General features: G+C 36.6%; 1 pseudogene across 1 annotated transcript; it reads left to right on the top strand.

Annotated features, from left to right (window-relative positions):
* Positions 1-41,803: 41,803 nt before the first annotated feature.
* Positions 41,804-55,525, top strand: LOC309619953 (ATP synthase subunit g, mitochondrial pseudogene; annotated as a pseudogene). Its single transcript has one exon. The product of its transcript is annotated as an ATP synthase subunit g, mitochondrial pseudogene (transcript).
* The last annotated feature ends 16,564 nt before the right edge of the window (positions 55,526-72,089 follow it).

Here is a 72,089-nt window from a genome sequence, read left to right as displayed (position 1 = left end):
AGATTGTTTTGGGTGGTATGGACATTTTAACAATATTAATTCTTCCAATCTATGAACACAGAATATCTCTTCATTTATTTGTGTCTCCTTCAATTTCTTTCATTAACATCTTGTAGCTTTTTGGAGTGGGGAGTGGAGGGGTGGGAGAAATGGGTAAAGGGGATCAAAAGGTAAAAAGAAAAGCAAAACAAAAAACAGACAAATACTATAGCTATCTATTAAGTGTTAGTTCAGGTGTATTAAGTCTCTATATGTTTTATAATCAGTGCTAAAGGGGAATGATTATCTCAAACTTAGTACCATATTGAGTGTAGCAAGATATATGTGTATACAGATAATGTATAAACTTCAGTTTGTGATGATGCCTTGTGAAAGGGAAAAAATTAAAACATCTTTAGCTCTGACATGAATCATATATTTCCATCTTTGATTATAAAATAATGATAATTATAAAATAGTGATAATTATAAAATAATGTTACAAAAAATTAAATACTAATAAACGTCTTTAAATACTTTACTAGAAAAAAAATTAAACCGTGGACAAAGGGGGATATTTTATAACAATAAAATTTCACTCCATGAGAAGATATGTACAAAATGTCACAGCAGCCAGATATATGAAACAAAATCTCTCAGGAATACAAGTTCTTTATAAGAAACAACAATAATGGAAGGCTTTAATTTTCTTTCAGAATTTTGACAAATAAAGTTGTCAAAAGCAAAGACACAGCATTTGAATAATATAAGGAACTTAAAAATAAAGTCACCATTCACTTTTCATATGATAGAACATTTACAAAAATAAATTATTTATTGGCCACTGAGAAATCCTTAGTAAATTTTCCATAGTAGGTTTTGCAGGCTACATTTTTTGATCATAATCAAATAACATTCAATAAAGTCATAAAATGACAGAACAACCTACTTAGAAATCAAGAAATCTCTTCCTAAATGACGCCTAGATCAAAGAGGAAATTACAAATTATCTATAAAGTAATAAAAATACTTTATTATATAATTTATATAATTTATAAGTTCAGGTAATTTATAGTCTTAAATACTTTTATTTTTACAAAAGATTGAAAATAAGTGAACTACATGATTCAATTTAAGGAAGTCAACAATATAAACCAAGAGAAAGTAGGAAGAGGGATTTAATACAGAAGAAGATAAAAATTAACAAAAAATAATGGGAAGGATAATAAGTTTTCTTTGAAAAATCAAATAAGCCAACATCTGGCAAGTCCAATTCAGAAAAGAGAAAACAAAAGTGCCGTTATTGGGAATGGAATAGATATAATAACCACAAAAAATGGATAAGATTGAAAAAAATTAGAGATGATATGCAAGTTCATGGCATCAAAATTGAAAATCTGAAGGAGATGAATGACTTCCTAGTAAATTTTGGACTTCCACCAAACCCTATCGTAAGTCATAAATAGGGTCCAAACGGTTCAATCCCATAAAGTGCAAGGTTGCATTACTGCAAAATTAATGAAAACCAGTTTTTTTAAAAAAAATCTTCCAAGGACTCAGATCAAACCCGTGCATCCAGGACCCAAAGGTGGCACTGCCCCAACAGGGTTCCTAGGCAGGAAGCTGTTCAGCTTTCTTGGCCAAGTCTAGGAGGGAGGGAGAGAAACTTGTGCAGCAAGATGCTCAGGACCAACTGCAAGGCAGGAGTGGGCATAGAGCTAGGTAGGAGTGGGAGGAAAGGGAGATGAGCCAGGTTCTGTACAGGGGATGGGCCCAGGACAGACTGATGCTGACATAGTGGCTCTTTCCTTCCACTGGAAAGCTTCACACTGCTCCTTTTTTTTGAGTACTTGCAAAATAAAAAAATGCTGTCATTAAGCTGAGCAAGTCCCAACTAGGTGGTCACTTCCAAATCCCCTTCCACTCCCATACCCCACATTTGATAATAGGGACTAGGCAGGGAACTGGCGTCGAGCAACAACTGGATTATATCCAATGGCAGGCACCTCATAACAAAAATAAATAAACGCTAGACTATAAATAGTGGTTATCTTTGGGTGGGAGGATGTACAGAAGCTTTCAAATACTGTGTAAAATCTGATTTTTACATTGTTTCACTATTGTAATTAGGAAAAACAATCCAGCTGTGATGTTGCCCTTCTAGGCAGACATCTGTAAACCATACCCCCTCTCCAAATTAAAAGAAAAATCTAGTGGTTAGATTTTAAATGTTTGAAAACATAGTGCAGGAATGATAATGTGCTAAGTACTGGTTTGTTGCCATGATACTAAATGGTCTGTCACTTTCAAATGAAGTGGTAGAGGAACAAGACCATATTTGGCTAGCTTTGCCAATGTAAGATACTGATGGTGATGTTGCCACCAAATTATTATGCTCTATTCCTTTAATAGTAAATGGCTACAGTAAAGACTTATCTTCTTTTTAACTCCTAGTCATGATGATTGGCTGATGGTGATGGTGCTAATGCATTAAAGCAATCCCACAAATGGAAATGTTGTACACTACTCAAACAAGCTTTCTAAATACTTTCAGAAGCAAAGATATAATTGAAGTCCCGTTATATTGTTTATTTCTAATATTTTTCATGCATTTGCTAGTTGAAACAATAACTTGAAGAAAAAAATTTCTAAACCTTAAATCTGGAATGGGGCAAAATAATTGACTTTGGAGCTATGTAACTTTCAAGATAGAATCTTCCCTGAATTTTCATGTGCATTTCAGCTTTCATTGCCTGGATACCACTCCCAGGATCTTGACTAGAGAGGAATGATAGAAGTGTCTTTTCATCAGCTGTCATATAAGAGACACTTTCATTCTCAAAGGCACAGTGTTGTTTCTTCAACAGGTTTCAGTAACAATGACTTTGCCCACAGGCAGCCATCAGTTGTCAAGTATTGCTCTATTATTATTATTTACAGAGTAAGGTATTAAGGCTTTCTTATATTCTAGCTGCCTTTTTAGACATGTAATAGTTGTCCTTCCATCATGTTTGGACATCTTGTAAAACATGTGACACGGCAAATCCAAAATAGCTTGCATCTCTATATAACATACCATCCCAAAATCTTATGACTAGAAATCTTTCCCTTGCTTAAGAATGATGAAAATGTTTCACTATTTTTCTGATGTCCCATAATTCCTTTTTGAACACACAACTAAACCAAGTGGACAAAACATTGTATGATTGTGGATCCTAAATTATGTATAACTCTCTTTATATTTGTTGAATTCTCAAAGACAACTACATGATAATTCCATTCACCGATTTTCTTTCCTATAAATAGTTTTTTAATCAAATGGGCTATGTTTGTGGTGTAAAACCTAGAAATCCCTTGGAAAGCAATAAAGCAGAAGCACAGTTTAAATCATCATTGATTCACCCAGTTGTTAAACTTAAAAGAGGCTTCTGCTGATTTCTGAATTACCAGTTGTCTGATGTACAAGATACAGAGATTGCATATTCAATAATACCATGAAACTTGTTGATAGCAGAATATAATTCAGGAAATTTTTCTCTCAGTAATATGTTTTCTAGATGAAACTTTGTACCTGGGATTTTTTAAATCTCCAAATTCAAAGAACTCAAAAATCCTGTCTCTTCAACTCATAAAAATGATTGGCACTCTATAGAGATAATTTAAGTATTCTTTTTGTTTAAAATTTTTAGGCTCTGAACACTTAAAACTATATGGGATTGTCTTCTTAAGCATATTCTTTTAAAGTCTGTTATTTTAAAGTTTGATGGTGAGAACAAAATAGGTTTGGGCTACCTCATTTTTCTCTAACATTCTCTTTTTCTGTATTCTTTATATTCTTTATTTTATCAGAATCAAAAGTTATTTATTAAGTTGACTTTTAGTTTATTTTTTAGTTTTTTCCGCTTGTGATAATTTGGGGTGGCAAAATTGACATTAAGGTATTAAATCGTCCTCGTAAGGTGTGATGAATTCTCAATAGGACTTTTTTTTTCTTGAAATACTCTACTTAAATGGAAGTAAATAACTACATTTTAAATAAAGTTCTTAAAAGGTTATTATATTTGATGTTATAATTGTTCATACATGAAACAATTCTACAGAAATTAGAATTAATATGTAATCTAATCACTATTATCCAGTCGTTTATTATTATTCAAATTGTATAAATAATTATTGGAAAAAATTGTTCTTTCTAAAGTTATTTTCCTCATGCACTTTCATAATACTTACAATAACTGTCAGTCTTTTCTGTTATTAATTTAACTCTTTGAAAGTTTTTAATAACTGTTTTGTACATAAAAATTAATGGCTTACACAATCATCATTAATTATTACAGCATTTTACATCTGCAATAATAAGTACACATTAATACTACAATTGACTGTTAGAATTTCAACAAATAAAACACTCAAGGAAATTTTAACTCTATGTTATACCTAGAATGCGTATCTATATTTGAAAGTGAATATCAAGAAGTTAACAATAAATTCTGAGGATCTAGCTTACTGTCATGACACTATTATTATTTATATGACTGCTGTTATTACACTAAATATGTATAATGGCAACCAATAGTCTTTCAATTAATGTTAAAGTAGGCAAGAGGCTATTTAGCTTCCCAAAGGCCACAGCCAAAAGCCAAGTTGAAAACAAGACATTGGCTGAATTCCAAGGTCAAAGTCCAACTTTCATGCCTCCCTACTTTGTGTATTTAAAACCTCCATCTCAAAGAATAATTTCAGACATATTATAAGATTTCCATAAAGGCATTTATGTACATGTAATGAATCCCTTTCTATCTGGAAGCAATATGTTGGTTTTGGAAGGTTGAACTTGAAAGCTGAAAATCCCACGTTCTTCCTTGTTGGCTACATGCTAAGGAATGTGTTTAGATAGCCTCCAAATATGGTTGCCAGCAAGGTCTCCCCAGCTTATACAAACATGCTGCCCCCATTCCTCCCATGAAGAGATAGAGTCTATTTTCCCTTCCCTTGAATGTAGGCTGACTGCTGACTTTGCCACTTCCAGGCCTAGCCCTTCAGAGGTTTGCTTTCTTGGAACCTAGCTGTTGTGTTATAAGGAAGTCTGGGCTATTCTGTTGGAGAGAGAGGACATGTGGAGAGGCTCCAGAGGATGAGGAGGATGGGCTTCCATACAGAAAGAGGTCACATTGGGCAGACCAGAATTGCTATGGGCCAGTGACTGTATTATACCTTTCATCCCCTCTTTTTGGATGGAGGAGTCCATCGTGATTTTCTTATTCTTGTCTCACTTTTGTATGATGAGTATATGGGGGACAGATAACTTGTATTTTTAATTCACAGTTTTCTTGTTTGAGGGGAAATAATACTTAAGCAGCCTCACCAAAACAAAAACAAAAACAAAAACCCACAAACAAACAAACAAACAAACAAAACCTCAAAACAAACTCCAAAATTGCACCTGAGGATCCACATCTGAACTTGTTTAAGATGACAAGATCCTGGACTTTGTGCTAATGCTACAGTGGTATGACATTGTTGAGGATGATGTTGAGTGTATTTTGCATATGTAAGGGATATGAATTGTTGTGGTTGAAGAGTGAATTATGGTAGATGGTCTCTAAAGATGTCCATGAAAATATATGCTCTCCCTGTGCTTGCATGCTATTTGTCTCATAAAGAGGAAGGGTCTAGCTTCCCTTCTCTTGAATCTGGGCTGATCTGTGACTTTCTTTAACCAATAGAATATAGCAGAAATGCCATTGTGTCAGGGGGCAGCTTGTACTTTTGTTTCATTGGAACCCATTTGCCATGGTGGAGACAGAAGACATGTGGCAAGGTCCTAGAAGATGAGTTGCCATGTGGAGAGAGAGTCCACATGGAGTAAAACTGAAGTGCCCCAGGTGACAATAAGCATCAAGTCCCAGATATGAGAGAGAAGCCTTCATGGGCCTTGTAGGTCAAACAGGCACCAGCTGAATGCAGTCAGATGGCTGAGCCCAACTAACACTGCATAGAGCAAAATACTGCCCAATCAACACAGAGTCATCATAAATAACAGATTGTTGTTGTTTTATGCCACTAGGTTTTGGGGTGCTTTGTTACATAGCCAAAGATAAGTGAGGAGAATGGAAATGCAAATCTTTTTATGTGGTAGAAAAAAATGTTATCTATAAAAAGAAGCATTATAAATTTCCCTGCTATTTATGGAACTAATTTGTTAAAATGCGCTCCTTTAAGAAGAGATATATATATTCCTTTTGGCGAAATGAATTTGTACCACTTAAAAAACCTTTGGAGGATGTGAAACAATTGTTGAGAAAATCTGAGTCAAGAATGTAATGTATTCTTAATTTTTAAAAAAACCTAAATTCTAGCAGAAACTCTTTGTAGTATGTAAAATATCATTGCTCATTATCTCCAGCACAGTTTTAAAGATCTGTACCTATTATACTCGTTGGAGAAATAATCATCTGATATTTTATCAAAGTATCACAATGACCTAACACATCAAGAAAATCTTACTTTGCAAGGCTAACTATATTAATTGGTCGGAATGTTTAATGTACTCTTAATGTTAGTTTTGTCTGCCTATCCATAGTATACGTTCCTTAAGATCAGGGGGCTATTTATTCAGTTTATTTTCTTCTTTTCTTCTTAATATTATTCTAGAAGCATGGGTAATTGATAAAATTACTCATCACTCAATAGTCACTAACTGAGAACCTATTGTGTGTCATGCAATGTGATATGCAAAGACCAGTCACAGTCTCTGCCCTCAAAGGCTTATAACTTGGGGAAAATATGAAAGCAAAAATCTGCTGCCGCTGGGGTAAGGGGAGAAAACTATCTTGGGCTCAAGATCCTATAGCAACCAGAGGTTGGCTACTACTGAGGAAGGACCAGGAAACTCTCATCTAAGATCAACCAATATCAGTAAAGAATTCCTTCAATGGACTGGACATATTTGAGGGCAGGCTCTGTGAACTTGAAGATAGGTTAATATAAATGTCATTTACTAGGGAAGTTCATTAGAGACTCAGTACCCAGGGTTTTTATTGGAGGCTGGTCACATAGGCACCCTTTGCCTAGTGCATATTAAAATTCCAGACTCCCAGAAGGAAAGCATGTGTTCTACACAAGCCATGTGGTTTGTACAAATGGTTTAGGTGCAGTGATGCACTCTTATCAGTTAGGGTGGTAGGAACACTCCCAAAATCCAAGTTCCCTGATGCTAGCTGAGGGCCAACCTTGAGAGCAGGCCATTTAAAGTATAGCAGTCACATCCTGGAAGTTGTGCTGACATAGTCTCGCTGCCACCAGAAGTTTGTCAACATTAAACCTCTCTTGTATGGGGTGCATTCACCTTCTACAAGTATTTAATCGAGCCAAGAAGCAAACAAACCAACCCAAAGAAACCTGCCTGTGATTTTATTTAAATAAATAAAATAAAATTTTATTTTATTTTAGAGCAGTCACAGGCCTGCCATGTTAACTCTTTTCTGCAAAGTAATTAATTGAAATTTAATTGGCTCCAACTTCTTCAAGGTCTAGGGGAGAGGAGAAACTGTTTCCATGGGAGAAACTATTGTTTGATGCTTCTGAATAGTTTTTTCATTACAAATTACATTTGTGGTTGATATTGCAAGGTGAATCTCAGCCACAGTGGACTTCAACATAAAGAAACAGACTTGGGGACTTCCCTGGTGGTCCAATGCTTAAGACTATGCTCCCAATGCAGGGAGCATGGGTTCAATCCCTGGTCAGGGAACTAGGATCCCACATGCCGTGTGGCACAGCCAAAAAAAAAAAAAAAAAAGAGAGACAGACATATGGATTATGTTGGGAGTAGGATCACTGTGAGGCATTTCTGGTAGTGGGAAATTGAACATGTTAGCAAGAAATTAAAGTTTTATTTTTGACTGTACCTTAGCAGTATTTTCAGCCATAGTGTTAATAAGCATTAGATAAAAATGAGATATCAAACACCTAACAAATAAAGTGAGTGGTATTCAGAGCCTTTTAAACTGAAAAAAGAAAGTAGCAAGCTAAGGTGAAATCACTGAATACAGGAGCTCCTCATGGCATGCTGCAAAATGTCAACCTAGGATCGGAATTGACCCCCTCCTTCAGACAGAGGCATTCAAACAAGGAAGTGGATGTTTTTGAATGATGAAGTTGTGGAACCCCAAAGGAGCATCATCTGCCTCTAGAGATAATCCGTGCTTAAGGGAAGGTTTGCTGTTGGAAGCACCATTATTTTCAGCATTACCTACTGACGTCATGGTATTTTCTCAATGGCTTATTTCCAAATATCCTCAAATGAAGAAGGAAAGGCCTTCCAACATTAGTGGACAACTGAAAAGTGCATAGGTCTTAGCAGGAGACCAACCTAGATTCAAATATTTATGGCACCAAATAACCACTGTGTGATTCTGGCCAACTTTCTTGATTTCTCTGAGTCTCAGCTTCCTCCTCTATAAAATGCTCTAACAACAAATTTGGAGGGTTCTTACAAAAATTACTCTAGATGTAAAGTTCCTACTGAAGTGCATATTACAGTAGGAGTGCAATGAAAGATGGATAGCTTTACCTTTTACAGCTTTATGGTTAAGATGTTGTGTCATAGTTCATCATGTTAGACTCTGCCTGAGCCATTCTTTCGAGGTGAGTAAAGTAGAAAGAAGCTGCTGCGATATAACTAGAAAGAAAACCTCTGCTGATTTGTTATCCTGGGCATCTGCACTTATAAAACTACTTGAGGAGTGGAAAGGGATTATTTTAAGAAAGAGACTTAGTGCAGTACAAATTTTTCTTAAATATAAAATCCAGGAAACCTCAGATTCTGTTTTTTTCTTATTTAATATGAAACTGTGAAGTAAGAGATCTTTCAAGAAAATTCTAATAAACAGGTAAAAGTAGAGAACACCAATCCCACTGCTCATTTACATTCCCCAATTTCTGATTGAATCCCTTGCCAGGAGTCCCATAAATCTCCTGCAATGGGAGCTTCCTGTAGAGCGCACTGTATGACAAAATTAGAGGGGATGATTGCACAGTGACATTAAAACAACATGAAGTATAGATTTTCAACTCAACCAGGAAAAGGGGATATTTGAGAAGATGATATATTTTTTTGAGGCACTGAGCCTGTTTGTGGATATTAAAATGATTTCACAGCAGCTGTTAAAAATCTAGTTCCGATTTGGTGGGATTGTGAATTACAAAATTAAAGAGATTCGAAAATGAATAAGCATATTCTTTATTGCCCCCAGCCCCATTGCCCAGGATGAGGAGAAGGAGAGTAACATCATCATGTGAATCATTTCTGTACCTAATATAAATAACAATAATGAGAATGAGATGATGTAAAAATGGGACAGAATCCATATCAAACACAGCAAAAGGACAAGTACTCACATCTCTCACTGCACATCCGTTTGATATAGTTCTGTTTTTGCATGGTACTAAAAGACCCTTAGTGGCACAGGATGCTCCTTGGTTTTTCTGTGTGCCCTACACCTGTGAGACACAGGGAAAGAGACAAAAGGTGCAGTGAAGGCTGTTACAATTTCAGTTTACTCACCTGACAGTCATTTCACCCAGCAAGACTTAGATAAAAGAAGACATTTTTCTTGTATGTGGAAAAGTCATAGCATAAATATGCTGTCATGCAACCATCACATAGGTGGTTTATCCAAGGGTAATGGATGGAAGTCTCACTGTTATTCTCTGGGCCAACAATAACATTCTTTCATCCCTCCAATAAGTAAGATGATAACCTTTCTATGCCCCATGCGGGGCTTCTCTAATTTTCTACTGTTGTTTTCAGAAAGAAAGTCTTTATGCCTGCTTTTTTAAAAAATTTATTTATTTTTATTTATTTATTTATTTGGTTGTGCTGGGTCTTAGTTGTGGTAGGCGGGCTCCTTAGTTGAGGCTTGAGGGCTCCTTAGTTGTGGCATGTGAACTCTTAGTTGCAGCATGCATGTGGGATCTAGTTCCCTGACCAGGGATCGAACCCAGGCCCCCTGCATTGGGAGCATGGAGCCTTAACCACTGCACCACCAGGGAAGTCCCCTCTTTATGCATGCTTTTGACATTTGTATATATAAATATTCTTGTTTTGATTTAGGCCTTTAAATTGATCTTGGCTGAGTTGTAACAACAACCTCGATTAGCAGTGTGTTGTTAATATGAAGGTCAGTAAATCCCCTTAAAATGAAGAATACAATGAAAGGCTCAAGGTCTATTGATTTCTGTTTACAATATTTATAGAAATGTTCTCTGTGGTGACCAATATAGTTTAGTGTAAGAATGATGGAGAAAATTGAAAACTGTTCACCAAACCTCTTTCCTCTTCTTTCTGAGCACATAACTAGAACTAACTTTTCCCAGCCTCCCATGAGACTATGTGACTGCATTTTTTTTTTGAAGCTTTTCCTTATTTATTTTGTAATTTTGGATTGTGAGTTCATCATTGTTGTCATTCTATCTGTGGTAATTCTTTTTTTTTAAACATCTTTATTGGAGTATAATTGCTTTACAATGGTGTGTTAGTTTCTGCTTTATAACAAAGTGACTCAGCTATACATATACATATACATATATCCCCAGATCTCTTCCCTCTTGCGTCTCCCTCCCTCCCACCCTCCCTATGTGACTGCATTTTAGTCAATGGAATGTGAGCAGAATTGATATACACAACTTTTTGCATTACCCATAAATAAAACCCAAAGTGCTATCCTCCACATTCTTTCCTCGTTTGCTGGTTTGACGCAAATAAACGTGGGAAACTTGGAAGCCATGTAGACTGTTGGTCAGGAACTCCATACTGGACTGTTCTGCAAACAAGAAATAATTTCCATGATATTAAAGTTTGAGGGTCTATTTGTTACAGTGGCTAGATTTATCCCAACCAATGCAGATGGTGAACGCAAACCTTTATTCCTTCAGCTCTTGCCCATCATATCACTTGTTCACTCTATGTAATGGGTTCTCAGCCAGGGGCAATTTTTCCCACCACGAACATTTGGCAGTGTCTACAGGTATTTTTGGTTGTCACAACTGGGAGGTGCTACTGGCATCTAGTGAGTAGAAGCCAGGGACGTTGCTAAATATCTAATAATGCACAGGACAGAACTCTCTACCTAGTAAAGAATTTTGCAGTCTGAAGTATCAATAGCCTCAGCTGAGAAACGCTGTTCTAAGATTAGATGAGGACACAATATCCTTCTCAGCAAGCCATCTATGGTTCTGCAAATGATTTATTCTTACTTTTTCTTCTCTAAGACATCCTGCTTTTACAAATATTGAAGAAATTGGAGGGAGATAAAGATGGTGGAATAGAACGACATGGAACTCACCTCCCTCCATGAACACATAAAAAATACACCTAAATATTGAACAGTTCTCACTGAAAACTAACTGGAGACTGGCAAAAAGACTCCTGTACAACCAAGGCTATAAGAGAGATCCACATGGAGTCTGGTAGGAAGGGAAGAGAAGCAATCAGGTCAGGACCTGTGTCCCTGGGAGGGGACTAGGAGGAAAAGGGAGATTACACTGATGGAGACCCTCCCTGAGGAGTGAGTGATTCAAGCAACAGACTGGGTGTCCCCAGCCCTCGGGTCCGACTCAGGGAAGATGAGCCCCTCCTTGGCTGATTGGAGGGTCAGTGGGACTAACAGGAGGGCTGTGGAAAGTCTGAACTCTGCTTATGAGCAGCTCATGCATACTTGCTTGCTCCCAAAGCAGGGAGGAGAGGGTGGCTTGAAAACTGGGTGACTGGTTTCCTGTGACTGCCCTGGTGTGCCCCCAGCCTGAACTGAGTGAATGCTACAGCCCTGCTTGGGAGCTAGGCTCTGAGACACAGAGCTGGCTCAGACCTGAAGCAGTGTCTGAACAGGGCAGGGGCAGCCATTACTGACACTTACACAAGCAGCACATCAGAAGCAGTCTGAATCTCTGACCCAGCTGGAGCACTAAAGCCCATGCCCCAACACGTGTTGAGTGCCCACACAGCCCCTCTTGCTCTAGCACTGCTCCCCTCAGAGGCAAGGGTACAGGTGCTGGGAGGGAGAAGAGCCCACAATTAAAGGAAATAGAGCCAGCTCAGACCCAACCCTCAGGGCTTCTGCTCCAGCAACTTGAGACTTACCCCCACTCCCAATAGAGTGGTGATGGCCACTGAACAGAGGAGAAGCCCCTGCTCACACTTGGCTCTAGCCCTAGACCTTTCATCTCCAGTCCCAACTCCTACCAAGGTGATAGCTGCCAGCACACCTTGTGTTCATGTCAAATCCAGCTCTCCCACCAAAGCCATTGGGCACACACAGATTGCATAGGGATGCTCCCACATAAGGACACCCCTTCAAGACTGCAGTGGGTAGCTGTTTCACCTAATTTCATAGAGGCAGAGAAAGTTAAGCAAAATGAGAAGACAGAGGAATTGGTCTCAATTGAAAGAGCAAGAGCAAACCTCTGGAAGAACAAAAAAAAGTTTAAAAGTTCAAAGCATTAGTAATAAGAATGCTAACTGAATTAGGGAAAAGAATAGGTGAACACAGTGAGAATTTTAACAAGGAACTACAAAATATAAAAAAAACAGTCAGAACTGAAGAATACAATAACTGAAATGAAAAACACACTAGAAGGAATTAATAGCAGACTAGATGATACAGAAAAACTTGAATGATCTGGAAGCTAGAATAATGGAAATCACATAATCAGAATAGCAAAAAGAAAAACAAATTTAAAAAAATGAAAACAGTTTAAGGGATCTTTAGGATAACATCAAGTATGCCAACATTCACATTATAGGGGTCTGAAAAAGAGAGAGAAAAAGGGGTAAAAAAAGTATTTGATAAAATGATGTCTGAAAAATTTCCAAACCTAAAGAAGGAAACAGATATCCAGGTACAGGAAGTACAAAGAGTCCCAAACAAGATGAACCCAAACAGACCACACCAAGACATATCATAATTAAAATGTCAAAAGTCAAAGAGAGAATTATAAAGGCAGCAAGAGAAAAACAAAGAGTCATATACAAGGGAACCCCCATAAGGATCTCAGCTGATTTTTTGCAGAAACTTTGCAGGCCAGAAGGGAGTGGCATGATATATTCAACGTGCTGAAAGGGAAAACCCCACAACCTACGATACTCTACACAGCAAAATTATCATTTAGAATTGAAGGATAGATAAAGAACTTCTCAGACAAGAAACAACTAAGAGTCCATCAGTACTAAGCCTACCCTAAAAGAAATGTTAAATGGTCTTTTCTTAGTGGAAAAAAAAGGCTATAACAAAAACAATCTATAGGAAAGAAAAAAATCCCACTAATAAAGGCAAATATATAGTAAAGGCTGTGGATCATTCACTTAAATAAGCTAGTACAAAGATTAAAAGGCAAAACATTATAAAATCAACTATAACTACAATAATCAGTAAAGGGATAAACATGAAGATGTGAAATATGACATAAAACCCACAAATTGTGGGGGAGGGAAGTAAAAAAATGTAGATCTTTTAGAGTGTGCTTGAACTTAAAGGACTACCTGTTTAAAACATGTAGATACAGTTGTAGGGCAACATATAGGAACCCCATGGTAACCACAAACCAAAAACCAACAATAGATACAAAAAAAAAGTAGAGAGAAAGGAACACAAACATACCACTAAAAAAAATCATCAAATAACAAGGGAAGAAACTAAAAGAAGAACAGAGAAGAGCTACAAAAACAACCGGCAAACAAGTAATAAAAAGCCAGTAAGTACATACCTATCAATCATTACTTTAAATGTCAGTGGACTAAATGCTCCAATCAAAATACATAGAGTGGCTGAATGGATAAAAAGCAAGACCCATCTTTATGCTGCTTACAAGAGACTCACTTCAGAGCTAAAGACACACATAGACTGAAAGTGAGGGGATGGATAAAGGTATTTAATGCAAGTGAAAATGCTAAGAAAGCAGGCGTAGCAATGCGCATATCAGAAAAAATACTTTAAAACAAAGTCTATAACAAAAGACAAAGAAGGGCTTTATATAATGAATGTTAAAGGGATCAATACGAGAAGAAGCTATTACACTCTTGTTAACATGTATGCACCCAATATAGGAGCACCTAAATATATAAAGCAAATATTAACAGACATAAAGGGAGAAGTTGACAATAATACGATAGTAGTAGGGGACTTTAACACTCCACTTACATAACTGGACAGATCATCTGGACAGAAAATCAATAATGCAACAGTGGTCTTAGATGACATAATAGACCAGTTGGACTTCATCTACAGGACATCCCATCCAAAAACAACAGAATACAAATTTTTCAAGTGCACAAGGAACGTTCTCCAGGATAGATCACATACTAGGCCACAAAAGAAGTCTCAACAAATTTAAGAGGATACAATTATATCAAGCATTTTTTTCAACCACAACAGCAGAAAACTAGAGATCAGTTAGACGGAAAAAATGGGAAAAGCACAAGCATGTAGAGACTAAACAACATGCTACTGAAAATCCAATGGATCGGGGGGACCTTCAAGATGGCGGAGGAGTAAGACTTGGACATCACCTTCCTCCCCACAAATACATCACAAATACATCTATATGTGGAACAACTCCTACAGAACACCTACTGAACGCTGGCAGAAGACCTCAGACTTCCCAAAAGGCAAGAAACTCCCCACGTACCTGGGTAGGGCAAAAGAAAAAAGGAAAAATAGAGACAAAAGAATAGGGACAGGACCTGCACCTCTGGGAGGGAGCTGTGAAGGAGGAAAAGCTTCCACACACTAGGAATCCCCTTCACTGGCGAAGACAGGGGGGTGGGGTGGGGGAAGCTTCAGAGCCACAGAGGAAAATGGAGCAACAGGGGTGCAGAGGGCAAAGCGGAGAGATTCCCACACAGAGGATTCGTGGCAACCAGCACTCACCAGCCTGAGAGGTTTGTCTGCTCACCCTCCTGGGAGGGTGGGGCTGGAAGCTGAGGCTTGGGCATCGGAGGTCATATCCCAGGGAGAGAACGGGGGTTGGCTGTGTGAACACAGCCTGAAGGGGACTAGTACACCAGAGCTAGCCGGGAGGGAGTCTGGGAAAAAGTCTGGAACTGGCAAGGAGGCAAGAGACCATTGTTTTGGGGTGTGTGAGGAGACGGGATTCAGAGCACCGCCTAAACGAGCTCCAGAGATGGGTGCAAGTCCTGGCTATCAGCGCGGACACAGAGATGGGCAAGAAATGCTAAGGCTGCTACTGCAGCCACCAAGAAGCCTGTGTGCAAGCACAGGTCACTCTCCACACCTCCCCTCCCGGGAGCCTGTGCAGCCTGCCACTGTCAGGGTCCCGTGATCCAGGGACAACTTCCCCGGGAGAACACAGGGCGTGCCTCAGGCTGTTGCAATGTCACGTCGGCCTCTGCCACCACAGGCTTGCCCTGCATTCCGTACCCCTCCATCCCCCTGGCTTGAGTGAGCCAGAGCCCCCTAATCAGCTGCTACTTTAACCCCATCCTGGCTGGGCGAAGAACAGACGCCCTCAGGCGACCTACACGCAGAGGCAGGGCCAAATCCACAGCTGAACCCGAGGAGCTGTGCGAACAAAGAAGAGAAAAGGAAATTTCTCGCAGCAGCCTCAGGAGAAGTGGATTAAATCTCCACAATCAACTTGATGTAGCCTGCATCTGTGGAATACCTGAATAGACAATGAATCATCCCAAAATTGAGGCGGTGGAATTTGGGAGCAACTGTAGACTTAGGGTTTGCTGTCTGCATCTAATTTGTTTCTGGTTTTATGTTTATTTTAGTTTAGTATTTAGAGCTTATTATCACTGGTAGATTTGTTTATTGATTTGGTTGCTCTCTTCCATTTTTTAAAATATATATATACATTTTCCCCTTTTTCTCTTTCTGTGAGTCTGGATGTGTATGCTTCTTTGTGTGATTTTGTCTGTATAGCTTTGCTTTTACCATTTGTCCTAGGGTTCTGTCTATCCGTTTTTTGTTTGTTTGAGTTTTGGGTTTTTTTGTATAGTTTTTAGAACTTGTTATCTTTGGAGGATTTGTTTTTTGGTTTGGTTGCTCTCTTCTTTCTTTTTTTTATTACTTTTCTATTTTTTTATTTTTATAATATACTTTTTATTTTTTATTTAAATTATTTTATTTCCTTTTTTCTTTCTTTTTTTTTTCTCCCTTTTCTTCTGAGCCACGTGGCTGACAGGGTCTTGGTGCTCTGGCTGGGTATCAGGCCTGAGTCTCTGAGGTGGGAGAGCCGAGATCAGGACACTGGTCCACCAGAGACCTCCCAGGCCCAAGTAATATCAAACAGTGAAAGCTCTCCCAGATGTCTCTATCTCAATGCTAAGACCCAGCTCCACTCAACAAACAGCAAGATACAGTGCTGGACACCCTATGCCAAACAACTAGCAAGACAGGAACACAACCCCACCCATTAGCAGAGAGGCTGCCTAAAATCATAATAAGGTCACAGACACCCCAAAACACACCACCAGACGAAGTCCTGACCACCAGAAAGACAAGATCGAGCTTCATCCACCAGAACACAGGCACTAGTCCCCTCCACCAGGAAGCCTACACAACCCACTGAACAAACCTTACCCACTGTGGGCAGACACCAAAAACAACGGGAACTATGAACCTGCAGCCTGCGAAAAGGAGACCTCAAACACAGCAAGTTAAGCAAAATGAGAAGACAGAGAAATATGCAGCAGATGAAGGAGCAAGGTAAAAACCCACCAGACCAAACAAGTGAAGAGGAAATAGGCAGCCTACCTGAAAAAGAATTCAGAATAATGATAGTAAATATGATGCAAAATCTTGGAAATCGAATGGAGAAAATACAAGAAACGTTTAACAAGGACCTAGAAGAACGAAAGAGCAAACAAACAATGATGAACAACACAATAAATGAAATTAAAAATTCTTTAGCAGGAATCAATAGCAGATTAACTGAGGCAGAAGAACGGATAAGTGACTTGAAAGATAAAATAGTGGAAATAACTACCACAGAGCAGAATAAAGAAAAAAGAATGAAAAGAATTGAGGACAGTCTCAGAGACCTCTGGGACAACATTAAACGCACCAACATTCGAATTATAGGGGGTCCCAGAAGAAGAAGAGAAAACGAAAGGGACTGAGAAAATATTTGAAGAGATTATAGTTGAAAACTTCCCTAATATGGGAAAGGAAATAGTCAATCAAGTCCAGGAAGCACAAAGAGTCCCATACAGAATAAATCCAAGGAGAAGCATGCCAAGACACATATTAATCAAGCTATCAGAAATTAAATACAAAGAAAAATATTAAAAGCAGCAAGGGAAAGCAACAAATAACATACAAGGGAATCCCCATAAAATTAACAGCTGATCTTTCAGCAGAAACTCTGCAAGCCAGAAGGGAGTGGCAGGACATATTTAAAGTGATGAAAGGGAAAAACCTACAACCAAGATTACTCTACCCAGCAAGGATCTCATTCACATTAAATGGAGAAAACAAAAGCTTTACAGACAAGCAAAAGCTAAGAGAATTCAGCACCACCAAACCAACTTTACAACAAACGCTAAAGGAACTTAGCTAGGCAGGAAACACAAGAGAAGGAAAAGACCTACAATAACAAACCCAAGACAATTAAGAAAATGGTAATATGAACGTACATATCAATAACTGCCTGAAGTGTAAATGGATTCAATGCTCCAACCAAAAGACATAGACTGGCTGAATGGATACAAAAACAAAACTTGTATATATGCTGTCTACAAGAGTCCCACTTCAGACCTAGGGACACATACAGACTGAAAGTGCAGGGTTGGAAAATGATATTCCATGCAAATGGAAATCAAAAGAAAGCTGGAGTAGCAATTCTCATATCAGACAAATTAGACTTTAAAACAAAGACTATTACAAGAGACAAAGAAGGACACTACATAATGATCAAGGGATCAATCCAAGAAGAAGATATAGCAGTTGTAAATATTTATGCACCCAACAGAGGAGCACCTCAATACATAAGGCAAATACTAACAGCCATAAAAGGGGAAAGCGACAGTAACACAATCATAGTAGGGGACTTTAACCCCCCACTTTCACCAATGGACAGATCATCCAAAATGAAAATAAATAAGGAAACACAAGCTTTAAATGATACATTAAACAAGATGGACTTAATTGATATTTATAGGACATTCCATCCAAAAACAACAGAATACACTTTCTTCTCAAGTGCTCATGGAACAGTCTCCAGGATAGATCATATCTTGTGTCACAAATCGAGCCTTGGTAAATTTAAGAAAATTGAAATTGTATCAAGTATCTTTTCTGACCACAACGCTATGAGAGTAGATATCAATTACAGGAAAAAATCTGTGAAAAATACAAACACATGGAAGCTAAACAATACACTGTGTAATAACCAAGAGACCACTGAAGAAATCAAAGAGGAGATCGAAAAATACCTAGAAACAAATGACAATGAAAACACAAAGACCCAAAACCTACAGGATGCAGCAGAAGCAGTTCTAAGAGGGATGTTTATAGCAAAACAATCCTACCTCAAGAAACAAGAAACATCTCAAATAAACAACCTAACCTTACACCTAAAGCAATTAAAGAAAGAAGAACAATAAAACCCCAAAGTTAGCAGAAGGAAAGAAATCATGAAGATCAGATCAGAGATATATGAAAAAGAAATGAAGGAAATGATAGCAAAGATCAATAAAACTAAAAGCTGGTTCTTTGAGAAGATAAACAAAATTGATAAACCATTAGCCAGACTCATCAAGAAAAAAAGGGAGAAGACTCAAATCAATAGAATTAGAAATGAAAAAGGAGAAATAACAAGTGACACTACAGAAATACAAAGGATCATGAGAGATTACTACAAGCAACTCTATGCCAATAAAGTGGACAACGTGGAATAAATGGACAAATTCTTAGAAAATCACAACCTTCCGAGACTGAACCAGGAAGAAACAGAAAGTATGAACAGACCAATCACAAGCACTGAAATTGAAACTGTGCTTAAAATAAATCTTCCAACAAACAAAGGTCCAGGACTAGATGGCTTCACAGGAGAATTCTATCAAACATTTAGAGAAGAGGTAGCACCTATCCTTCTCAAACTCTTGCAAAATATAGCAGAGGGAGGAACACTCCCAAACTCATTCTACGAGGCCACCATCACCCTGATGCCAAAACCAGAGATGTCACAAAAAAAGAAAACTACAGGGCAATATCAGTGATGAACATAGATGCAAAAATCCTCAACAAAATACTAGCAAACAGAATCCAACAGCACATTAAAGGGATCATACACCATGATCAAGTGGGGTTTATCCCAGGAATGCAAGGATTCTTCAGTTAAGCAAGTCAATCAATGTGATACACCATATTAACAAATTGAAGAATAAACACCGTATGATCATCTCAATAGATGCAGAAAAAGTTTTCGACAAAATTCAACACCAATTTATGATAAAAACCTTCCAGAAAATAGGCATAGAGAGTACTTACCTCAACATAATAAAGACCATATATGACAAACCCACAGCCAACATCGTTCTCAATGGTGAAAAACTGAAACCATTTCCTCTAAGATCAGGAAAAAGGCAAGAGCCCACTCTCACCACTATTATTCAACATAGTTTTCGAAGTTTTAGCCACAGTAATCAGAGAAGAAAAAGAACTAAAAGGAATCCAAATCGGAAAAGAAGAAGTAAAGCTGTCACTGTTTGCAGATGACATGATACGATATATAGAGAATCCTAAAGATGCCTCCAGAAAACTACTAGAGCTAATCAATGAATTTGGTAAAGTTGCAGGATACAAGATTAATGCACAGAAATGTCTTGCATTCCTATACACTAATGATGAAAAATCTGAAAGAGAAATTAAGGAAACACTCCCATTTACCATTGCAGCAAAAAGAATAAAATGCCTAGGAATAAACCTACCTAAGGAGACAAAAGACCTGTATGCAGAAAACTATAAGACACTGATGAAAGAAATTAAAGATGATACAAACAGATGGAGAGATATACTATGTTCTTGCATTGGAAGAATCCATATTATGAAAATGACTCTACTACCCAAAGCAATCTACAGATTCAATGCAATCCCTATCAAACTACCACTGGCATATTTCACAGACGAGAACAAAAAATTTCACAATTTGTATGGAAACACAAAAGACCCCGAATAGCCAAAGCAATCTTGAGTAAGAAAAACAGAGCTGGAGGAATCAGGCTCCCAGCCTTCAGACTGTATTACAAAGCTCCAGTAATCAAGACAGTATGGTACTGGCACAAAAACAGAAATATAGATCAGTGGAACAGGATAGAAAGCCCAGAGATAAACCCATGCACATATGCTCACGTTATCTTTGAGAAAGGAGGCAACAATATACAATGGAGAAAATTCAGCCTCTTCAATAAGTGGTGCTGGGAAAACTGGACAGCTACATGTAAAAGAATGAAACTAGAACACTCCCTAACACCATACACAAAAATAAACTCAAAATGGATTAAAGACCTAAATGTAAGGCCAGACACTATCAAACTCTTAGAGGAAAACATAGGCAGAACACTCTTTGACATAAGTCACAGCAAGATCCTTTTTGGCCCACCTCCTAGAGAAATGGAAATAAAAACAAAAATAAACAAATGGGACCTAATGAAACTTAAAAGCTTTTGCACGCAAAGGAAACTATAAACAAGACAAAAAGACAACCCTTAGAATGGGTGAAAATATTTGCAAACAAAGCAACTGGCAAAGGATTAATCTCCAAAATATACAAGCAGCTCATGCAGCTCAATATCAAAGAAAACCAGCAACGCGATCCAAAAATGGGCAGAAGACCTAAATAGACATTTCTCCCAAGAAGATATACAGATTGCCAACAAACACATGAAAGGATGCTCAACATCACTAATCATTAGAGAAATGCAAATCAAAACTACAAGGAGGCATCACCTCATACCGGTCAGAATGGCCATCATCAAAAAATCTACAAATAATAAATGCTGGAGAGGGTGTGGAGAAAAGGGAACCCTCTTGCACTGTTGGTGGGAATGTACATTGATACAGCCACTATGGAGAACAGTATGGAGGTTCCTTAAAAAACTAAAAATAGAACTACCGTACGACCCAGCAATCCCACTACTGGGCATATACTCTGAGAAAACCATAATTCAAAAAGAGTCATGTACCACAATGTTCATGGCAGCTCTATTTAGAATAGCCAGGACATGGAAGCAACCTAAGTGTCCATCGACAGATGAATGGATAAAGAAGTTGTGGCACATATATACAATGGAATATTACTCAGCCATAAAAAGAAACAAAATTGAGTTATTTGCAGTGAGGTGGATGGACCTAGAGTCTGTCATACAGAGTGAAGTAAGTCAAAGAGAAAAACAAATACCATATGCTAAGACATATATATGGAATCTAAAAAAAAAAAAAAAGGTTCTGAAGAACCTAGGGGTAGGACAGGAATAAAGATACAGATGTAGAGAATGGACTTTAGGACATGGGGAGGGGGAAGGGTAAGCTGGGACGAAGTGAGAGAGTGGTATGTGCATATATACACTCGAAATGTAAAATAGATAGCTAGTGGGAAGCAGCCGCATGGCACAGGGAGATCAGCTCGGTGCTTTATGTCCGCTAAGAGGGGTGGGATAGGGAGGGTGGGAGGGAGACACAAGAGGAAGGAGAAATGGGGATATATGTACATGTGTAGCTGATTCCCTTTGTTATACATCAGAAACTAACACACCATTGTAAAGCAGTTATTCTCCAATAAAGATGTTTTAAAAAAATCCAATGGATCAATGAAGAAATCAAAGAGGAAATCAGAAAATACCTTCAGGCAAATGAAAATGGAAACACAACGTTCCAAAATCTAGGGACACAGCAAAAGCAGTTCTAAGAGGGAAGTTTCTGGCAATACAGGTGTACCTCAAGAAACAAGAGAAACCTCAAAGAAACAAACTAACCTGTGATCTAAAGGAATTAGAAAAACCAGAATAAACAAAACCCAAAGTTAGCAGAAGGAAATTATAAAAATCAGAGAGGTAATAAAATAGAGGTTTTTAAAAAATTGTAAAGATCAATGAAACCAAGAACTGTTTTTTGAGAAGATAAAGAAAACTGATAAACCTTTAGCCAGGCTCATGAAGAAGAAAACAGTGAGGATCCAAATAGACAAAATAAGATGTGAAAGAGGAGAAATAAGAGCCAATATCACAGAGATACCAAAAAAAATCATAAGAGAATACTACAAACAGTTATATGTCAACAAATTGGACAGCCCAGAAGTAACAGACAAATGTTTAGAAACATACAACCTTCCAAGACTGAATCAGGAAGAAGTGGAAAATCTGAACCGAACAATCACTAGTAGTGTAATTGAATTTGTAATTTAAAAAAGCCTCCCAGCAAACAAAAGTCCAGGACTGGACAGCTTCACAGGGTAATTCTACCAATTATATAAAGAACAGATAATACATATCCTTCTCAAACTATTGCAAAAAATTAAAGAGGATAGAACACTCCCAAATTCATTCTATGAGGCCACCATTACCCTGATACCAAAACCACACAAAGACACTACAAAAAAAGGAAAACTATAGGCCAATATGTTTGGGAATATAGATGCAAAAATCCTCAAAAAAAATATTAGCAAACTGAATCGAACAACATATAAAAAAGATCATACAAGATGATCAAGTTGGATTTATTCCAGGGATGCAAGGATAGTTCAAAATTTGCAAATCAATCAATATGATACACCACATTAATAAAAGGAAGGATAGAAACCACATGATCATCTCAATAGGTGCAGAAAAAGCATTTGACAAAATTCAACATCCATTCATGATAAAAACTCTCATCAAAGTGAGTGTAGAGGGAACGTATGTTGACATAATAAAGGCCACATATGGCAAACCCACAGCAAACATCATACTCAATCGTGAAAAGCTGAAAGCTTTTCCTCTAAAATCAGAAACAAGACAAGGATGCTCACTCTTGCCACTCCTATTTAACATAGTATTGGAAGTCCCAGCTGCAGCAATCAGATAAGAAAAAGAAATTAAAAGCATCCAAATTGGAAGGGAAGTGTTAAAACTGACACTATTTGCAAATGACATGACGTGATATATAGAAAACCCTAATGTCTCCACCAAAAAATATTATTAGAACTAATATATGAATTCAGTGAATTTGAAGGATACAAGATCAATATACAGAAATTTATTGATTTTCTATACAATAGTAATGAACTTTCAGAAAGAGAAAGCAAGAAAACAGTCCCATTTATAATTGCATCAGAGACTAAAATACCTAGGAATAAACCTAATCAAGGAGGTAAAAGACTTATACTCTGAAAACTATAAAACATTGATGAAGGAATTTGAAAATCTTACAAAGAAATGGAAAGACATCCTGTTTACTTGAATTGGAAGATTTAATAGTGTTGAAATATCAATACCACCCAAAGCAATCTACAGATTTAATGCAATGCCTATCAAAATACCCATGACATTTTTCACAGAACGAGAACAAATAATCCTAAAATTTATATGGAACCACAAAAGACCCCGAATTCCCAAAGCAATCTTGAGAGAAAAGAACAAAGATGGAGGTATCATCCTCCCTGTCTTCAGACTGTACTACAAAGCAGCGTGAATCAAAACAGCATGGTACTGGCACTAAAACTGACACATAGATCAATGGAACAGAATAAGAGCCCAGAAATAAACCCACACACCTATGGTCAATTAATCTATGACAAAGGAGGCAAGAATATACAATAGAGAAAAGACATTCTCTTCAATAAATGGTGCTGAGAAAACTGGACAGCTACATGTAAAAGAATGAGATTAGAACATTTCCTCACACCATGTACAAAAATAAACTAAAATGGATTAAAGACCTAAATGTATGACGTGAAACCTTTCAAGAAGTTCGTCTCCTAGAAGAGAACATAGGTAGAACACTCTTTGATGTCAATTGTAGCAATATTTTCTTGAATCTGTTTCCCAAGGCAAAAGAAATAAAAGCAAAAAATAAACAAATGAGACTTAATTAAACTTAAAAGCTTTTGCACAGCAAAGGAAACCACTGACAAAATGAAAAGACGACCTACTGAATGGGAAAAAATATTTGCAAATGCTATGACCAGTAAAGGTTTAATATCCAAAATATATAAACAACTCATACAACTCAATATCCAAAAAATACAAACAGCCTGATTTAAAAATGGGCAGAAGACCTGAATAGACATTTTTATAAAGAAGACATACAGATGGCCAACAGGCACATGAAAAGATGCTCAACATCACTAATCATCAGAGAAATGTAAATCAAAACCACAATGGGATATCACCTCCCACCTGTCTAAATGGCTGTCATCAAAAAGACCACAAATAACAAATGTTAGCGAGGATATGGAGAAAAGGGAACCCTAGTACACTGTTGGTGGTAATGTAAATTGATGCAGCCACTATGGAGAACAGTATGTAGGGTCCTCAGAAAACTAAAACTAGAACTACTATATGATCCAGTAGTTTTACTCCTGGGCATATATCCAAAGAAAAGAAAAACACTAATTCAAAAAGACAAATGCACTCCAATATTCCTAGCAGCATTATTTACAATAAGCAAGATACGGAAGCTATCTCAGTATATGTCAACAGATGAATGGATAAAGAACATGTGAGATATATATATACACACATACACATACATACACATACCCACACAGTGGACTGTTAGCCATAAAAATAAATGAAATTCTGTCATTTGAAACAATGTGGATGGACCTAGAGAATGTTATTCTTAGTAATATATCAGACAGAGAAAGACAAATACTGTTTCCATTTATTCATGGATTCTAAAAAATAAAGCAAATGAATGTATATAACAAAACAGAGACAGACTCACAGATATAGAGAACAAACTAGTGGTTACCAGTGGGAAGAGGGAAGGGGGGGAGGGGCAAGATGGGGTATGAGGTTAGGAGATAGAAACTACTATGTACAAAATAAATAAGCAACACGGATATATTGCACAGCAAAAAAAAGAGAGAGAGAGAGAGAGAGAGAAAGAAAGAATGAACAAATTGATTCATTTTTGGCTTCCTACATCAAAACAAAAAATTTGTACTGAGATATTGTCTGTTCCCAGCCTCTATGCAACCCCCACTCCCCCAGCATAGTCTACAGCTGTCACACATATGTGAACTCCATGGGAAAGTAGGAGGCTTTTTTATCTTGTCTGTTACTCTATCCTCAGACCCTAGAATAATGCCTGGCCCATATTAGGAACTGAGTGAATTAATGTGTTTTGGAAAACACAGAGAGTGGTGAAAACTGGGGCATCTAGGGAGTAACTGCCCCATTTCAAGGAGCAGAAACTACTTAGATCTTGCTATCATTGCCTGGGGAAGGAAACCTAGGTTAGCTGATTTTATGCAAAGTCTCCCAATTTTAAAATACTGTTATCTTAAAAACTTACAAATACTGTACAACGACCAATGTTTAGACCAGACAGTATATATGTGAGTCTCACTTGACTCCAGGTCTCCCATCTTGCACTCAGTTAATATTATTAATAGCAGCTATCATCATTGGGCTCTTAATCTTTGTCAGGCACCGTATCAGTTAGCTTTTGCTGCTTAAAACCATCCCAATGGCTTAAAACAGCTATTTTAAATTTATCTCAAAATTTGGGTTGGCAAGAGATGCTGGGCGCAGCTGGGCATTTCTGGTCTTGGCTGGCTTCCTGACATGTCTACAGTCAACTTTCAGTTGGTTAAATTGTTACGCTCTCAGGGGTTGGCTGGCTGTCCTCTCACGTGTTCAGGGCAACTAGGCCACATGCTTGTCATCCTACAGCAGGCTAGTTCAAACTTGTTTACGTGGCAGCAGCAGTGTTCCAAGAGAGCAAGAGGGCCTCTTGAGGCCTAGGTGAGGAATACTTACATTGCATTCCATTGTCCCAAAGTAAGTCACAAGACCAGCCCAGGCTGAAGGTGTGAAGAGAGAGACTTCATCACTTAATATAAGGAGCTACAAAGTCACATTTACAATGGGGTGTAGGTAGAGAGAAAGGGATAATTGAGGCCATTTTTTGCATAAAATCTACCACATTTAATTGCTTTACATTGATAATAATCATTTAATCTTTATCACACTCTTGAGAGGCAAGTATTTCTTTTATTTATTTATTTACTTACTTATTTTTGGCTGCGTTGGGTCTTCATTGCTGCGCATGGGCTTTCTTTAGTTGCGGTGAGCGGGAGCTACTCTTCGTTGCGGTGTGCGGGCTTCTCATTGCGGTGGCTTCTCTTGTTGTGGATCACGGGTTCTAGGTGCGCGGGCTTCAGTAGTTGTGACACGTGGGCTCAGTAGTTGTAGCGTATGGGCTCTAGAGTGCAGGCTCAGTAGTTGTGGCACATGGGCTTAGTTGCTCCACGGCATGTGGTATCTTCCCAGACCAGAGCTCGAACCCGTGTCCCCTGCAATGGCAGGCGGATTCTTAACCACTGCGCCACCAGGGAAGCCTGAGAGGCAAGTATTTCTTCACCCAGTTTAAAGATGAGAAAACTGAGGCTCAAAATGTTAAGTTGCTTCTCAGGTACTCATAGCTGTATCTTGAAGTGAGATCAAGAGACATGCTAATAATGATTCTTAAAGGGTCCCTGTCCAGTTCACTGGAGGCTTAGAGTACTCTACTGTACTCTTCTTCTACTCTACTGCCTTCTTTTTTTTTTTAAATATTGTTCAGCATGATATTTTAAAAATATTTATTTATTTGGCTGTGTCGGGTCTTAGTTGCAGCATGCGGGATCTTCGTTGTAGCATGTGGGATCTAGTTCCCTGACCAGGGATTGAACCGGGGCCCCTTGCATTGGGAGTATGGAGTCTTAGCCACTGGACCATCAGGGAAGTTCCTCTACTGCCTTCTTAAACCATCTCATACCCCATCCCATTCTCAAGGAGTGGAGTGAGGGTCACCAAGAGGTTGACCCAATAGTGATGGCTGGCCTGCCTGGATCTCAGAAGGTTGTTAGTGTTGGATTCCCTTTTGCTGTGCTTCAGACGTCCATCAGCCCCTTTCCTTCCTCCACCATTCCCATATCAGGCAGGGACTACCACCCACTGTCTCTTAGTCACCCTCCGGTTCCTGGAGTTTACATGTCAGTGTCCTTGCTTCTGGAATCCTGACCACAGTCCACTGTGCAGATCTAGCTCTAGCTTTCTGTCCCAAACCCTCACCATGCTCCTTCCCTCTGTAGTTAACCAGTAAGTATACAACTCTATCTGAAACACAGTCAAATTGAGCTCTCATGGGAGAGTTTGGGGCACATGCCTAGCAAATACCTCTAAAAGGGGTCTCTTTCTGCTGCCTAGACATTTGGGAAGATATGAAAATCCCGTAAATCTTTTTGAATGAGCACTGTGAAAGCCCTATTCAATTCTCATTCAGAGGCTGGAAATTCTGACTGTTCTCAGAGTGCTACAAGTATATTTGATAGATGCCCAGGGAACTAGTTTCATGAATCCTGGATTGGTGAATGCTAGCCCTGCATATGTTGGAAAAGCATGACTGGCTTGCAAACTGTTGGGGACAAATGCCTTGTTTTTCTTCTGGCTTGGTTTTAAATAGAGAGTAGGAGGTTGGGCGGGGACCAAGGGGGAGTAGAGCGAGAACAGGCATTGTTGTGTAGGGTTTTGGATGCCCCTAAACGAAGTCTGAAACAAAAACCAGAGCCTCATTCAGCAAACAGCTTTTAGGATGAGTCATGGTGAGGGAAGTGAGGCTGGGTGTCCACTCTTTGTACTGCCTGGGATCATGGCAAATGTTTAAATGGTTGGGAAAGCAGTGTGAGTGGGAAACAGGATGAGGCTCAGAGAGAGAGAGGAGTTACAGGCTTCACTAACTTTAAAGGAAGAAAAAAAAGATCTTTTTTGTTCAACAGTATTCATTTTAACCAGAGATATGGCCTTTTTAAATTTTAGAAAGCCCTTAGAGACCCAGGAGTTTGGAAGTTATAAGAAGCCTAAGTTAGACCCTCCAACTCAGTGCTTCTCAGACTTTGCTAGATATTAGAATCACCTGGTAGTAAAAACCCCCAGTGGCCAGGTTGCTCTCTAGACCAACTACCTCAGAATCTATGGTATCGGTAGGTATCAGTATGTTCTAAAGTATCCCCGGTGATTCCAATGTCCCATCTAGGTTTGAGAACTACTGCTCAAAGTGAAACTTGACAAACGGTTGCTATGTGATAGGACTCATACCAGGTATAAAAAGCACAAAGGGTGACATGTAGTCAGAATCTTAATGAAAAAGAAAATAAAACCACAAAATGCAACCTGTTCTCCTTCTGACAGTTTGTTCAATTTGATTTAATATTTTAGGCAACTTTCAAATTAAAAATGCTGAGACTGTTTTGTGTTCATGTTACCCTGGGCATGTAATAAAGATGCAGTCACTTCCTTGTTCTGTACTCCTAGACCTAGCTTTGCAGCTTCTGGTTTCAGTATTTAATCCATTAAAACAAAAGAAAAAAAGGAAACAAAAGTTCCCAAACAGCTTCCTATCTTGCTAGTTGGTCTTATCATAAAATATCCCAGTTTTGATGGATTTTGCATTAAAAATACATGGAACATTCCCTTCCAATGTTTTTCTTCACAATTCTGAAATTTTACTTAGAAATAAAGTAAATGATCTGATGAGTTGTTCTGGAAATAACTCCACTATTCAATAGGATTTTGTTGTACAATAACATTTAACAACAAAATAACAACAACAAAAATCTTTGATTTCCTTCAAAAGAAGGCTGCGTGTATGGGGCATGATTCATCTGATGTCAATTTTTTATCCAAATGTACTCTAATCTTAGTAGGGTCTAGGTTAGGCTTGTGAAATAATTCACGGGTATTTTTACTTTTATTCATATTATACAAACTTAGCTAAAAAGTCTCATTCTTCCTTTGAAGCAAATTTAGAACAAACATCACAACTCGTTGCTATTATTATCATTATCAGAAATGATGGTAATGATCCATTCAGCCTACTCTTGTCCCACCTGAAAAAGAAAATTCTAAATTAACTGGTCAATAAAAAATTGGAGTATGATTCAAATATTGGGTATTGTAGTAGAACCCCTGACTTTATGATAGCAATGCTTCTATATCTATTGTATCTATATCTATCTCATCTCCACTTATATCTTTATATATTTTTAATGTATATTATATGTGTGCATTTTATAAATTTAATTTTTCTCCTCTACTGGCTTGGAAATTATAATTTTTCTCCATTCCTTAACATTTTAACATGCATTATTAACAAAGACTAAATTTAATATCTCCTTCTGTAGAGTGAACATTTTAATTCCATGCAACTCCTCTCTTCTTACATGTTATTCTCCCCAGTATTTTAGTTCTGTCTTGTTTTTAATTTGCAAGTTAGACATTACTTGGTTTTGTACCATTACATTTTAATTTGTTTCATTTGTTATCAACATTATCAATATAGATGGCTTCCAGCATCCAAGAAAGCAATAAGGGTTCTTGGGGAATATAGCTGTGCTCTGCCGTATCCCTCCCCATCATTTTCTGAACCCCAAAGGGGACTACTTTCAATGCTGCTAGATCATTCTTTTAGTTTCACCTCCATATTTCTCAATAAATATTGCTAAATATCACTGCTTCTTGATTCTTTGGTTTTAGAGATTGTGTATTGTCTTTCCAGTACAAAAGACAGGATGTTACACCAATATTCAACATTTATGTTACTATGACTACACAAACACTAATCCATCTAAAGCCAGGTTGCATGCCATGGTCACACTTCCTTTCCTGGAAAAGGTTTTGTTTTCTCTGAAGTTAATAATTTTGTTTGTTTGTTTGTTTTGTGTTTTGTTTTGCTTAGTTTTCAACATACTTAACACAAATTCAAGCTCAAACTTTTCCCTTGTTATATAACCCTCATCTTGATGTGCTTAAACTCATTCTAAGATAATCTGGCTGAGCCATTTCCTTGAAGAGTCCTATATGTCCTTATCTTTTGGACTTTTCTTTCAGGCTGGTCAGATTACCTCGAAAAGAAACTTCCAGTACCCTGACTGGAGGGTAGAAGTCTGCTTGTCAGCATTTTGGGTGCTGGGTGGGAGAAGAAAACTGAAGGTCTTAACATTTCGAATGTAAACTTGGCCTTAATACTCCTCTTTCATATAGTACCCTTGTTTTCAAGTCCAGAAACTCTAGGGTTTTACTCTCTCTAAAGTAAAAGAGACCCGCATTCAGAGAGGCAGTTGCCTGGCTGCGTAGTAGGAGGGAGGAGATGTGAGAATTTGTTTTTTAAATAGACCTTCAACAGATCCTCTTATTTTGAACTCTACATGCCCCTCTGCTTCCAGAGGTAACACTCACCTCCACCTCAGGGTTCTGTGATACAATCAAATTGCTCTAGGCTTAAGATTCAGCTCTCTCAGGCCTGCTAAATTAGTTAATTTAGCTTCCATCTTCTGTAATTGCTATCTTTCTTCCTTGTTTGCATTGTCCTTATGCATTCATGCCTTAAAAAAATTATTTTATATTTGTTTCAGTGGAGTTTCAGGAGCCTGTAGAAGTAAATGAGAGTGTTGAATTTAGGCAAGATAGGCTGTGTTCAAGTTAAGGTTACCGTTATTCAGTGATTTTTTTTTTTAGACCCATATGTCTGCCTGTTTCTTTGCTCACCATTCTTTCTTGAATTCAGTCCTTTCATTGGGAACATTTTTCTTCTTCTTAAAGCGTGTACTTAGAAGTTTTTTTTTTAATGAAGGTTTGCTGGTAAACTCAGTTTTTGTCTGAAAAAAATACTTATTTCACCTTTATTCTTGAGTAATAATGTGTCATATATTACAATTCTAGGTTGACATTTATTCTCTCTCAGCATACAGAAGATATTAATCCATTGTTTTTGTTGAGAAATATGTTAGATCTTATTCTATTCTCTTTCAGCATCTGTGCTGAAATCACGATAATTTTTCATATCTCTCTTTTCAGCTGAATCTGTTCCATTAAACCATCTATTACTGCATTTTGTTTACTTCTGTGACTATAGTTTTTATTACTAGAAGTTCTATTTAGGTTTTTAAAAATCTGTCTGGGAATAGTTTATACTGGGTCATGTTGTTACTTCTATTTTCTTATTCTTTAATCACTTTAAGTATACTTATTTTGTGGCATATAGTCCATAATTCTATCATGTGAATTTTTGGATCATCAAATTCTGACTCTTGTTCCTGATAGGTTTTCTCCTCCATGTGTTTTCTAACCTTGGATTATAAGCTTATATTTGATTGGTTTTTATTTAAGGGAATCCTGTGATGAATGGAGTATGACCCTTCTGAAAACATTTGAATTTGCTTCTGCTGAGCAAACTCAGGACCACCTCATAAATTTCTTACATTGATTTGGGGCTTCCTAAAATATGTAAGCTGTGTAAATTTGAACCCCAAATCTGCAAAAAGCAAGCCTATGATCTTAAGTTCTCAGGGAAGAATGTTTTAAAATTTGTTTTGTTTTTGTATCCAGAGCCCAGGTCAGTTTGTTACTGCAGACAAATTTTTTGTCATCTTCTTTTGCTAGTAGAGTCTTTTTTCTATTTCATGCTTTCTTTGACTCTGTACTACTAAGGAATTATTGAGGAATCAGACCCCAAATCATGCCCCTCAGATGGCCAGAGACAGTTTCCCACCCAAGTTTTCAGCTCTCATTGTATTTTTGTCCCCTGCGGCTTTCCTTACTTTCTTGTGGGCTCAACTATGAATTTAAAATAACGTTCCTCCAGCCTATCAATATATTTTATATTGGAGGGCTTTTCTTCCCCCCAAGATAGCTGCTCTGCTGCACTGTCAGAAATAGAAGTCATGATATATCTTTAAGACAAGGGAAGACAAGAGAACTGAGGGCAAAGATGGGAAGACATTGAAGTTAGGGGATTGGGTGAGATCCAGAATATAGGTTGTTTAGGAAGGAAGAAAATGATGGATGCTTAGAAAACATCAGATAAACCCAAATTGAGATACTTTCTGCAAAATAACTAGGCTATACTCTTTAAAAATATTCAGGTCAAGAAACACAAAGTAAGACTGATGAACTACACCAGAATAAAGGAACTTAGAGACATGATGGCTAAATGGAAGGCATGACACTAGATTGGGATTCTATACTGGAAAAAATAGCTATAAAGGACACTGTTGGAACAATTGATGATATTTAGCTATGGACTGTAGATTAGATAATACTAACATATTAATATTGAATGTCTTGCTTTTGATAACTATAGTGTGGTTATGTAAGAGAAGGTACTTGTTCTTAGAAGGCACACATTGAAGTATGTAGGGGTAAAGGGGTACAGTGTCTCCAACTTACTATTAAATGGTTCAGAAAATAATAATATGCACACACATAGCTGTATATTTTTATATATGGAGAGAGAGAGAGAGAGAGAATTATAAAGCAAATGGAGCAAAGTATAAACAATTGTGAATCTGGACAAAGGGTGTATGGAAATTCCTTGTGCTACTCTTGCAACTTTTCTCTAATTTTGAAATTATATCAAAATTTTTAAATGGGGAAGTGCTGAGGAAGCAATTTAGGGAATGCTTACTTTTAGGAGAAGAGAGAAGGAAATTATATCAAAATTTTTAAATGGGAAAGTGCTGAGGAAGCAGTTTAGGGAACACTTACTTTTAGGAGAAGAGAGAACGAAAATAAGTGAAGGAGGGCAAAGAAGAACAAGTTATTGATGTAGGCGGATAACTAAGTAAGCATAGTTGACCAAAGTCAAGAGGATGTTTCACTTTGTTCAGGACAACGTCTACTCCCCGTGTACCCACACTTGGGTTCACAGATAAATTAGAAAATATTTCAGAACCAAGAGGTTCTTCATGTCTCTGCAAACAAATGGTGCATTCACTGTGAATTACCTAAACTAAGTGGTGTTATGATTCATTGATTCATTTGGCAAATATGACATCGTCACTTTTTAAATAACTTTTGCTTTTGCCATATTAAATTAATATCTTTGGAGTAGCTATAGTCTGAACAGCAAGATCTGACATTTCTCCTTTCGAAAGCATTGAATAGAACTATACTTTTCACCCAGAATAGTTTGTGATTATTGTGGAAATTTAAAAATTACATTCTATTAATGAGAATTATCCTTTCCCTTATAAGATTTGGGGTTTTCAAATTTAAGGCATAGTTTCCATATCAAACTTTAGGTTGAGTTATTCTAGATTTGTGAAATATATAATTTAATTTGATGATATCATGCACCAGCTATTTTATATCACGCTGTAGCTATTACTTTAGTATCCTTGTTAAAAAGGCAATGATTTTGCTGAACAATTGGGTGAGAAATGATTGTGCTTTCTTTCTTTAGTACTATAATTAAGATGTTTAAATAACCAGTACTCCCTGCTGTTTTAGAGATGGTAGGAAATGTAGGGGGAGGGAAGACTTGATTAAATTCTGCCTTTGAAGGAAAAATGCCCACTTAGATTAAAAAAAATCCTCACAAATAACTTTATTTAAGAATTTTAAGATATAAATAACCACCATGGTTATATAAGTGCTATATGTTAATTATATATCTGTAAAATGATCATATATATTTAAAGTTAGTTAACTCTTTACCTCAGGTGTTGGCAACCTTTTTGTATAGAGTCATATAGTAAATATTTTTGGCTTTGCAGGCCATGAAGTCTTAGCTGCAACTAGTCAGTTCTGCTTTCGTAGTGTGAAAGCAGCCATAGATATTATGTAAATGAATGGGAGCGGCCATATTCCAAACAACTTTATTTACAAAAACAGGCAGTGGGCTAGATTTGTTCCTTGAGCCATAGATTGCCATTCCCTGCTTTAACTTACTTTAATTTCATGTTGGAATGTGCCAGCCTTATCTTAAGGGAAATTCAGTACATGAAAGGGAATAATTTTTCATTTTGGAGAAAATTTCACTGGTTACTCATGTTCTCCCAGTATTGTGTGTCAAGGGCAGAAATCAGGAGAACCAACTGTCAAAACTCAAGCAATAAAAACCAACCTATCTGTGATAAGAAAATCAAGACAAAATAAACTCCAAAACAAAGGAAAACCAAAAATCTAGTTTCTGTTAAAAAACAAAAGAAGGTGGTCTCATTTTGCTGTATCTTCTAACTGCCCTCCAGTTTCCATGCCCTTCTTTTACCTGCCATTAGGGATGAAGGGTTTAAGTCAGTCAGTCCTTGGGCTCCAAATTATCTTTGGATTGAGGAGGTTTATTATTGAATGAATGAATGATTTAATTAATTAATATCTTTGGTAGTACATCTTCCAACTTAAAAGTTCCTTTCACAAGAGTTTGACATTCAGCATTATTAGCTCTCCTTGAAGAAAATGTTTCAGACAAATTATACATAAGCTTCTTCATTTGGAAAGTATCTTTAACTAGCATGACAATCGGGTCCAATTTGTCTTGTAAAGGAGGACCGCTGTGTTAACATCATTCCCCACGTTATACTCTTACTGAGTAGCAGCCTTTGGTGAGTATTGGGCATATTTCAATTATCCCAGCAATAATTTGTAGTTCAAGTTAAAATTATGAAATCATAAATGAAATCATAAATGCATTCTTTTAGAGTTTAATCTAAAACATTCGCCTGAAAGCGTGTTTTATCCGTAAGGAATTTGTTGGCTTACTATTAAGACCATTTTCGAATCAAAGTAGATTTATATCCTTTTATCATTCATCAAGTACTTTTCATGTGCATTATCTCAATTGATCCCAATAACAACTTTGTTACATATGCCACCTTAAAATATTTTTATTTTTTTGAACAAGTGTTGGAAAAAAATACATGCTTACGTTTCTATATACATCATGTTTAAGAAGTTAAACTATAAGCTCTGTTTAGGTAGGGACAATGTCTTATTCACTGTTGTATCTCCAGCAGATAGTACAACTACTGGCATGTAATAGGCACTCTGTAAATATGTGTTGCGTTAATAAATTAGTGGATGAGAAAGTAAGACACTTATTAAAGTTCCTACTCCAGAGATGAGAAAACAAAAATTCAGAGATGTTCAATGATATGCTTAGGGGTGAATGGCTGGTAAGTGGAAATAGAACTGGAGTACAGAAAATAAAATAATGCATATAAATTGCTTAGTACAATGCCTAAGTCATAATAGGTGATCAGTAAATGTACCTTTCTTATATTCTATGCATATATTAATTTACTTTAGTGTTATTTCCACCATACTGCACCATAGTAACGGTAGATATGATAGTCAGAAAATAATTCAGTATTTCAAATAAGTTAAGTCTTGCCTATTAAATAGCATCTACTAAGGGGTAAATATATCCTCAAAGGCTAATTTCTATTTTCTTCATTTTCACATATTATCAATGAGTTGATTTAAAACCCAAAGACAATTAAATTGAATTTTATACAAGAGCATAAAAATCTAGCTATCATCTATCCATCATACACCAATTTGCCTGTGTCAAAGAGGAAAACTTCCATTTAGCTCCCTGAAAGGTATACAGGCTGTTGTTCCCTTTTGCAAATCCTGAGCCATTTACTTTGTAAATTACCATGAGTTGCAAACAAAAGCCCAGAAATAGGTCTGTGCAGATTCACACCAGTCAGGCAGCTCTGTAAATAGTCAGCTTTGCCTGAGTCCTATTTTAAATACCTTCATTATTAACAATGTCATGTCATCTTTAGAGCTGAATACCATGCAGTGAACTCCGCAAAATATGATTTTGAACATTTCAAAACAGTCTCTACAGCCTTTACAGAAATTATTTAGCCACATAGCTGCTAAACCAAGCCATCTATTGATACAAACACACATTTTACTTTTATATGGCTGTTTTTTGGAAGGTGTCATATTTTGGTAAGGGCAGAGAGCTGTCAGTTTTTCAAATAAGGCTCATATTTATTTTTTTAAACATAGATTGAATTTTTCTTATTTTAACTTCCTTAAAGACTTTGTAGGGAAGTCTTTAGAAGGAGTGTTTATATTTTATTACTGGATGATTGTTTTACTAAAAGGCTTTTAAAGAGTGATGTCTAGGTCCACAGAATGAGCTTTTCTGACATCCTCCTTATTCTAAAGTCTTTTCTCCAGAATTTTACTTTTGCCACAAATATCGAAGACATACTTTAAAAAGGCAACTCTGATTTGCCTGCTTTAACCAGGAGATTGATATTTTAGAGAGTAGTTTGAGAAAGACGTTTATGATGCCAAAGGTCATTCAAGCCAAATTTGAATTCATGTTCCTCTGCCTCCAGTGCCTGTGCTCTATTCACTATAGCAGGCTGGGAAAGATTAAAAATTTGCCCTTCCAAATATCCAAGAAGAAAGATTAGGAGCTAAAGATTAGTAGCCATTTAAAAATCCCAAAATGTGTACATCTACATCCTCAAAGAATTGGCAGCTCTAAAATCCAGTAAGCCTTCTTGAATAAAGTATGTATTATCATCAACAATGTGGACAATATGTGCAACTAAAAGGTAAGGAAATATCAAAAGCTACAGAAACTTACTTTTTTCTCGTCTGATTTACAAAAAGATACACTGTGTAATTATACATCCAGATAATTAAGGATAAACTGGAGTCATTATCATTTGGAGAGAATTTTGAAAAGTAAGCTTAGTGTGCTAAGTTTTCTACCCTTCTGGAATTATCCCTTTCTTGACTATCTGAGTGAGATTTCTGCCTGGAATTTTTTCTCTTCCAGTTGGTTCTGAGGACTCCCCAAAAGACAAGAGTACTGGTTGTTGCTTGTCAGCTGTTTCTTAGGAATACAGCTGCAACTTGGTCTCCAATCATGTCTAGACATTTTGATGACATTTTTCCAAATGTTTCTGTCTTCTTTTTGCAGAGAGGGAGAGAGAGAGAGAGAACTTCTTAAAAGGACACTATTCTATCAGATCAGGGTCCTATCCTTACGAACTCATTTAACCTTACTTCCTTAAAGGCCTTTTCTCCAAATACAGTCACATTTGGGGTTAGGGCTTCAAAATATGTATTTGGGGAGAACAGAGCATTAAGTCCATAACAACATTTGACTGTGATTTTAGATGGATGGATGGATGGAGAGAGAGAGAAGTATCTAAAGCAACTTGTAAAAAAGCTATACAAAGAGGTACACTAAAAACATAATAGATAGGTAGAAATGGGATTTTTAAAAATATTCAAGTAACCCACAGGAGGGCAGCAGAAAGAAAATAGAGAAATTTAAAACAGAACACAAACAAAAAATAAGTAAAATGGCAGACTTGGGCCCTAACATGTCAACAGTTACATTAATTGTAAGTGATCTAAATATATCAATTAAAAAACAGAGATTGGCAGTGTGGCTTTTAAAAATGATCCAATAATATGCCATCTACAAGAAACTCACTTCCAATAAAATGATACAGGTAGGTTGAAAGTAAAATGATGGAAAAATATACCATGCAACAGTAATCAAAAAAAGGACAAATAGCTATTAATATGAGTTAAAGTAGACTTCAGAGCAAAAAAAAAAGTTACTAGGGACATAAAGGGATATTACACAATGATATGAGTCAATCCACCAATACATAATAATCCTAAATGTGTATGCAAATAAAAGAACATCAAAATATGTGAAGCAAAAACTTACAGAATTGAAAGGAGAAATAGGCAAATTCATAATAGTAATTGGATACTTCAACACTTCTCTCTCAAAAACTGATAAAACAACTAGAGAGAAAAATCAAGAAGGTTCTAGAAGAACTCAACAACACCACTGACCAATAGAATCTCATTTGCATTTATGGAACACTCCATCCAACAATAGCTGAATGCATATTCTTTTAAGGAGCCTATGGAACATATACCAAGATATAATATATCCTGGTCTGTAAAATAAACCTCAAAACATTTAAAAGAACTTAAACCAAACAGAGTGCATCCTTTGATCACAATAGAACCAAACTAGAAATCAGAAAGAACAGAAAAATCTCCAAATATTTGCAAACTAAATAGCACATTTCTAAATAATCCACGAATCAAAAGAAAAATCTCAAGGGAAATTTTTTAAATATATTGAAGTAAGTGAAAATAAAAATACATATCAAAATTTGTGAGATATAGCTACAGTAGTATTGACAGGGAAATTTATAGTGCTAAATGTTTACATTAGAAAAGAGGAAATGTCTCAAATCAATAATCTAAGCTACCACTTCAAGAAACTAGAAAAAGCAAATAGAAGGAAATAGTTAGTAAAGATAAGAGCAGAATCAATGAAATTGGAAATGTAAAAATAATAAAGAAAAACAATGAAACAAAAAACTAGTTATTTAAAAAGATCAATAAAATTGACAAGCCTCTAGAAAGGCTGACAAGAAAAGAAGATACAAATTAGTAATATCATAGAAACATTATGAAAGGGAGTATTACGAAAAACACTATCCATATAAATTTGACAATTTAGATAAAATGGACCAGTTCTTTGAACAATTCAAACTATCACAATTCACCCCTTATGAAATAGATTATTTGATTAAAACTACTGAGGAAGTGGAATTCATAGTTTAAAACTCCCCAAGAAGAAATCTCCAGAGGACAATTCTAAATTCATTTTATGAATCCAGTAATAACTAAATGCCAAAATCAGAAAAAATGACAGTACCCTGCCCCCCCCAAACCTACTACCAACCAATATCCCTCATGAATATAGATGCAAATATTCTTAACAAAATAGTAGAATGTAGTATTAATCAACACACAAAAAGAATTATATACCATGACCAAGAAGAGTTTGTTCCAGGGATGCAAGGCTGATTCAATAGTCAAAAATCAATCAGTGGAATTCACCATACCAACCAGCTAGTGAAGAAAAAAAATCACATGATCTTATCAGCTGCAGAAAAAGCATTTGACAAAGTTCAACACCCATTTGGGATTAAAACCTCTCAGGAGACTAGTTATAAAAGAGAATTTTCTCAACTTGATAAAATCTACAACAAAATAAAAACAACTTACAGCTAACATTATAGTTAATTTTGAAAGGCTGAATAGTTTTGCTCTAAGATGAGGGACAAGGCAGGGATGTCTTCTCTCACCACTGCTGTTTAACATAGTACTATAAGTTCTAGCCAGCACAATAAGGCATGAAAAGGAAATAAATGTCATAAAGATCTGAAAGAAAGAAATAAAACTGTACCTATTGGTAGACGACATGATAGTCTGCATAGAAAATCCCAAGGAAACTACAAAAAACATCCTAGTCACAGGATATAAGATCAATGTATGTAGAAAGAGAAAAACAAATATCTTATATTAATGCATATATGTGGAATTTAGAAAAATGGTACAGATGAACCGGTTTGCAAGGCAGAAATAGACACAAAGATGTAGAGAACAAATGTATAGACACCAAGGGGGGGACGCTGGCGGAGGGTGGTGGTGGTGGGATGAATTGGGAGATTGGGATTGACATATATACACTAATATGTATATAATAGATAACTAACAAGAACCTACAGTATTAAAAAGATAAAATTCAAAAAAAAGATCAATGTATGTTAATTGTGTTTCTGTAGACTAGCAACAAACTGTGAAAACCAAAATAAAAACCACAATACTATTTATAATTTCTCTAAAGGAAGGGAAATACGTGGGTGAAAATCTAGCAAAATGTGTACAGGACTTGTATGCTGAACTACAAAATGCTGATGAAAGAAATAAGATATTTAAATAAATGGAGAAACATACCATTTTCATGATTTGGTACACTCAGAATAGAAAGAAAAACAGAAGTCATTTCATCCCAGATTGATGTACAGGTGTATCACACTATCAAAATCTCAGCATGACACTTTTTGTAGATATAGACAAGAATACTGCAAAATTCATATGGAAAGACCAAGGGAGTAGACTAGCTAATTTTTTTTTTTTGACAAAGAAGAATGAAGTGCAAGGAATCATTCTACACTATTCCAAGGATTATTACCTGGTTACATTCATCAAGACTGTTGGTATTGGTGAAGGGATAGACACATTGATCAGTGAAACAGAATATTAAAACCAGAAATAGTGCCACACAACTACAGCCAATTGATTTTTTGCAAAATTGTAAAGAAATTCACTGGAGGAAGGATCGTCTTGTCAACAAAAGGTGCGGAAGTAATTGAATATTCATAGGCAAAAAAGTGAACCTCGACCTAAACCTCATACCCTATACAAAAATTAACTCAAAATGGCTCATAGATTTAAATATAAAGCCTAAAACTATAAAACTTTCAGAATGTTACATAGGAGAAAATCTTTGAGACCTGAGGTTTTGTGAAAAGTTCTCAGACATGACACCAAAAGCATAATTCATAAAAGAAAAAAAAATCAAAATTAGACTTAATAATTTATAATTTTGTTCTGTGAAAGACCTTGTTAAGAGAGTGACAAGATGAACTACAGACGGGAAAAAAATATTTGCAAACCACATATCCTTTATCAGTAAAGGGCTCATGTAAAATATATAAAGAACTCTCAACTCTCAAAACAGTAAAAATCCAGCAACCCAATTAGAAAAATGGGCAAAAGACATGAAGAGATATTTCACCACAGGGGATAAAAGGATAGCAAATAAACACCTAAAAATATATTCAACATCACTAGCCATTGAGGAAATGCAAATTAAGATCATGATCAGCTATTGCTGTACACCTATAAGAATGGCAAAAATAAAAAATAGTGACACCAGTTGTTTGCAAGGATACAGAGAAACTGGATCTCTCATAGATTTCTTGTTAGAGTGTAAAATGGCTCATCAACTCTGCAAAATAGTTTTACAGTTTCTTTCAAAATCTAAATATGCACTTACCACATAACCCAGCAGTTGAACTCTTGGGCATTTGTCCCAGAAAAATCAAAATTTATGTCCACTTAGCTTTATTTTCAATAGTCGAAAACTGGTAACAATCAAACTGTCCCTCAATGGGTAAATGGTTAAATAAACTGTAGTACACATATACAATGGTATATTACTCAGCAATAAAAAGGAACAAACTACTGATATACACAAGAACTTGGATGGATCTCAAGGAACTTCTCCTGAATGAAAAAAAAAAAAGCCAGTCTCAAAAGGTTATACATTATATGATTCCATTTACATAACATTCTTGAGATGTCAAAACTATGGAGATAGAAAACAGATGAGTGGTCAGGAGTTGGGGGGGGGAGGTAGAGAGGTGGATGTGACTATAAAGGAATAGCATGAGAGAGATCTTTGTGGTGATGGAATAATTCTTTTTTTATATATATATTTATTTATTTGGTTGCGCCAAGTCTTAGTTGCGGCAGGCAGGCTCCTTAGTTGTGGCATGCAAACTCTTAGTTGTGGCATGCATGTGGGATCTACTTCCCTGACCAGGGATTGAACCCGGGCCCCCTGCATTGGGAGTGCAGAGTCTTAACCACTGCACCACCAGGGAAGTCCCTGGAATAATTCTTTATCTTGTTTTAGGTGGTTGTTACATGAATATACATATACATTGTACCTTTAAAAAAGAAAAATAAATTTGGAGGACTTAAACTATCTGATTTGAAGACTTATTATAAAGTGACAGTAATTAAGACAGTGAGGTATTGATGTAAAAGTAGACAAATAAATTAATAAAACCACATAGGAGTTCTGAAATGAAACCATGCTTATATGGTCAATTGATTTTCAACAAAAGTATAAAGGTAATTTGGGGGGAGAGACAGTCATTTAAATAAATGTTGCTGGTTCAATTGGATGTCTCTATATAAAAAATGAAAATTGACCCATATTTCACACCATATACAAATGTTAACTCAAAATGGATCATAGATCTAAAACTAAAACTATAAAAGTTCTTGAAGAAAGCATAAGAGAATTTTTGTGACCTTGTTAGTGATTTCTTAGAAATGATACCAAAAGCATGATCTATATAAGAAAAAAATTGATAAGTTGGACTCCATCAAAACTAAGAACTTCTGTTCTTCAAAATCCTGTTAAAGAGGTGGAAAAACAAGCAACTTACTGGAAGAAAATATTTACAATTCACCTATCTGATAAACTTGTATCCACAATGTATAAAGAGCTCTCAACACTCAATAATAAGAAATTATACATCCCACTAAAAAATGGGAAAAACATTTGAAGATATTCCACCAGAGAAGGTATATAAATGGCTAATAAGCACATAAAAAGATGTCCAAAATCCTGATTAGAGAAATGCAAATGAAAACCACAATGAGATACCCCTACATACCTATTAGAATGGCAAAAATTAAAAGACTAGCCATATCAAGTGTTGTCAAGGATGTGGAGCAAATAAAACTCTCACATACTGAAAGTGGGAATGTAAAATTGTACAACCACTTTGGAAAAAAGTTGGGGAGTTCCTTCAAAAGTTAAACATATGCCTACTATATTATCCAGCCATTCCATCCCTACATATTTACCCAAGAGAAATGAAAGCATATGTCCCTACAGAGACTTGTACCATACATCCATAGCAGCTTTATTTGAAATAGCCCCAAACTGGAAGCAACTCAACCATCAACATATGAACTGATAAACAAATGGTGGTGTATCCATACAATGGAATACTACTCAGCAATAAAAAGGGATGTACTTGTAATATATGCAACAACATGGATGAATCTCAAAATCATTATTCTGACTGAAAGGAGCCAGACAGAAACAGAGTACATACTGTATGATTCCAGTTATATAAAATTCTAGAAAATGAAAACTAGTATATAGTGACAGAAAGCAAAAACTAATATATAATAGAGATTTGGAGAGGTGGGAAGAGCAGGACAGATGGATTACAAAGCGGTGGAGTATGAAGAAACTTTTAGGGGTTATAGATATAGATATATATACACATATATATATTTAATTGATGGTTTCATGGGTATATACATATGTTAAAACTGATAAAATTGTGTACTTTAAATATATGCAGTTTATTGTACATCAACCATAACTCAATAAATGTTTTTAAAAGTGAAAAAAAATAGTGATGCCTAGGTCCCACCTCCAGAGCTTCTAATTTAATTTGTCTCAGATATGCCCTGGGCATCAGGATTTTCTAAAATTTCCAGGTGATTCTAATGTGCAGCAAGGTTTGAAAATCTCTGTATTCCCATTTCCCCTGCACTAATTAAAGCCCCTATCATCTTCATCTCAACTTATCCTGCTTCCTAAAGGACATCCTTCTTACAATCTTACTTCCTTCCAAATCATTCTGAACACCATGGCTAGATAAGTCTAAAACACACATCAGATAGTGTCATCCTCTCTTAAAACCCTCTAAGACTTCCCTACTACCTTTAATATAATGTCCCAGCTCTTTTATGAAGATCAGCCACTACTTTATTTCTGGCCGTTTCCCTCTCACCCACTATTTTCCAGCTCTCTCGAACTTTTATCACTTCTTTGAATTTTCCAGTGCTCTCACCTCTGAGCTTCCAACATGCTGTTCCCTTGCCTGGAATACCTTTCATTTCATCTGTTCAACTCTTACTTATCCTTCATGTCTCAACATAAATGTCAGTTTTTATGGGAAACTTCCCTGATATCTACACTAGATCACCAAATGATAACTCAGTACCTAGGACAATGTGTCACACACTTGACAAAAAGTCATAGTATCATCTACTTCTCCTCTGGTAAAAAAAATCATCATATTATTTTGTCCTTCTTTCCTACTGGACTGTAAAATCTGTAAAAGCTGAGATTGTGTAAGTATGGTCCATTCTTGTATCTCTAGTGGCACATGGTACATGCTCATTCATTGAAGACATTTTAATTGAGTGCCCACTGTGTGACAGGCACTGTTCTGGCAATGAGTATACCAGTCCAACAGGGATACTGCTCCTGTGAAGCTTATATTCCAGAGAAGAGAGAACATGATGAAGGAAGGTAGGAAGGAAGGATATAATAAATAAATATTTGCTTAGTACTTGTAAGAAAGTAGGAAGGGAGGGGGGAGGTGTGGAGAGAGAGAGAGAAAGAGAGACACCGTTAGCTTCTTACTCCATGTTAAAGTTTTCAATGCCCTTTCTTTAAGGACGTTTACTCTATCTAATACCTATTCTTCCGTTTCTTAATATCCAAATAAAGCTTTTCCAGGGTCAGCCTCACACAGTAGATGACCACTTACGTAGTTTGAGTTTAGAATCCCCAGAAAACTTTTCGTAATAAAAAAATTTTAAATACTTGCCCTCTCATATGTTACTTGATACTAAAATATCTTTCAAATGTGAAAAATATCTTTCATTGCACACTTAGAAATGATGCTTCAAATATAATATTGTGGTGCCATAATTATGAATGAATAAAGAATAAATAAGAAAGCTGTTGAACCAGGTGATTCTTTTCAGGATTGCCAACCTGTTGTACGACGGTTTAAGGACAACTTTCACAAGTCAAAAAAATATTGGGTTAAGGAGTAGGTATCAATGAGGAAAGAGAATACTCACAAGGCTAAAGTCAGCTATCAGAGATGATCATGGTCCCCTGATCTGTCCATCATCCACTGGGGAGCATTTTCTGGACCTGGCTTGAGTTTGACTCCAATGAAGAGAACATTTTACTCTTGGGTGTCTCTTCTTATAGAGCAAGTGTGAGATCACCATCTCACCTTGTCATTGAGTGGAATAAAGATGCTATTTATGGAGCCAGGAATCTGGATTTAGGATGCTAACTACCTCAGTACCTGGGGCCTGTGGAGCCCTTGAGATGTTATAATCCTCTGTGAGAGGAGGAGGATAAGTGTGGACAGGAAGCTGTCAGTGCCATTGGAAGCTGAGCTTGAGCACTGTCCCCCATTCAGGAGAAAGATGGACTCTCCCAGATTCCAGCCAGCTTATTGTCTAGGCAGCCTAGTGTAGGCATCTGTATCATGTTTAGATGGCCTGCTTTTTGCAGTATGAATACTTTAAGTTTTCTTTTTTTGGAGGGGGGCAGTGTGGGGATGGAAGGGCTGGAATGAGAGAAGAAATTAGGTAAGAAAGCCCAACCACATACATTCATAGGATGAAGAAAAAAACCATGAAAAAAATGAGGGTCTGGGAACACCGACTACAAATTTCATTGTTTTCCATTTTGTTTAGGAAATCCCTGCCAAATACTAATGGGGAATGGATAAATCCACGAGAGAATATATGTTGATATTATCTTCTAATTATAAAACCTGTAAAGCCTAATGTCACACTGCATGCCCTCTACAAATGCTGCCTGTCCCTGCTTCTAATAGTGATCCCAAAGCACTTAGTCAATGTGTTCATCTTCTTGACACAACATTCCTTCCATTGCTTTAATCTATACAAACACATTTTTCATCCAACACATTACGTGATCATCCCTAACTTACAGTTGAGAACCCCAGTGCATTGGGAACAGCTGCTTTCGAAATTTACCTTAAAGCATTTCTGTTTTAGGATCACATAGACTAACTTCCAAATCCTTTACTGAAACTTAAATCAATATAGACATTATGCATCTATTAGTTACTAAAGAACAGCCCACATTTCTTAATTAAAACTATCAAACAAAGAAATAAACATTAATTAACTATAAGATGCTGTAGCAAATATTTAAGTTCCAGAAACAACTTCAGAAGTTTTATGTATATATAAATACATGAAACATTATATATTTGGGGGGAAGGAAAAATAATTCTGAAGTAATTGAGTACCACTTCTGGTTCCATGTGCTCAACATTCTATATTTTATCTTTTAAAGTTCTCTCATTTTACAGATAACAAAATTTTACATGAGTATGATTGTCCTGTAGATTAACCTTGGAATTTGCATTTGACAGTAATGTTTCTTGACTTAACGAATGCTGGCTTTATTTTCAGGGATGACTTCTTTAGCCACCTAAGGAGATGCTTTAACTAGCATATGGTGTTTCTTGCAAGGATTTTAAACATTAATTTACAAGGTAATTGAAAAAGGTGTCTTCATAAACAACTGCTTTTAACATGAATACATGTCTGTGAGCATCTCTTTACCAGAAAGCTTGACTGTTCTTCATCCAATGGGTGCTTGGGCTCATGTTTCCTGTTTATAACTGTATTCACTCAAGGGAGAGCTACTGGAAATGAGACTTGGCCTATCTCTTTACTATAATATGAAAGAGAGAATAACTTTCATTTTCTTTTTAATGTATATATATTATTTTTCAGATTCTTTTCCCTTATAGGTTATTACAAAATATTGAGTATAGTTCCCTGTGCTATACAGTAGGTCCTTGTTGGTTATCTATTTTATATATAGTAGTGTGTATATGTTAATCCCATCCTCCTAATTTATCCCTCCCCCCTTCCCCTTTGGTGACCATAAATTTGTTTTCTATGTCTGTGGGTCTATGTTTTGTAAATAAATTCATTTGTATCATTTTTTTCAGATTCCACATATAGGCGATATCATATGATATTTGTCTTTCTCTGTCTGGCTTACTTCACTTGGTATGATAATCTCTAGGTCCATCCATGTGGCTGCAAATGGCATTATTTCATTCTGTTTTTTTGGCTGAGTAATATCCCATTGTATACATATACACTATATCTTCTTTATCCATTCATCTGTTGATGGACATTTAGGTTGCTTCCATGTCTTGGCTGTTGTAAATAGTGCTGCAATGAACATTGGGGTGCATGTATCTTTTCAAATTAGAGTTTTCATCTTTTCTGGATATATGCCCAGGAGTGGGGTTGCAGGATCATATGGTAACTCTATTTTTAGTTTTTAAAGTAACCTCCATACTGTTCTCCATAGTGGCTGCACCAATTTACATTCCCACCAACAGTGTAGGAGTGTTCCTTTTTCTCCACACCCTCTCCAGCATTTGTTGTTTGTAGACTTTTTGGTGATGGCCATTCTGACCGAAGTGAGGTGATGCGTCCTTATAGTTTTGATTCGCATTTCTCTAATAATTAGCAATGACCCTATAAACTTCTGCTTGTCTGTGCTAGAAGAGAGAACAGTATCTCAATTAGCTTTGCATGGTTTATTCTTGGCAGTGTTAAGGGACAACATTAATTGACTTGAAGACAAAAGGCCCGTAGTTCTTCTTAATGAATATTGCCCAAATCTGGAAATACAGAGTTAACAATGCAGTTCTAAAAAGTAGCTTCTTTAGACAGAAAATAACACTTAATAATCAATATGGAACCAGGTTAAAACTCGGATACAGTCCAAACCAAAAGCATTCACATATTAAGCCCTGAGGAGATGGATTGCAGATCTGCCTTTGAGGGTGCAATCTAATACTCCTTATTTTCCCTCAAAGAAATGTACTCAAAATGTTTTTCCTCTCCAGGTGCTGTGCCAGGCACATGCTGTGCAGGCGCTGTCAAAAGTGGATGTTACTGTAGCTAAACTCATTTCCTGCCTAAATCAGTCCTAAGTTTCCAGTACCTTTCTTCCTAATGTTTACCTTTCCTGCCAATGCCTTGTAGTAACCTCACCCTTCATCTTTCAGAGAAAAGAAAACACTCGATCCCATTTATCAATTATTAAGTAGTAACCAATACTGCTGGCCATTGTTTGCCTTCCTGTGACCGTCCATTCACTCTTCTGGTGACATAGTAATACCTCATTTGCCTCCGACCGCACGTCAGGAGCCTTCAGAAGGCGATTAATCATTATTCTGAGGCAACAGACCATGTACAGCAGCCTGAGAAAGTGAAGACAGAAGGGTTCAAGATGAAGTTCAGTTTCTTAAGGCCAGCTCCACATAACTAAATTGATGACTGAGTTCTCCCTCTTTCCCCTTTGTCTGCAAGTTGTCTCAGATTTTTAAATTAATGTCTATTGAGGTCTAAGTGAGTAATAGCTACTGCTGATAGCCCAGAACTTTGGGAAAAAGTGCTGATAGGAGCCCTCTGATTTAAAGAAATAAGCTACTAGAATATGTCAAAACACACAAATACTCACAGTGGATCATCAACAGTGGAATATCAAGAATTGTTAATATCCTTGGGGAAAATATGTTGAATTTCTATAGATAATCAATTTGTATTTACTCATGGTTGTTTCTGCAGTCAGTTGGCAAGGATTTATTGAGTATCTATGTGTCCAGTATGTCAGCAGTTTCAAGGAGAGGGAAAACAAAAGGAACTCTAGTATTATAGCAAGTCAACAAGCTACATGAAAACTCCAAAGTTCCTTTTGAGGGAGGTTTCAAGTAGAATTCTAAGCCAAAGAATAATTTTTTTCTTAAGTTATAGTTTATATAGGTAATAATGATAATAACTAACACTATTGACAAAAATTAAAGCATTTGGAGGTTTAATAAGTTGCTCAAAGTCACAAAATGAGCATAACAAAGAAAGAAAAAACAGTTTAGGGGTTTTAAAAGACTAGAATATTTGCTTTCTCTAGAATCTGGATAAAACGTTTCCAGGAAATTAGGTTTCCTGCCTTGTTTTCTTCATATGTGAAACAGAAGAACTAAATGAGAAAATGTATAAGTAGCATGTAATAGCAAAAATAGCACACAGTAAGCCTGTGTAAGTAGATGGTCTCTACTGCAGATGAACAGTTTGCTCCAGGCAGTAGAATAGCTCCTGCAGTCTTAGTAACAGAGGATGATCACACATTACAGGTTAAATTGAGCAAATCAAAGCTTCCACCTTTAAAAATATAAAAATTGAGCTGAGGAATAGCCTGACTGATATACCTAAGCCAGTGGTTCTCAATTAGGGGCAATGTTGCCCCCCGACCCCGACCCAGGGACATTTGGAGACATTTTTGGTTGTCACAATTTGGAGGAGATGATACTAACATCTAATGGGTGGAGGCCTGGGAGGCTGCTGAACATTCTATAAGGCGCAGGTCAGCCCTCATAGCAAAGTATTATTTGGCTTAAAATGTATATAGCACTGAGGCTGAGAAAGCCTAGTCTAAGCTGATGGGCATAAATTAGGACATCAATTTTGCTTATGCTGTAATAGAAGCATTGAGGGTGTTAGATGTAGAAGTGGATTTTCCCTAACATAGATTTGATAGAAAAAAAAAGGAGCTGGGTAACATAGCACGTTTCTATGATACAGTATCTCCTTAGAAATTTAAAGAAACATCAGAAGCTAGGAGTGATTTTAGAGCAGCATCTTAGAGGGATAAACATGGAAGGATTTTATCAAACAGAGAATGAGGACTCCATAATGTAACATTAAACAATTTTCTAAGCCTGAATGCAAGACTATGGAGTCATACTGGGATTGGCACTTATAAGAGAACTAAATTTAAAAAGTGTTTCCACAGATATATCTCTTGGTCATTTAAAATTTAAGAGACAAGAAAAAATTGACTTAAAACTCAATGTATTTGATTAGAGTGAGATTTTAATTAAAGGACAAAAAAGACAAAAAGGGCTTTAATCAGGGAATGGTGGCTCTTTTGCATTGTGAAGCTTTTACTTATTTATAGACATGCACACATACAAAGAGACTAAATACAGAAGGAGAGACGTGTTGTGAGGCCCAAAGAGTAAATATGGCAACTTCAGTGTTTTAGTTAAAGATGGCATGTAGAGCCATCAGACTGGTAGTGAAAACTAGAGTAGCTAATAGTCATGTACGGACAAACAAAGATTTTGTTAATTTTACCATTCTGAACAACAACAAAAAAAGATGAAAAATAAAAAGAGAATTGTAACATGCTTTTGCATAGTGTTTTACAATGTACCAAGTGCTCTGACATTATCTCCTTTGTTTATAGAGTAATGTGGGAAAAATTAATTTTTTTCATAATGACTGTTTATTCCCAGGTGTCCAAAACATTTGGTTTCTGGTAATAGAGCTCCCCTGAACTACTGAGTGAATGTGTGGATTCCAAGAGCTCAAGTGGCAGTAATGATAATCTAAAAACATCTAACTCACTAATGGTAGTAAGAAGTGGATGGAAGATATAACACACATCTGAAGACAGCCTATCATACCACCAACCTAATGCACTGGAAAATAATAAGTGGATAACTCTAGCTGCTGAAATTCACAGGGAGCCATATAAACCTGATAAATCACTGACAGGCTGTAAACTTGCCAACAAATCAATCACAATATCTTTGCAATCCCTTTCTGTTTGTAACTAAAATAACAACACTGGGGATTTGAAAAAGAAGCCATCATTGTTTGCCTAAAATCAGTTCTTGAGGTGGTGAAAGACACCTCAGTCACCATTCATTAGCAAGGCCTTCATTATATCATTTACAGCATGCATTTGGAAAAAGGATTCTTTACATATGAATATGATAATGCTAACCCATTATCAGTAGGGCATACATTTTGAGCTGTTTTTCTGGTAGTTAAGACAAGTTTGTATTAAGTAAGTTATATACTCCTGTCTAGCTTCAAGATACAACAGGACTGAGGACATTATTTATGGTACAGGTTATCTTTTCATCATACATAATTAATAAATAGGGGGATAAAACTCTGGCAAATCCCTAGATTTCCTTTTAGCAACTATGATATGCTTAGGACCAATTGGAAAGGATTCCAATTGTTAGATATGTAATACTTGTTAGGATGATAGAATCTTAGAGCTAGGCAAAACCTTAAGAATATCTAGTACCATTCTATATTTGCAAATGAGAAAGCTAAGATTCAGGGAGGTTAAGAGACTCATCCAAGTGTACGTAGCTAACGTCGTGGCTTATCGGGGTCTAGAATTCAGAGTTCCAAGCTGCCAATTCAGCGATCTTTCCATCATACCATACTGTCCTAAGATCATACTTGGTTCTACCACTACCTTTGTAACACAAAAATATCTCATGCCAACCCACCAAGAGCATTAGTACAGAGGTGCTCTGTGAACTTCCTTGAATCAGCCTGCAAGAGATAAGACTTCGAGTTCATGTCAACCGCTTACACCATCTCAGAACTACCAGTTCTTTCATCACCACCCAATGAAAGAATGCATGGGGAGCCCCATCATTCAAATTTTTACATCCCCTTGAGTGTCCTGGGGTTGTTCGTATTCTCAAACCTGATTCAAAGGTGTAGACTTGGGCAAAAGGCCATCTACTGATCAAATAGCACATAAAGTAATTTTTTAAATTCAGATCTAGAATAGCCTTTAATAATCATTTGTCTCTAATTATTATATTTCCACAAGCTGCTTTCTAGTCCTAAAACAACTTTACAAGATTAAAAATATGCTTCTACTATATTTTGGCATTTCACTATATAGGACAAAGATGTGAACACGACTGTGAGGTGAACAAACTGAATTTGAGCAGCCTAAATGCAAATTAAGAGAAAAGTTACTCAGAGAAAGTCACCTTTAATAACATCCAAAAGGCATGGCAAACTGAAGTGTGGTTTGGGCAGATATGTGGGTGTAGTTGTGCAAAAGATTCTATTAGTGACCCCAATTCTCCACTTTTACCTGTATCTATACCTTTTGTCATATAACTCTGCAGTCCCTTCCAACAGAGCTGGGACATAATTCCTTCCCCCTGGGTTTAGTCACGATGACATGCTTTGGCCAATGGGATTAGCAAATGTGATAGAGTCTTAAAAAGTGCTTGCTGGATTTGGCTCACTCATTCTTGTGCTTACACCTTCCTCGTGAGAAGTACATGCCTAACTTTGCTGCTCCCGGGGGCAGGAAGAAAGACATGCGAATCAGAACTGCTGCAGCTAAGGTATTCTAGATTGTCCAGCCTAGAGGAAAGCCCATCCAACCCCAAGGATGTTTTTGTGTGACTAAATGAATGAATGAATCAGTGCAGGAAACCGAAGTCTAAAGCAAGATCAGACTAATGGTTAGTCTAAACAATGAACTGGAGCTGAAGCTGTGAAAGCCAAGATATGAGTGTGTGTGTAGCGCGGGTAGGGGGCGTGAAATTCAGGCAGCCCCTAGCAAGAGTAGGCGCAAACAGGATGAAGTAGTATAACTAGGAGGGTGCAGATCTGCAAGAAAACACTGTTGATGAGGCTTGTGTGACCGAGTGGCATGAGGGACTGTTTGAGACCTTTTCCTTCTATAGAGATTTTAGAATAAAGTAGACATGTAGCTGAAATCAAGCCTAATTTGGAACAAAGACAAATTTTCCCAGACTGGATTTAAAAAAGGCTTAGTTTTTGGCTCAAAGATTCCATGCCACCTGGCATTTTCCATAAAGAGAAAAACTAGGGATACTGAGAGGGAAGAGAGCAGTCCTCTTGGAGGTATGCCTAGGGTCCATCTGCAAATGGAAATATGATTACAAACCTTGAGCACTATTCCTGGATCAGTGTTCATGTATTCCTGTGTTCCTCCTGTATTCCTAAAGGGAGATTATCCCTTCACCTCACCTTCCTGAGAAAGAACAGGAGGGGGGTCACTCTTGGTTACTCCCTCAATATTGAGGAAACTAGTCAATATTTGGATAGGTCTACAAGTGGGAGCTGATATCTTTATCATTGGTCATATTGCTCTGCCTCCTAAGGTACTGGGGAGAGATGGGAAGTGCAAGAGACAGTATCTCTTAAAAAATGCCTGACCATTCAAATTCCCAGTTTTCACTTTCTGAAGCTTATGGAAAGATGGGTACCTCCTGTGCCAACAGGTCCCAGAGACAGGCTGCAGAATGGCTAGGATACTGCTCACTTGGAGCAGAGGTGCTCACAGAAAAGTGGTGAATGTGGATGTGGTGGGAGACGCCCAGCTGAGAGTCAGATAGCAGCTGTGCTGAGTCCCCCAGGGGAGCTGCTTGGAGGTGATTCCTTCATCAGCAGGGCTGTTGGGATCATCACCTGGCCACACCGAGTCTTTTGACAATAGGATGAATGCTCAGTGAAAAATTACACAATGAGCTCAATCAACTTACCATTGGTGGTCATATAAAGAAATGACTTTCTCTTTCACTGTTCCTTGTCTCCACACTGGAGGATGTGTAACCTGCTGGGAATAGGAAAGTGGGGTCAAGTAGACTATAGACCATGCCCCTCCTTCAAGCCTGCAGAGCAGTGGATCTCAACTCTATCATACTCAATGCCCTTCCACCCAGGTTTGTTTATTTGTTTGTTTGTGTGTGGTAAAATACACATAACATAAAATGTACCATCTCAACCATTTGTAAGTGCACAGTTCAGTAATGTTAAGTACATTCACATTGTTGTGAAACCAATCTCCAGGATTCTTTTCATCTGACAAAACTGAAACTCCATACCCATTAAACAATTACTCCTCATTCCTCCTCCCCCAAGCTCCGGGCAACCATCATTCTACTTTCTGTCTCTATGAATTTGACTACTCTAGGTACCTATATAAGTGGAATCATACAGTATTTGTCTTTTTGTGACTGGCTTATTTCACTTACTTAATATCCTCAAGTTTCATCCATATTGAATCATATGTCAGAATTTCCTTCCTTTTTAAGGTTGAATAATATTTCACTATATATATGTGTGTGTGTGTGTGTGTGTGTGTGTGTGATATTATATATATCACATTTTGCTTATTCATTCATCTGTCAATGGACACTTGGGTTGCATCCACCTTTTGGCTATTGTGAGTAATGCTGCTATGAACATAGGTATACACATATCCCTTTGAGACCCTTTCAATTCTTCTGGGTACATACCCAGATGTGGAATTGCTGGATCATACAGTAATTCATTTTTAAATATTTTGAAGAATGCTCCATTTTTAAAGAAATATTTTGTAATGTGATGATTTTATATATGTATACATTGTGGATGATTATCACAATCAAGTTAATTAACACATCCATTACCTCACATAGTTACCATTTTTGGGTGTGTGTGTAGTGAGAACACTTATGATCCATTCTCTTTGCAAATCTCAACTATACAATACAGTATTATTAACCATAATCACCATGCTGTACATCACAGCCACAGAATTTATTCATCTTATAACTGAAAGTTTTTATCCTTTGACCAACATCTCCTCATTTCTTCCACCCCAGCCTCTGTCAATCACCATTCTAATCTGGTTCTATGAGTTCAACTTTTTTAGGTTCACATCACATTGTATGCCTTAAAGAAAATCATGTTGTACAACCTAAACATATATAATTTTTATTTGTCAATCATATCTCAATAAAGCTGGAAAATTTTTAAATAAAATGAAAAAATTAAGAAAAGAAGGAGATTCTGCTGGCCAGTCAGGGTGACGGGCTTTCCGTCCTAGAACCATGGCCCAGTTTGTCCATAACCTCGCGGAGAAGGCCCCAGCGCTGTTCAACGCTGCTGTGACTTACTCGAAGCCTCGATTGGCCACATTTTGGCACTACACCAAGGTTAAGCTGGTTCCTCCAACCTCTGCTGCGATCCCTACAGCTATTCAGAGCTTGAAAAAAATTATCAATAGTGCTCAAACTGGTAGCTTCAAACAGCTCACAGTTAAGGAAGCTCTACTGAATGGCTTGGTGGCCACTGAGGTGTGGATGTGGTTTTATGTTGGCGAGATCATAGGCAAGCGTGGCATCATTGGCTATGGTGTTTGAAGACCAATCTTTGCTTTATTATTTGGGTATTCTTGGACCATGTGTGAGCAGACTGCTATTTGAATAAAATAAGGCAATGTGTCAAAAAAAAAAAAGGAGAAATATTTTATATCATCCTCTGTGCTCTACTGAGATGAAATTCAAGGGTAATATAATCCAACTTCACAGTAAGTTTTTAAAATCTACATAATATCCTGTGATCTAAAGGAGAAATAAGAGGAAAGTAATTTATAATATAAAATATATTTCAACTAAATGTTTCAGCACAATCACACTACAAAGAGTCAGATGTTTACTTCTACTTATAATAAATGAATTTGGATTTAAAAGAAATAAGAAATTTTAAATGCGTATTACTAAGTGAAAGGAGCCTATCTGAAAAGGCTACATTCAATATGTTTTAGCATTCTAATTCCAACTATATGACATTCTGGAAAAGGCAAAACCATGGAGACGGTAAAAAGATGAGTGATTGCCAGAGGTTAGGGGGAGGGAGGGATGAATAGGTGGAAAGAAGGATATTTAGGGCAGTAAAACTATTCTGTACAATACTGTAATGGTAGATACATGTCCTTATACATTTGTCAAAACCCACAGAACAATGTACATCACCATGAATCCTAATATAAACTAAAGATTTAGGGACTTCCCTGGTGGTCCAGTGGTTAAGACTTCACGCTTCCACTGCAGGGGGCGCAGGTTCGATCCCTGGTCAGGGGAGTTCTGTGCCACGGGGCACGGCCAAAAATAAAAAATAAAAAAATAAAAATAAACTAAGGATATAGGGTGATAATAATGTGTCAGTGTAGGTTCACTGATTATAACAAATATACCACACTCTAATGTGGGGTGTTGATAGTGGGGGAGGCTGTGCAGGGGAGGAAGTATATGAGAAATATCTGCATTTCCTGCTCAATTTTACTGTGAACCTGAAGCTGGTCTAAAAGATAACATTGATAGTAATAACAACAACAGCAATAATAATAATATCCAAAAGCCCAAACCAGGTCATTTTCTTTCTTTTTTTTTTTTTTTTTTCAGGTCATTTTCAGTTAAAAAAAAAAAGAAATAGGACAATATGCAATTGAATATTGTTGAAACTTTAAAAATTTTGGACATTTTGAAATAAAGGCTATATAGTTATATTCGTGTATATTAGTGGAATCTCCATAGTGGGGACTGGTTCATAATGCAGACTGATTTAGGTGTGTTGTGTTGGCCACTCAAATATGAGTGGCATTGCCATTGATGGCATGATTTTCCAAATTGGTAAACAGTTTCTAATAGAATTTTTTTTAAAATTCACTCTTTCCTCAATGTATATGATAGTAACATTTACATTCCTGGAAAATTCAGTGATTATTAAAACTGTGCAAAATATTTTTTAAATTAAAAAATGGAATTATGCTCTACATTTAATAATTATCAACAGGTTATTGCCATGATGAATGTCCAGTGGGACATTGAAAGTAATGCAGAAGTAAGATAATTTTTCATGGGTTAGGTTTGTCCCACACACTGTCTATCAATTCTGACCTCCTCCTACTACATGTCAATAATGCTCCCCCCAAAACACTGGGAGCATACACCCACAAATTTCCTTAAGAATAGCAATTGTCTCAAATGATGTCACTTACAAATACACTAAAAGTTCTTTTAAAACATGATACTTAGATAAAACATTTCCATTTTTAATGTTCCTCAGAATGGGGCACATTGAATTAAGCTAAAGAACCAAACAAAAAGTTCCCACACAACAATAGTAAAGAATATTTGTAGTATCCACTGAATAAGTACGTAAACTTGATCTCTAAAATTGACACCAGTGAATTGTATTTCAAATCCAACAGATTTTAGGTAAATTTTGCATAATTTAAAAGAGGTAATAATTTTTTTAGAGTTCTTTGACACTGTTAAGAATTTTTTGTGTCAATGCTAATAATTTCAGTGCATACAAGATGAAAGCAAGGCAATACAAGACTTTTGAGACAACTAATGCTTAATGCCAAGTATAGAGAATATCTTTTTAAATTTTTTAAAAAACTTTTTATTTGGAAATAATTTCAACCTTACATAAGAGGTTCATAAATAGTATGGAAAATTCCCATGTGCTCTTTATCTAGATTCATTAGTTGTTAATATTCTTCCCCATTTATTTTATCATTCTCTCTGCCTCTGGATGGATAGATAGATAGATAGATAGATATCAATATATTTTTTTCTGAATTACTTCAGAGCAAGTTGCAGAAATAATGCCCCTTTACTCCTAGATATATAAATCTATATTCCCCAAGAACAAGAATATTATCTTACATAATCACATTATCAAAATCAAGAAATTTAACATCGATACAGTACTATTATTTAATCTATAATCCACATTTCAGTTTTGCCAATTGAATAATGCCCTTTATAGCAATTCTTTTAAAGTCTAGGATCCTGTCCAAGATCTCATATTACGTTTAATTGTCTTATTGCTTTAGTCTCCTTTAATCTGAAACACTTCTGCTGCCTTTCTTTTTTTTTCCCCCAGTCCTTTGAACTTTATTTTTTTAAATTTTTAAATTTTATTTTATTTATTTTTTTATACAGCAGGTTCATATTAGTCATCAATTTTGTACACATCAGTGTATCCATGTCAATCCCAATCGCCCAGTTCATCACACCACCAGCACCACCCCCCTGCGGCTTTCCCCCTTTGGTGTCCATACGTTTGTTCTCTACATCTGTGTCTCAAACTCTGTCCTACAAACCGGTTCATCTGTACCATTTTTCTAGGTTCCACATACATGCGTTAATATACGATATTTGTTTTTCTCTTTCTGACTTACTTCACTCTGTATGACAGACTCTAGATCCATCCACGTCTCAACAAATGACCCAATTTCGTTTCTTTTTATGGCTGAGTAATATTCCATTGTATATATGTACCACATCTTCTTTATCCATTCGTCTGTCGATGGGAATTTAGGTTGCTTCCATGACCTGGCTATCGTAAATAGTGCTGCAATGAACATTGGGGTGCATGTGTCTTTTTGAATTATGGTTTTCTCTGGGTATATGCCCAGTAGTGGGATTGCTGGGTGATATGGTAATTCTATTTTTAGTTTTTTAAGGAACCTCCATACTGTTCTCCATAGTGGCTGTATCAATTTACATTCCCACCAACAGTGCAAGAGGGTTCCCTTTTCTCCACACCCTCTCCAGCATTTGTTGTTTGTAGATTTTCTGTTGATGCCCATTCTAACTGGTGTGAGGTGATACCTCATTGTAGTTTTGATTTGCATTTTCTAATAATTAGTGATGTTGAGCAGCTTTTCATGTGCTTCTTGGCCATCTGTATGTCTTCTTTGGAGAAATGTCTTTTTAGATCTTCTGCCGATTTGTGGATTGTGTTGTTTGTTTCTTTAATATTGAGCTGCATGAGCTGTTTATATATTTTGGAGATTAATCGTTTGTCCATTGATTAGTTTGCAAATATTTTCTCCCATTCTGAGGGTTGTCTTTTCTTCTTTTTTATGGTTTCCTTTGCTGTGCAAAAGCTTTTAAGTTTCATTAGGTCCCATTTGTTTATTTTTGTTTTTATTTCCATTACTCTAGGAGGTGGATCAAAAAAGATCTTGCTGTGATTTATGTCAAATGGTGTTAGGGAATGTTCTAATTTCATTCTTTTACATGTAGCTGTCCAGTTTTCCCAGCACCACTTATTGAAGAGACTGTCTTTTCTCCATTGTATATCCTTGCCTCCTTTGTCACAGATTAGTTGACCATAGGTGCGTGGGTTAATCTCTGGGCTTTCGATCTTGTTCCATTGATCTGTTTTTGTGCCAGTACCATATTGTCTTGATTACTGTAGCTTTGTAGTATAGTCTGAAGTCAGGGAGTCTGATTCCTCCAGCTCCATTTTTTTCCCTCAAGACTGCTTTGGCTATTCGGGGTCTTTTGTGTCTCTGTACAAATTTTAAGATTTTTTGTTCTAGTTCCGTAAAAATAGCCATTAGTAATTTGATAGGGATTGCATTGAATCTGTAGATTGCTTTGGGTGGTGTAGTCATTTTCACAATATTGAATCTTCCAATCCAAGAACATGGTATATCTCTCCATCTGTTGGTTATCATCTTTAATTTCTTTCATCAGTGTCTTATAGTTTTCTGCATACAGGTCTTTGTCTCCTTAGGTAGGTTTATTCCTAGATATTTTATTCTTTTTGCTGCAATGGTAAATGGGAGTGTTTCCTTAATTTCTCTTTCAGATTTTTCATCATTAGTGTATAGGAATGCAAGGGATTTCTGTGCATTAATTTTGTATCCTGCAACTTTACCAGATTCATTGATTAGCTCTAGTAGTTTTCTGGTGGCATTTTTAGGATTCTCTATGTATAGTATCATGTCATCTGCAAACAGTGACAGTTTTACTTCTTCTTTTCCAACTTGTATTCCTTTTATTTCTTTTTCTTTTCTGATTGCCGTGGCTAGGACTTCCAAAACTATGTTGAATAATAGTGGTGAGAGTGGACATCCTTGTCTTGTTCCTGATCTTAGAGGAAATGCTTTCAGTTTTTCACCATTGAGAATGATGTTTGCTGTGGGTTTGTCGTATATGGCCTTTATTATGTTGAGGTAGGTTCCCTCTATGCCCACTTCCTGGAGAGTTTTTATCGTAAATCGGTGTTGAATTTTGTCAAAAGCTTTTACTGCATCTATTGAGACGATCATATGGTTTTTATTCTTTAATTTGTTAATATGGTGTATCACATTGACTGATTTGCGTATATTGAAGAATCCTTGCATCCCTGGGGTAAATCCCACTTGATCATGGTATATGATCCTTTTAATGTGTTGTTGGATTCTGTTTGCTAGTATTTTGTTGAGGATTTTTGCATCTATATTCATCAGTGATATTGGTCTGTAATTTCCTTTTTTTGTAGTATCTTTGTCTGGTTTTGGTATCAGGGTGATGGTGGCCTCATAGAATGAGTTTGGGAGTGTTCCTTCCTCTGCAATTTTTTGGAAGAGTTTGAGAAGGATGGGTGTTAGCTCTTTTTTAAATGTTTGATAGAACTCACCTGTGAAGCCATCTGGTCCTGGACTTTTGTTTGTTGGAAGATTTTTAATCACAGTTTCAATTTCATTACTTGTGATTGGTCTGTTCTTATTTTCTGTTTCTTCCTGGTTCAGTCTTGGAAGGTTATACCTTTCTAAGAATTTGTCCATTTCTTCCAGGTTGTCCATTTTATTGGCATAGAGTTGCTTGTAGTAGTCTCTTAGGATGCTTTGTATTTCTGCGGTGTCTGTTGTAACTTCTCCGTTTTCATTTCTAATTTTATTGATTTGAGTCCTCTCCCTCTTTTTCTTGATGAGCCTGGCTAATGGTTTATCAATTTTGTTTATCTTCTCAAAGAACCAACTTTTAGTTTGATTGATTTTTGCTATTGTCTTCTTTGTTTCTATTTCATTTATTTCTGCTCTGATCTTTATGATATCTTTTCTTCTGCTAACTTTGGGTTTTGTTTGTTCTTCTTTCTCTAGTTCCTTTAGGTGTAAGGTTCGATTGTTTACTTGAGATTTTTCTTGTTTCTTTAGGTAGGCTTGTATAGCTATAAACTTCCCTCTTAGAACTGCTTTTGCTGCATCCCATAGGTTTTGGATCGTCATGTTTTCATTGTCATTTGTCTCTATGTATTTTTTGATTTCCTCTTTGATTTCTTCAGTGATCTCTTGGTTATTTAGTAACGTATTGTTTAGCCTCCATGTGTTTGTGTTTTTTACGTTTTTTTCCCTGTAATTCATTTCTAATCTCATAGTGTTGTGGTCAGAAAAGATGCTTGATATGATTTCACTTTTCTTAAATTTACTGAGGCTTGATTTGTGACCCAAGATGTGATCTATCCTGGAGAATGTTCTGTGCAGACTTGAGAAGAAAGTGTAATCTGCTGTTTTTGGATGGAATGTCCTATAAATATCAATTAAATCTATCTGGTCTATTGTGTCATTTAAAGCTTGTGTTTCCTTATTTATTTTCATTTTGGATGATCTGTCCATTGGTGTGAGGTGTTAAATTCCCCCACTATTATTGTGTTACTGTCGATTTCCTCTTTTAGAGCTGTTAGCAGTTGCCTTATGTTTTGAGGTGCTCCTTTGTTGGGTGCATATATATTTATAATTGTTATATCTTCTTCTTGGATTGATCCCTTGATCAATGTAGTGTCCTTCCTTGTCTCTTGTAACATTCTTTATTTTAAAGTCTATTTTATCTGATATGAGTATTGCTACTCCAGCTTCCTTTTGATTTCCATTTGCATGGAATATCTTTTTCCATCCCCTCACTTTCGGTCTGAATGTGTCCCTAGGTCTGAAGTGGGTCTCTTGTAGACAGCATATATATGGGTCTTGTTTTTTTTTTTTGTTTTTTTTTAAAGATTGATTGATTGATTGATTGATTGATTGCTATGTTGGGTCTTCGTTTCTGCACTAGGGCTTTCTCTAGTTGCAGCAAGTGGGGGCCACTCTTCATCATGGTGCGTGGGCCTCTCACTATCGTGGCCTCTCTTGTTGCGGAGCACAGGCTCCAGACGCGCAGGCTCAGTAGTTGTGGCTCACGGGCCTAGTTGCTCCACGGCATGTGGGATCTTCCCAGACCAGGGCTTGAACCCGTGTCCCCTGCATTAGCAGGTAGATTCTCAACCACTGCGCCACCAGGGAAGCCCCTGGGTCTTGTTTTTGTATCCATTCAGCAAGCCTGTGTCTGTTAGTTGGAGCATTTAATCCATTCACGTTTAAGGTAATTATCGATATGTATGTTCCTATGACCATTTTCTTAATTGTTTTGGGTTTGTTTTTGTAGGTCCTTTTCTTCTCTTGTGTTTCCCACTTAGAGAAGTTCCTTTAGCATTTGTTGTAGAGCTGCTTCGGTGGTGCTGAATTCTCTTAACTTTTGCTTGTCTGTAAAGCTTTTGATTTCTCCATCGAATCTGAATGAGATCCTTGCTGGGTAGAGTAATCTTGGTTGTAGGTTCTTCCCTTTCCTCACTTTAAGTATATCATGCCACTCCCTTCTGGCTTGTAGAGTTTCTGCTGAGAAATCAGCTGTTAACCTTATGGGAGTTCCCTTGTATGTTATTTGTCGTTTTTCCCTTGCTGCTTTCAATAATTTTTCTTTGTCTTTAATTTTTGCCAATTTGATTACTATGTGTCTCGGCATGTTTCTCCTTGGGTTTATCCTGTATGGGACTCACTGCGTTTCCTGGACTTGGGTGGCTATTTCCTTTCCCATGTTAGGGAACTTTTCGACTATAATCTCTAAATATTTTCTCTGGTCCTTTCTCTGTCTCTTCTCCTTCTGGGACCCCTATAATGCGAATGTTGTTGGTTTAATGTTGTCCCAGAGATCTCTTAGGCTGTCTTCATTTCTTTTCATTCTTTTTTCTTTATTCTGTTCCACAGCAGTGAATTCCACCATTCTGTCTTCCAGGTCACTTATCCGTTCTTCTGCCTCAGTTATTCTGCTATTGTTTCCTTCTAGTATAGTTTTTATTTCAGTTATTGTATTGTTCATCTCTGTTTGTTTGTTCTTTAATTCTTCTAGGTCTTTGTTAAACATTTCTTGCATCTTCTCTATCTTTGCCTCCATTCTTTTTCCGAGGTCCTGGATCATCTTCACTATCATTATTCTGAATTCTTTTTCTGGAAGGTTGCCTATCTCCACTTCATTTAGTTGTTTTTCTGGGGTTTTATCTTGTTCCTTCATCTGGTACATAGCCCTCTGCCTTTTCATCTTGTCTATCTTTTTGTGAATGTGGTTTTTGTTCCACAGGCTGCAGGATTGTAGTTCTTCTTGCTCCTGCTGTCTGCCCTCTCTGCTGCCTTTCCTTGTCTTTTATTACATTGACATTTTAAAAGAATTATTGAATGACCCTTCGTTTGGATTTGTCTGATGTTTTCTAATGATTATATTCAGATTATGTGTTTTTGACAGTAATACCCAAAAGGTAATGTGTGTCCTTCTCAGTACATCTCATCCAATTTTAAAGTGATTAGAGAATATCTTCACTTGAAAAAAGATCTAGGAAAAGGAAGCTTATTTACCAAAAAAACATGCTGCTCAATTTGGTGCTTTTCATACATAAGCAAAAAAAAAAAAAAAAAGTCGATTTAACCTAAATGCAGTATTTTCTTTGAAAAGCAAAAGTCAGTCCCTAATCAACATAACTTATTGAATATCACCTTTATTGACATGAGCTGAGAGTGTTGAATACAGACTTAAATTATTTTGACAATTAATATGCATGATGATATGTCCTGTCAAAAGCCTAGATGGAAATTGGCTAGTGGTCAAAGGATATTGCTTTACAGTCAGTGTGCTTGGGGATTACGTGCATCAGAAGGAAGGGAGACCACCTCAAGAGACTATATATTGGGTCTTTGTGAAGGGTTAGCTGCAAAGTGCTTTCCTGCAGCTCAATGAAATGAAAAGGATGAGATTCATTTTTCTCTCATTTTGCTTCCATCTGATTCTGTTCTGCTAGCAAAGTACTTGAAGGAAAGCATCTATTAATCTTGGAACAACCACTGAATTTAATTACCATGTCTAATGTTAGCTTGTACAAAGTGTTATAGGGATATGTTTTCTTCCATAAGAAGTACAGTACAATATGTTCTTCTATTTCAAATCCATTTCACTTAATTCCAGTGCTCTGACAGGAAAAAGCAATACTGTTGCTGACCTTCATATTCAGGCTGCTCTCTCTCACAGAACTACACACCTGAGAAAAATCACATCCTACTTGCCTTCATCTCAACATGCTGCTATATAGAACTATTTCCGTTTGTTCTCTCCCCCTCCCAAAAAAAACCAGAATGAGGAGAGCATGAATAATTGTTGCATTCCAAGAGACCATGATGAATTTTATTAGTGTACAAAGCATATTGCATGAATTTACCAGGGGTCTTTATTCTGAGCTCACATATGTTCTACAAAGCTGTTATTTCAAACTGCTCATAGAGTGGTGCTGAGTAGCTCATTCCACTTCCTTGTATGGCCAATTGCTTTTGTGGGTGGGGTGGTGGGTGGGTATTAAACTCCACATGCTGTGATGGGAATCTATACAAAGTTTATACTTTTCTGCACATTTTTAGGAGAAGAAAGTAGAAATGAAAACAGAAATTCATATTGATTCTCTCTGGGAGTTTCTTGAATTAAGAGGCTATTTAAAACTGGAAGGTTATTTGATGGTATGTTTGGTATTTGGGTACGGGGTCAACATGTACATGGAAAACAAGACTATTGATGGTTGTGAAATGATGACCTTCCTTCTTCCCGAGGGAGTGAAGGAAAGAAAATTAACTATAATCACAATGCTGTGCATTAGATCTCCAGAACTTATTCATCTTCTAACTACATGTCTGTACCCTTTGACCAACATCTCTGTACCCCCTGGCCTGAGCCAACTCCAGCTCCTGCTGGCCCATGAAAAGCACCCAGCACACACAGTCTACACAAGGGACACTCCTACCCAAGGCCACACCTTCAAGATTTGGAAAGGTAGCTATTTCACCTAATTCATAAAAACAAACACAGAAAATCAAGACATGAGACAGAGGAACATGCTCCAAATGAAAGAACAAAATAAAACCAAGAAAAACCCTACATAAATTATTTACCTGATAAAATTTCAAAGTAATGTTCATAAAGATGCTTACCGAACTCAGGAGAAGAATGGAGGAACACAGAGAGAATTTCAACAAAGAGTTAGAAAATATAAGAAAGAACCCATCAGAGCTGAAGAATATAATAATTGAAACGAAAAATACACCAAAGGGAATCAATAGCAGGTTAGATGATACAGAAGACTAGATAATGGAAATCACCCAATCATAACAGCAAAAAGAGAAAAGAGTTTTTAAAAATGAGGATAGTTTAAGGGACCTCTGGGACAGTATCAAGTATACTAGCATTCTCATTATAGGGGTCCCAGAAGGAGAGGAGAGAAAGGGGCAGAAAACTTATTTGAGGAATTAATGGCTGAAGGTTTTCCTAACTCAGGTAAGGAAACAGATATTCAGGTCCAGGAAGTACAGAAAGTCCTTAACAAGGTGAACCCAAAGAGATGCACCCCAAGACATTTTATAATGAAAATGGCAGTAATTAAAGATAAAGAGAAAATTTTGAAGGCAGCAAGAGAAAAACAACTAGTCACGTACAAGGGAACTTCCATAAGGCTATCAGCTGATTTTTCAGCAGGAAGTATTCAGGCCAGAAGGGAGTGGCATGATATATAATATTTAAATTGCTGAAAGGAACCAAGAATACTCTACCTGGTGAAAATAGCATTCAGAATCGAAAGAGAGATAAAGAGATTTAAGGACAAGCAAAAACTAAAGGAGTTCATCACCACTAAACCAGCCTTACAAAAAATGTTAAAGGGTCTTCTTTAAGCAGGAAAGAAAGGGTAATAACTAGAAATAAGAAAATATATGAAAGAAAAAAATTCAAATGGTAAAGGCAAATATATAGATCAGCTGCTTAAAAAGCTAGTATGAAGGTTAAATGACAAAAGTAGTAAAATCAACTATAACTACAAGAAATTGTTGAGATACACAGAATAAAAAGGTGTAAAATATGCCGTCAAAAACAAAACGTGGGGTTAGGGAGTAATAATGTAGTGCTTTTAGAATGCATTCAAACATAAGCGACTATCAGCTTAAAATAAACTGCTATATATATAGGTCAATATATGTAAACCTCATGTTAACTATAAACCAAAAACCTACAATAGCTACACAAAACATAAAGAGAAAGGAACCCAAACATAACAGTAAAGGAAATCATCAAACTGCAAGGGAAGAGACCAAGAGAAGAAGGGAGCAGAGAAGAACTACAAAAACAACCACAATACAATTAACAGAATAACAATAAGTACATACCTATCAAAAATCACTTTAAATGTAAATGAACTAAATGCTCCAATCAAAGGACATAGAGTGGCTGAATGGATAAAAAATCAAGACCCGTCTATCTGCTGGCTCTAAGAGACTCACTTCAGATCTAAAGAAACACACAGAATGAAAGTAAAGGGATGGAAAAGATATTCCATGCAAATGGAACAACAAGAAAGCTGGGGTAGCAATAGCCATATCAGGCAAAATAAACTTTTAAACAAATACTGCAACAAAAGACAAAGAAGGGCATTCCATAACAATAAAGAGGTCAATCCAAGAAGAGGATATAACATTTGTAAATATTTATGCATCCAACACAGGAGCACCTAAATATATAAAGCAAATATTAACAGACATAAAGGGAGAAATTGACAGTAATACAATAATAGTATGGGATTTTAATACCCTACTTACATCAATGGACAGATCATTGAGAGAGAAAATCAATAAGGAAAAAGTGGCCCTAAACAACACATTATACCAAATGAACTTAATAGATGTATACAGAATATTCCATCCCCAAACTGCAGAATACGTTCTTTGCAAGCCCACATGGAACATTCTCCAGGACAGGTCACATGTTAGACCACAAAACAAGTCTCAATATATTTAAGAGTATTAAACTCATATCAATCCTCTTTTTTGACCACAACGATACAAAACTAGAAATTAATTACATGAAGAAAACCACAAACGTGTGAAGAATAAACAACGTGCTACTAAACAACCAATGGATCAATGAAGAAAAGAAGAAATCAAAAAATACCATGAGATTAATGAAAATGGAAACAAAACTTTCCAAAATCTATGAGACTCAGCAAAAGTAGTTCTAAGAAGGAAGTTAATAGCAATATAGGGCTACCTCAAGAAACAGGAAAAATCTCCAATAAACAAACTGTACACCTAAAGGAACTTGAAAAAGAAGGACTAACGAAGCCCAGAGTTAGTAGAAGGAAGGAACTAATAAAGATCAGAGCAAAAATAAATAAACTGGAAACTAAAAAAAAAAAAAAGATAGAAAAGATCAATGAAACTAAGAGCTGAATTTTCAAAAAGATAAACGAAATTGATAAAGCTTTAGCCAGACTCATCAAGAAAGAGAGAAGGGCCAAATAAATCAGAAATGAAAGAGAAGTTACAACTGATACCACAGAAGTACAAAAAATCATAAGGGATTACTATGAACAATGATATGCAAACAAATTGGACAACCTAGAAGTGGATAAATTCCTAGAAACATACAATCTTCAAAGGTTGAATCATAAAGAAATAGAAAATCCGAATAGACAAAATACTAGTAAGGAGAATGAATCAGTAATCAAAAACCTCTCAATGAACAAAAGTCAAGGACCACATGGCTTCACAAATGAATTCTACCAAACATTTACAGAAGAGTTAATGTCTGTCCTTCTCAGACTATTCCAAAAATTGAAAAGGAAGGAATGCTGCCAAACTCATTCTGTGAGGCCAATATTACCCTGATGCCAAAACCAGACAAGGACACTACAAAAAAAAAAAAAAGAAAATTACAGGCCAATAGCCACTATCCCTAATGAACATAGATGTAAAAATCCTTAACAAAATACTAGCAGATCTAATTCAACAATACATTAAAAGGATCATACATCATGATCAAGTGGGATTTGTTCCAGGGATGAAAGAATGGTTCAATATCTGCAAATCAATCAATGTGATACACCACATTAATGAAACAAAGGATAAAAATCATATGATCATCTCAGTAGATGCAGAAAAAGCATTTGAAAAACTCGACATCCATTTATGTTAAAAACTTTCAACAAAGTAGGTATAGAGGGAACATACCTCAACATAATAAAGGTCATATATGGCAGATCCACACTTATCATACTCAATGGTGAAAAACTGAAAGCTTTTCTTTTAAGATCAAGAACAAGTCAAGGATGCCCACTCCTACAACCTTTATTCATTATAGTACTGGAAGTCCTAGCCACAACAATCAGTCGAGAAAATGAAGTAAAGGGCATACAAATTGGGAGGAAGAAGTAAAACTGTAACCATCTGCAGATGACATGATACTGTATATAGAAAACCCTACGATGTCACCAAAACCTATTAGAACTAATAAATGAATTAAGTTGCAAGATACAAAATCAATATACAGAAATCTGCTGTTTCTATACACTAATAACAAGCTAGCAGAAATAGAAATTAAGAAAACAAACCCATTTACCATTGCATCAAAGAGAATAAAATACCTAGCAATAAATTTAACCTAGGAGGTGAAAGACCTGTACCCTGAAAACTATAACACATTAATGAAAGAAATTGAAGATGACACAAATAAATGGAAAGATATACCATGCTCTTGGATTGGAAGAGTTAATATTATTAAAATGACCATACTACTTACTCAAAATAATTGACAGATTTAATGCAATCACTGTCAAAATTCCAATGGCATTTTTGAAAGAAATAGAACAAATAATCCTAAAATTTGTATGGAACCACAAAAAAACCCTGAATAGCCAAAGCAATTTTTAAAAATAAATTTATTTATTTATTTGTTTTTATTTTTGGCTGTGTTGGGTCTTCATTGCTGTGCACGGGCTTTCTCTAGTTGTGGTGAGTGGGGGCTACTCTTCGTTGCGGTGCACGGGCTTCTCATTGCGGTGGCTTCTCTTGTTGCAGAGCACAGACTCTAGGCTTGCGGGCTTCAGTAGTTGTGACACATGGGCTCAATAGTTGTGGCTTGCGGGCTCTAGAGTGCAGGCTCAGTAATTGTGGCGCACGGGCTTAGTTGCTCCACGGCATGTGGGATCTTCCCGGGCCAGGGCTCGAACCCATATCCCTTGCATTGGCAGGCAGATTCTTAACCACTGTGCCACCAGGGAAGCCCTAGCCAAAGCAATCTTGAGAAAGAAGGACAAAGCTGGAGGTATCACACTCCCTGATTTCCAACTATACTACAAAGCTATATAGTCAAAACAGTATGGAATTGGCATAAAACACACATAGTTCAATGAAACAGAATGGAGAACCCAGAAACAAACCCACGCTTATAGCAATTAATCTATAATAAGGAGACAAGAATATACAATGGGGGAAAGACAGCCTCTTCAATAAATGTTGTTGGGAAAACTGGACAGCTACATGAAAAAGGATGAAACTAGACCACTTTCTTACATCATATACAAAAGTAAACTCAAAATGAATTAAAGACTTGAATGTAAGCCCTGATACCATAAAACTCCTAGAAGAAAACATAGGCAGTAAGGTCTTTGACCTTGGTCTTGGCAATAATTTTTTGGATCTGTCTGCCTAGGCAAGTGCAACAAAAGCCAAAATAAGCAAATAGGAATACATTAAACTAAGAAGCTTTTGCACAGCAAAGGAAACCATCAACAAAATGAAAAGGCCACCTACTGAATGGGAGATGATATTTGCAAATGATATGTCTGATAAAGAGTTAATATCCAAAATACATAAAGAACTCATACAACTCAATATTTAAAAGCAATCTGATTTAAAATATGCAGAGGACCTGAATATGCATTTTTCCAAGACGTACAAATGGCCAACAGGCACAATGAAAGATGCGCAACATCACTAATTATTAGGGAAACGCAAATCAAAACCACAATGAGATATCACCTCACATCTATCAGAATGGCTATTATCAAAAAGACAACAAATAACAAGTGCTGGCAAGGATGTGGAGTAAAGGAATCCCTCATGCACTGTTGGGGGGAATGTAAATTGGTACAGGCACTATTGAAGACAGTATGGAGTAAATAGTAAATGTCCTGTGGGCAGGCGTAGTCTCTTACTCTTTTCTTTATCTCCTGACATTCAGTGCAGTGCCTTTTACTTAGTATGCACTCAGCCAGTAAGTGCATGAGTGAATGAAGAATGGATGAATGAACAAACAAAGGAATAAACAAATTAGTTGGAGAGGTTAAAGAACAGGACATCAGTGACACTTATAGTCAGCCGGGAAAGTGTAACTAGGAGGAATCATGCCATTCCACTGTTTTATTGTAAGAGGATTTTAGTATTTGGTCAGTATGACTAATATTGTTATAATTAATTAAGATCAGATTTTTCTATGATCTAAAAATAAAAACTGATGACTTTTTTGGTGAAGTCTTTCTTTCCCTACACATACAGGGAAAGAGATTATGACTGTTTAGGAAATGATAAGAAATAGAAACAATCAAAACCTCTAACACCAAGGACTTCCAAGAGCTTCTATCTGATGCCATACCTGAAATGTATAGCAGTAGAACCAAAATAAATTAGATAATTACCATTTCCCCAAATAGGGGTTGAATATGTACGTTTTCTCTTATTAGCTGCAAATGGTAGTGGGAAATGTGGAGGGAGGGAGGCACGAAGAAGATTTTCTTCCTCCCTAACAAATTTGTCTGTGTTCAAAGTCACATTACTAGTCTTCCTGCCCTTCATGGTTGCCCAGTCATTTGAAAACATGTGAGCAATCTTGCCCTACTTAACTCTTAAAAATCATGGTCTCTGAAGATATGTATTAACTACAAAGGGAATGATAGCATCTTTATAGTGGAGGAACCCAACAGACACCACTTTAACCAAGTGATCAAGGTTAACATCACCAGTAATGGGACATACTGACATCATGAACCCTTTGATATGAAACACTGAGAAGGACACAACATCACTCTGTGGCATTCTTGCCAAAAATGCTAACCTCAGTCTGATCAGGAGAAAGCACCAAACAAACACAAACTGAGGGACATTCTAGAAAATTACTGATCAATACTCTTCAAAAGTGTCAAGGTCATAAAAGAGAAGGAAAGACTGAGGACTGTCACAGATTGGAGGAGACTAAGGAGACATAACAATTTAATGATATATGGGATCCTGGATTGAATCCTAGACCATGAAAAGGACTTTAATGGAAAAATTGGTGAAATCTGAATGAGGTCTGCAGTTTAGTTAATAGTACTGTACCAATGTTAATTTCCTGGTTTTGATAATCGTACCATGATTAGATAAGATGCTAACAATTAAGAAAAGCTGGGTAAGGGTTATGTGGAAACACTCTGCACTAGTTTTGCTAGTAAATCTAAAATTAGCTTTTCTGAAAATCTAAAATTAGCTCAAAATAAGCTAAAAATAATCAGATGCCACCTCAACATCAATGGACGTCTTTCAGAGATAAGTAAGTAGAGACACATTGTAGAGTGGCCAAAATAGGAGTAGTCAGGACAATGTGACTTAACATGGAGTCATCTGTAATTTTCCTTTATCCAGTCTTAACTAATGGTATCCATCATTAGTATTACTCCACATATCTATCCAATCAGTCTGCTAGGTGCTATAGTGCTCACTGTCATTATACCATCTGATTTTAGTAACTTTAATTGGTTACATTACATGAGTTTGAAAAAAGCAAAGAAAAACTCAAAAAGTTTTGAAAGCACTGCCATCTGCTCCTAAGAGTGCTATATTTCCCTTTTTTTTTCTGATTTTCACTGTCTACCAGACCAAGAATATGTTTGCCATCATCATGTCATTCTAACTTCAGTGGTAAGGAAGCTTACCACTTATTTTTAAAATGCTCCAATATTTTTGGTATTTTAGTGTGAGATATCAGTTGGTCTGACTCCATATACAAACAAACACAAAACACACCTCCTAACCACCCTTCCCCCGGTTTGTCTTATCTCCATTCTCTGGGAATAGAATTTTTAGAAACAGTCTTCACCACAATATGGAAAATACTTGTGGTTTCCAATTGTCAGTTGCCAGAGAGTTGAGGGCTTATTCTGTAAGAACCTCCTCAGTTTTTACGAAAGCAATTAGGACTTTTCCAACTTGAGAGTAACCTTCTTTGGACTGATTCAGATTCCAAAGCTGAAGTGAAATTCACACTAAGCAAGAAGTGATTTTTATCTGGACTCCTGCTGAATGGAGTTAAATAATAAAATGCATATGAAAATTCATAACTTTTTAAAACTGAAATGTAGGTTGCAGTTGTATATATATTTATATACTATATATGCAATCAACTACTGTATATATACAGCATATATACAATAGTTGGTTGCAGTTATAAGGAGCCAAACATCAACTTATCTTGGGCAATGTTAGTCTCTATTTTTTAGTAGGGAATTATACAGCCTTAGTTATGAATCTGTTCACTTTGGTTGCCTTTGGTATGTCAGAATTCCTTGAGCCATAACCTAATATATAAGAGTTGGGAAGTGAACGATAGAGAGGACATAGGGTTATGAGATATGGAATAACCATCAAGAGACTTACTTCAATAGGATGAAAGGAATGATATGGCAGAGAGACTAATTGTTCTGGAATGAGGAACTTGCTGATGAATATGGAGGAGCCTTGAAGAGAGGTAACAGGGATACACATGGAGAGTGAGCCTTCACTCCCCCAGCAAAGTGGCAGAAACCTGTCTCCAAAGTGGAAGGGAGGGAAGAAGTTGAAGGAGGATGAGAATGCAGAGAAAGTGTAAGATGGAATGAAGGAAAGCTGAAGAAGCTAACAATGTGTGATTTCTGTTCTTTCCTAACAAAGTCAGATAAGAGTGAATATGTTGGGGAGACAGGGGAAGCAAAGAAGGAGGAGTTCAGGGCTTGAGGAGAATGGACTCAGCACCATGGAG

This window comes from Balaenoptera borealis (genome assembly GCF_965194805.1).
Source record: "Balaenoptera borealis genome assembly, chromosome: X".
Classification (NCBI taxonomy): Eukaryota; Metazoa; Chordata; class Mammalia; order Artiodactyla; family Balaenopteridae; genus Balaenoptera; species Balaenoptera borealis.
The sequence above is the reverse complement of the archived record's forward strand: the minus strand, read 5'-3'. Positions and strand labels throughout refer to the sequence as shown.